The sequence below is a fragment of the Bubalus kerabau genome, chromosome 7 (assembly GCF_029407905.1).
Source record: "Bubalus kerabau isolate K-KA32 ecotype Philippines breed swamp buffalo chromosome 7, PCC_UOA_SB_1v2, whole genome shotgun sequence".
Taxonomy (NCBI): domain Eukaryota; kingdom Metazoa; phylum Chordata; class Mammalia; order Artiodactyla; family Bovidae; genus Bubalus; species Bubalus kerabau.
The window spans coordinates 60,581,014-60,653,102 of NC_073630.1; the positions used below are offsets into that span (position 1 = coordinate 60,581,014).

At 38.4% G+C, this 72,089-nt stretch overlaps 2 long non-coding RNA genes across 3 annotated transcripts; one reads left to right on the forward strand and one right to left on the reverse strand.

Annotated features, from left to right (window-relative positions):
- Positions 1-15,924: 15,924 nt before the first annotated feature.
- On the reverse strand, positions 15,925-35,176 carry LOC129657210 (uncharacterized). Of its 2 annotated transcripts, none has more exons than XR_008716607.1 (3): positions 35,116-35,176; positions 16,575-16,652; positions 15,925-16,488 (listed from the first exon to the last, which is right to left on the reverse strand). It is a non-coding gene; the product is annotated as an uncharacterized LOC129657210 (long non-coding RNA). The 2 variants fall into 2 exon arrangements; XR_008716606.1 differs by lacking the exon at positions 35,116-35,176 and adding an exon at positions 23,216-23,571.
- LOC129657211 (uncharacterized) lies at positions 23,823-53,455 on the forward strand. Its single transcript, XR_008716608.1, has 3 exons — positions 23,823-23,953; positions 27,113-27,190; positions 53,353-53,455. It is a non-coding gene; the product is annotated as an uncharacterized LOC129657211 (long non-coding RNA).
- The last annotated feature ends 18,634 nt before the right edge of the window (positions 53,456-72,089 follow it).

A 72,089-nucleotide genomic window follows, 5' to 3' on the forward strand; every position in this document is an offset into this window, starting at 1 on the left:
GAAGCACTGTAGCCCCTCTGTGCAGCTACCTTGTCTTTTCTCCCAAAGCAAGTAGGGCAGATATCAGCAACTGAGAGGTTGGAAAGTGCCAGGTTTATCAGTAGGAGAACTTCAATGAATGAAAATATAATGTGGAAGCCAATTAATAAAAGGCCAGTGTAAGACATCCTTTAACTAAAGATTTCCTGGGATCTCAAAGAAATTTTAGAGGTCAGCCACCTCAAATTGACTTGAGCCAAGGATCAAAAAAGAAATGTATAAAGTTCCAGTTTTTAACAAATTACCCATATTGAAGGAGAGATGAGTAGTTTACTTTTCTGAAAATATGAAATTCAGAAGGTAGACAACCCAACCAAATAAAAAAGTGTGATGTTCTTTAGATTTACAGAAAAAAAGTAGGCACCTGTTTAGGGAGAGTTGGGTTCATTTTTAATTGTTTTCAAAGGTTTATATTTGGTTTGATGATATGATGCTGATATTATTATGGTAATAAGATGTATTTGCTAAGTATGCTGTACAAGATAATTATTGGTTATTTTGTATCTAAATTCTTAGAGAAAAATGTTTAATCATATGCTAACTTGATCATAATTATGCACATTTTAGGGAGAGTTGTAATAATATGGATTTGGATACATCAAGTTTTATGTTAGAAGGAAAATGATCGTGTTCCCACAAGGTGCCCGGACATTTGTCCTATTTATGAGTCAATCACATTTTTACATTTTGGTGGAAACTTTGGTTCTGTCCAGAGTTTTGTGACAGAGCCATGATATTCCTCTTCCAATAATGTGTTATCTCTTTCTTTCCCTAAGCCCTGATATTTGACTAGACTCATGGCCAATAGCAAAAACAATTTCCAGCATACTTTGAGTATGGTCATATGAGTAATTTCTAGCTGAAGCCAATAAATAAACATCTTGTATTTAACGTTTGAGAAAAAGGTTTGCCTTTCTTTTTTTCTTTGCTCATTCTTGCTAGCTGGAAATTATTTTTCATACATATAACAGAGAAATAAACTTATTTTTTAAGATGTTCTTTTGAATATTTACTGTTACTTGAGCTAACTTAGTTCCACCTAAAGCAAAATTAAAGAATTAGATGAAAAAAGTAATAATAAGGCTACCTTCTTGCTAGTAAGAGAAATTACACTGAAGCAAATAATTTTTAAATATTGTTTAAAAAGTATTGGAGGGTGGAATCCTATAATTCTCCTTTTTTTAGTTAACTACTTAAATTTATTAGTCACTGCTTATATGACTCAGTTAATAATTATAATAACATGATAGAAATCTCATTTTGCATAAGTACTGCAGTGCAAGTTTGCTGTATTATTTAAGAATTTCAATTTTACATAGAGAATAGAAAAACAAATGGGCTAGATGAAATTCATAAGATATGCTGAGCACAATTAATAAATAACGTAATACTTATAAAGACAGGAAAAATTCATAAGGTGAGTTAGGTATGTACATATGAACAAAAAAGTTAATGTAAGAAACATGTAAGACATGATAAATGAAATGTCAGTGTTAAATAGAAAGGGCAGAAAAAAAGCAAGAGATGCTTAATATTCATGATTGGTGAAGACAAGTCTTAAAAGAGTCATTTGGATTGCTCCTCCAGTTGCTCCTCATTTGCTACCGTTAAACATGATAGCTTAGTTGTATTGACTTTTTATTTTACTTGTCAGAGAGAAACAGTAAATGCTTCAAATAGAGTTGAGAATAGACCTGAGATTATTGTCATGCCTTATCCAGTCAGATATCCAGAATGACCTTTGGAATTGGCTCATAACTTCTAGAAAATCTCTCTCATCCCCTGACATTATGCCTAGGTTTTGCAGTTAGTTTAAACCTTGTCACTGCCCAGTAATGTATCAGGCAGTGTGTGCCATTTCTGTTTGCTTGCTCAAAGTTCTTACTAGTGAATTCCATTACAAAAGTAGTCAAATTTTCAAATGATGCATCTGTGCTCTCACTTAGCATGACTCCTTTCTACAAACTGCAGACTTCCAGAAGTTGTGTGTCTGACGAACTTACTGATTCTTGAGCTAAAGGAAGCCTTGTAGGATTAATAGGCTGCTTATAATGAATGTGGCTGTCACCATCAACAGAACTATGAAATATTATAGCTCTGAATCCATTCCTTAAGAGCAAATAACAAAATGAATTGACTCTTCAGAAGAAAATAACAGTCACAGCCTGATATTTCATCATTTCATTGTGCCACCAATTGACGTGGCAAAGGTTCTAAAAATAAATTTATCCTTAGCTTAGTCAAAGAGATTAATATCATATACATTAATAAATTTAAAATAAAGGTCAACTATTTTAATGATCTATGGATAGAAACTTAAAAAAAATTTCTAAGTAGGCCCAAACACTTGCAGAGATGTAAAATTTTATTAATTTTTTAAAACCTATGAGTGTTATTTCATTTAGAGGAAAATCTACATTTGGTTATCTCTGCTATAATTTTTTTAAGTCGCAAAATTCAATCGTATATAGAAAGGGCTGCCACTGCTGGTTTTTTATCAGTAGCTCTGATTTCCCCCTGTCTGGCCTTTCTGCTCACAAACTATTTTCCATCTTGCTACCAGAGAGCTTTTCTCCCCCAACTTATTGAGGTATAATTGAAAAATAAAGATCGTACATGTTTAAGATATACAACTTGATATTTTAATAAACATATACCTTCATACATACCCATCACCACCAGATGACTCTTTAAATTGATGTCATTTTGTCAGTCCTTTGCTTGCAACTCTTCAGTGATTCCTTAAAAGGTTAAAATCGAAAGTCCTTTACATACCAAGCAATCCCCTAACTATGGGGCCTTTTGTCTCTCTCCCTTCCCAAGTTCTCCTCGCTCCACTCCCAGGCACCTTGGACAGTAAACACACTGGGTCCTTACCTGGTGAGGACACCTGACCAGTGTAGCCTTTGATGGCTTCCTTCTCTAGATGCTTCTGCCCAGCACTTCCTAGACAACAGCCTCACTCTCTGTTCACACTTATAGCTTGGAGACTTCTTCCTTCCCTCCTATCCCATTCTTTCCAGCAGCCCCTGTCCAGTCTTACCAGTCACACATGCATACAGACAAATCTCTAGAATCGGATATTATCTCCTTTCTTAAGATTTGGGGAGTTTTTATATAAAATAAATAGGTATACTAGTAATAGACACATGGGCACACACATAGTTCTGCAGTTTCCATTCCTTTGCTGCTGATGAGGATGAAGAGTTAGGCAATATTTGCTTTGTAAATTAACAAAGGCTTAAATATACACATATACATATGCAGATATATATATATATATGTATATGTACATGTATATAGTTCTTCTGTGTATTCTTGCCATCTTTTCTTAATATCTTCTGCTTCTGTTAGGTCCATACCTAAGTTGTTTTAGGTCGATACCTAGAAGTTAGGTCCATACCTAAGTCAAGTAGGCCTTAGGAAGCATCACTATGCACAAAGCCAGCAGAGGTGATGAAATTCTTGTTGAGCTATTTCAAGTCCTAAAAGATGATGCTGTTAAAGTGCTGCACTCGATATGCCAGCAAATTTGGAAAACTCAGCAGCAGCCACAGGACTGGAAAAGGTCAGTTTTCATTCCAGTCCCAAAGAAAGGCAATGCCAAAGAATGTTCAAACTACTGCCCAATTGCACTCATCTCACATGCTAGCAAAGTAATGCTCAAAATTCTCCAAGCCAGGCTTCAACAGTACATGAACTAAGAAATTCCAGATGTTCAAGCTGATATTAGGAACCAGAGATCAAATTGCCAACATCAGTTGGATCATCAAAAAAGCAAGAGAGTTCCAGGAAAACACCTACTTCTGCTTTATTGACTACGCCAAAGCCTTTGACTGTGTGGATCACAACAAACTGTGGAAAATTCTTCAAGATATGGGAATACCAGACCACCTGACCTTCCTCCTGAGAAATCTGTATACAGGTCAAGAAGCAACAGTTAGAACCAGACATGGAAAACAAAGTGAAGTGAAAGTCACTCAGTCGTGTCTGACTCTTTGCAACTCCATGGACTATACAGTCCATGGACTTCTCTAGGCCAGAATACTATAGTGGGTAGCTATTCTCTTCTCCAGGGGATCTTCCCAACCCAGGGATCAAACCCAGGTTCTCACGTTGCAGGTAGATGTGCACCTGCACAAGGGAGTGCAGGGACAACAGATTGGTTCCAGATTGGGAAAGGAGTATGTCAAGGCTGTATATTGTCACCCTGCTTATTTAACTTAGATGCAGTATGTCATGTGAAATCCTGGGGTGAATGAAGCACAAACTGGAATCAAGACTGCCAAGAGAAATATCAACAACCTCAGATATGCAGATGACACCACTCTTACGGCAGAAAGTGAAGAGGAACTGAGGAGCCTGTTGATGAAGGTGAAAGAGGAGAGTGAAAAAGTTGGCTTAAAACTCAACATTCAAAAAACTAAGATCATGGCATCCAGTCCCACCACTTCATGGCAAATAGACGAGGAAACAATGGAAACAGTGACAAATCTTACTTACTTGGGCTCCAAAATCACTGCTGGAGAAGGAAATGGCAACCCACTCCTGTATTCTTGCCTGAAGAATCCCATGGACTAGAGGAGCCTGGCAGGCTACAATCCATAGGGTCACAAAGAGTAGGACATGACTAAGCGACTGACACAAAATCACAGCAGATGGTGACTGCAGCCCTGAAATTAAAAGACACCTACTCCTTTCATGGAATAAAAGCTACAACCAACCTAGACAGCATATTAAAAAGCAGATACATTACTTTGCCAACAAAGGTCCGTCTAATCAAAGTTATGTTGTTTACAGTAGTCTTGTATGGATATGAGAATTGGACCATAAAGAAAGCTGAGTGCCCAAGAATTGATGCTTTTAAATTGTGGTGATGGAGAAGACTCTTGAGAGTCCCTTGGATTGCAAGGAGATCCAACCAGTCCATCCTAAAGGAAATCAGTCCTGAATATTCATTTGAAAGACTGATGCTGAATCTGAAACTCCAATACATTGGCCACCTGATGCGAAAAACTGACTCACTGGAAAGGACTCTGATGCTGGGAAAGATTGAAGGCAGGAGGACAAGGGGACAGCAGAGGATGAGATGGTTGGATGGTATCACCAACTCGATAGACATGAGTTTGAGCAGGCTTCAGTAATTGGTGATGAATAGGGAAGCCTCATTTGCTGCAGTCCATGGGGTCACAAAGAGTCGGACATGACTGAGCGACTGAACTGAACTGATGTGTGTGTGTGTGTGTGTGTGTGTGTGTGTGTGTATCAACTTGTTACAGAGGTAAAGATTGTGTTATAATGGAAAGCTCTACTTTGGCTCTTAAGTAAAAAACCCAGAGAATGAATTCATGGGGACATGCAACTCTCTCTCCCTCGTTCATTCATTTGCTAAGCATTGTTTTTTAGAAGTAAGCAGAAGAGTAGGCAAAGCTCTCACAGAATTTTTGTTTCAGTAGACAAACAATACACACAAATACATAAAAAAGTTGGTGCCTAAATGTGAAGCAAGTAGATAAAGCAGGATGAAGTGATAGAGAGTAACCTTAGTTGGGGGAGGCAGCAGGAAGGGCATTGCTATTTGAGGTATATTGTCAGGAGGTTCCCCAGATTGTGGCATTTGAGCGAAATCTGAAAGTTGCCTCTCACTTCTGAAGAACAGGCCTGGTGCATTTTTTGCTTCAGTATAGCATTTCCATATTTAATTATGTGCAACATTTTCAACACTGTGATGCAGTTTTAACATTTAACTCCCAAAATCCCATCACCAAAATTGAAGCCCATTAATATTACAAAGTGAATAAACAGAAACTTCAATTAAATAGAGTTGGGAGACCAGAAGGGGGAGCTCCCACCCCCTGCAATGATAATAGAGCTCATTATGGAGAAGAAATGCTCCTTTTTCTTGACACTCAGCCAATGAAAGGTCATGGACTCTGTCTACTATAGGTCTCCCAACTTCCTTTTCCTCTCTATTAAAGTGTTCTCCTTCCCTTGCTACATGGAGACTTGCATGTGGCTCAGCATGGTTGCAGACCCTGAATTGCAATTCTCTGTTGATCCACGTAAATCTGTCTTTGCTGGTGAAATACCTGGCAGGCTATTTGTTTCAGGTTAACAACATAGACCTTAAACAAGAAAATAATAAGGAAAGAGGCAGAACTTTGAACAAAGGTTCTGTCTCTTGCACCAGCCAACCTAGGCTAAAGAAAGTTACTGTAGTATAACTAAATTGGCTCTAAATTGTCAAGGCAAAGAAGAAAACGAAAGAGCTACTATGACTCTCCATATTGAAATAAAGAAAAGCTAATCACTTTATTAGTTTTTTCTTCAGTAAAGCTTTTCCGTAACCTAGCTCTTCCCTTGTTCTACAGTCATAGAAAAATGCATAAATGGATTGGTTTCTTCTTACATTAAACAACAGAATAAATAAAACCATCTTCTTAATCAAGCCTCTATAAAGGCATAATATTTAGTTGCAGCTGTGTGAAGCCCATGCATTGGCTCACTTTATAAATTGCTAGTTTTCTCCTTGTGTAAGTATGCCTTTTTAATGGCACATTTTAAACTTTTTATTTGGAAGTAATTTTTATTTGAACATGCAACAACATTACAAGAATAGTACTAAGAATGCTTGCATCTGTTTCACACAGTGTTACCATTGTCAATATTTTGTCTCATTTGCTTTACCTTTATTATTTGCTATCTACCTATATTTTTTCTGAACACATGTGTATAAGTTATGTATAATATCACCCTTTACCCATTAATGCTTCAATGTGTATATCCTAAGAATTAGGATACTCTCTTACATAATCAATATGAAATGCTTAACTCTTAGATATCTATTAACTATATTGCAGTTTTATCAACAGATGGAACAAAGGCCTATGTAGCATTTTTTCATTAAGTACAGGATCCAGTCTAGGATCACACACAATACACTTAATATTCAGACTTCTTGAATTTCCTTTAATCTGAAATAATTTCTCGGCTTTTATCTTTTATGACACTGACATTTTTTAAACAGTGCATACATCCTTCCTCCCTTTCCTTCTCAGTAGAAAGATCATCATTTGGAGCTTCTCTACTGTTTCCTCATGATTGGATTAAAATTCTTAATATAAATATTATTCAAGTAATTTTATGTCCTTTCCAGGGTATCATATACAGTGGCACATGATGTCCATCTGCCCTTCATTGTTGATGTCAACTTTGATCTCCTGGCCAAGTTATGGTCCAGTTACATGGTCACGTGGTCACTATTTTTTCTCTTGCAGCTAAGAAGCAATCTGTCAGGAGATACTTTTCAACCATGCATATACCATGCTCTGCATCAAAACTTTCTCCCTTGATTTATCATCATTGATGATTCTTGAGTGAACTAGTCTTTACTGTTATAGTTGCAAAATGTTAATTTTTAAACTCTACCCCTCTCTACATATCAATCAATCATCTCTCAGCCTTCCTCCTTAATCAAGAGCTCTCCTTTCCCCAGTTATTTGCTTATTTGTTTATAATCAGTATGCACTCATAGATTTCCATTTTGCACAATGTTTCTGAAATCATTATTATACTTAATTATTTCAGTGGTCAAAATGTCCAAGATTTGGCCTTTGTGAATCCTTGAAGCTGGCTTTTAGGTCTTGTGACTTGCCTGTGATGATCACATCCTTAATGTTATGTATAGTGGGACCATGGGCACCAGTGGTTTTCAATGTCTCTTTTTTCTGTGTCCTGCTTATACCACCCAGGTGCTTATGAGTGCAGATTCCTTGCTCATACCCAAACTTACTGGATTAACAAACTCAGATGATTTTTAAAAACAGTAAATATCAAAATCGATGACATAGATATAAAAAGAACAGGCAAGAAAAACTTTATTTAAGACTATTGCAAACAGAAAGTGAAAGTGTTATTTGCTCAGTCATGTCCAACTCTTTGTGACCCCCATGGACTGTAACCTGCTAGGCTTCTCTGTCCGTGGAATTCTCTAGTCAAGAACACCAGAGTGGGTAACCATTCCCTTCTCCAGAGAATCTTCCCAACCCAGGGATGGAACTGGATTTCCTGCATTACAGGCAGATTCTTTACCATCTGAGCCACCAGAAAGAAGACTAATTATATGGAAGCCAGAGATGGAACTCAATTCCACTGAAATAAAAAGCGGAAGGATTTATAAGTGCTGTGGTGAGCTCATGGAAATGAATTGGAGGACATTAGGAAGGAGATGGGTCAATGTAATCAGGCCATCTGTGTTTGCTAATCGGCATTTATCCAGCAAATTAGGCTCCTATCCTCCCACAGAAACGGAAAAGAGGGGCCCTGACTTTATTGATGGTTACATTTCAAAGGGATGACTCCAAGTTCCTTGAAAAAGACATTCCAGGATTTTAGATTTATATCTCAAAGGGGCAGAAAAATAATTTACAATTGCAAATCTTCCAAAGTAAAGACTAAGAAAAGTGAGGTCAAGGGTCTATAGACAGTAAGAAATCTGTCTAGAGCTTAGTAAAGCTAAAGGACTACTAAGGCCATCTTGGGTCAATAATAATCTTCTACTTTATTCACTTGTTATTCACCTTGAATGTGGCTAATTCAGTTTCTGCCACGTAGTAGGGTCTCAATAAATATATGTAGAATGAATAAATTAATCATGCATTTTATGATCAGTCATCGGGAGAAAGGGGTAGATGGCTTTAGAGTTTAGCACTAATGTAATCCTTTAAAATGGTTGTCCCCACCCTCCGGGGGATTAACAGTGTTTGGACACATTTCTGTTTGTCACACTGAGTGGAGATGATGTGTGTGCTACTGGCATTTAGTGGGCAGAGACCAGGGATGCTGCAGAAATTTACTTAAGCTTCGTAGGTATTCCTCTGTTTCTTTAGGTACTATCTTCCAAATCTGTTTGAAAATCTGAAGGTCACCTGGAGAGCTTCATAAAAATCTTAATTCCAGAGTTATACTTCAGATATGACTGGATTGAAATGTCAGGGAGTGGGGGCTAAGTATCTGTATTTTAATGCAATTTAAAATGCTGCCAAGGGAGATGATTTACCATCTATCTCCTTAACATCTCAGCACCATATTTTTTCAAAACCCCCAACCTGTGTTTATTGTGATAAGGTATCAAGTGACTGTTTTAAGCTCAAATTTAAGGAAAAGATTCAGTTGCCATTTCCAAACACGAGGGTGCCTGTGATGTTATTGAGAACTGGTCTTAATCATACCCTCTTCTAGTGTAGCCTTCAGGCTTATGGAGAGCATAAGAGCAGTACCTGCTGAGATTTTCAATGCAGCCTCAGTTACTGCTGTGTTCTGAAATCTAGAGGTGTTGAGCTATTAACATTTGCATCAGTTACAATTAAAGTAAAAGTTTGGTTCAACTAGGTCTTCTTAAGTAAGCCTGTGATTTAAAAAAACATTACCAAATGCTTTCCTTTGAACATGTTCTGGATTCTATCTCCAGAATGGGGCAATACATAATCCTAGAGAGGTTTGTGGCACATGCTCCCTTCTTGAAAATTAGCTGAGGAAATTGTCTGTAATTATTTTAACTGGAATTAAAAAGGAAAAATAGCCATTAATTAGTATCAATTACATACCTCTCAGAGAATTGGTGAGAAAACCTTTAAATCTTGCATTACTGTGAAAATTAAAGTTTTATTCAAAGGCTATGGAGATTATAATAAAAATAATTTCCAGTGCTGGCTAAGGGCTTATTGTTTCAGGCACTCTTCTAAGTGGTTCATATATATTGTCTCATTTAACTCTGAGGCTGAGAGAGGTTAATTAACCTGCTCAAGGCCACATGGCTAGTAAGTGTAGAGGCAGGGCTTTAAATTGTGGGGCAGAGGGGTTGGGGCTGGGGGCAGACAGCTTTAGAGTTAGGACTACTGTAATCCTTAAAGATGATGGTTCTCAACTGGAAGTCGATCTCCACCCTCCTCCCCCCGACTCCAGGGGACTAACAATGTCTGGAGACTTTTTTGTTTGTCACACTGGGTGGCAGAGGGTGTGTGTGCTACTGGTATCTAGTGGGTAGAGACCAGGAATGTTGCTAAACGTAGACCAATTCCCACAACAAAGAACCATCCAGACCAAAATGTCAGTAATGCGTTCCAGAGTTGAGAAAACCTTTAACATAAAACCTGAAACTAGTTTTAATAGCAAACTAGATTGGAGTGTTTGACATCGCTAAGAATTCCTTCGGCCAGATGATTTAGAGAGGGTCTCTCCTCAGCAAACTAAACTCTAAGGAGTTATAAAACATCTCCAATTACTGGTAGCAGGATGAGGTGTATCTGGACACACTGATCTGTTTTCGAGGGGAATGGATTGTCTTTGAGAAGGATCTTTTCATGTAAATTAAAGAAGCAAACTTTCAGCTCAATAGAAAATAAAACCTCCTGAGGTTAGCATTAATATTCTATGAAAAAAAAAAAAAAAAAAAACTTTGCTCCTGAAAATATCTCATACCATTAAAGAGGAAAACCCATATTGTCAATTTCAAATCTAGAGAGAACATGGAAAAGAAAAGACCAAATCTCTCTGGAATATTAAAAACCTTTATTTTAATCTAGTGTTTCATCAAAACTGCTTACCAGAACTGTTGATTATAAAGCTGTTTCCAGGTTCTGAGTCAACTCTACCAGATGTTTTATTTCATGAATAATTGTTTCTTCAAAGATATTTTCATTTCAGAGCAAAATGCATTGAAATGTTAATTTCTGTGTAATTGAGGTGATTTGGATAACATACCTTCAATGTTACATGCATTAAGAACTAAGAGTCTACTTAATTGTAATTAGATGAGCTTTCTGGTTTAGAATTAAATTTGGATGAAAGTAAGCCATTCAGGAAAGGAGAACATCAAGGCTATATATTGTCACCCTGCTTATTTAACTTATGTGCAGAGTACATCATGTGAAATGCGGGGCTGGATGAAGCACAAGCTAGAATCAAGATTGCCAAGAGAACTATCAATAACCTCAGATATGCAGATGACACCACTATTATGGCAGAAAACGAAGAAGAACAAAAGAGCCTCTTGATGAAAGTGAAAGAAGAGAATGAAAAAGTTGGCTTAAAACTCAACATTCAAAGCACTAAGATCATGGCATCTGGTCTCATCACTTCATGGCAAATAGCTGGGGAAACAATGAACACAGTGAAGGCTTTATTTTGGGGGGCTCCAAAATCACGGCAGATGGTGACTGCAGCCATGAGATTAAATGATGCTTGCTCCTTTCATAGAAGAAAAGCTATGACCAACCTAGACAGCATATTAAAAAGCAGAGATGTTACTTTGCCAAAAAAGGTCCATCTCATCAAAGCTATGGTTTTTCCAGTAGTCAGGTATGGATGTGAGAGTTGGACTATAAAGAAAGCTGAGTGCCAAAGAATTGATGCTTTTGAACTGTGGTGTTGGAGAAGACTCTTGAGAGTCCCTTGGACCACAAAGAGATCTAACCAGTCCATCCTAAAGGAAATCAGTCCTGAATATTCATTGGAAGGACTGGTGCTTAAGCTGAAACTCCAATACTTTGGCCACCTGATGCAAAGAACTGGCTCATTGGAAAAGACCCTGATGCTGGGCAAGATTGAAGGTGGGAGTAGAAGGGGACGACAGAGGATGAGATGGTTGGATGGATCACCAACTTGATGGACATGAGTTTGAGTAAGTTCCGGGACTTGGTGATAGACAGGAAAGCCTGATGTGCTGCAGTCCATGGGGTCACTGAGAGTCAGACATGGCTGAGTGACTGAACTGAAAGCAGTTCATATATGGAAAAATATTGATGTTATGTAAAAATCAACATAATTTTATATTTCCTTGCTTGATTTTTGAACACATGAATTTAAATATATTCCAACTGGAAAAGAAATAAAAGTGAGTAAGAGTCTACCAGAAATTAAATTTAACCTTTCCTTTTGAAGACACTTCTGACAAATTTTGAGGAAAATCAAAAGAATATTTTATATTTCTTTAAATTAATAGGCTTTATGAATACTTCTCTCTCAAGTCATATTTCAAAGTCAATAAACCTAAGCTACAGATTTTAAACATATATTTTAAATGTTTCAATGACTCCTTTCTAAGCCAGCATCTTTGAGGTCTTTGGAACAGATGATGATAAAATGAAATTCTTCTGATACTTCTATTTTTAAATATATCTCTTTAGTATAGTTGTTCTCAGTAGCTAACAATAATCTTCTGTCAAATGTAAAATGATGCATGTAAAATTTTCAAATTTAAAATAGTTATGGATAAGCAATCACTGTGCATTTTCATTTGTAAAGAGGAAGAGGAAGTAATTACCAAGTAAAGCAGTCTTAGAGCAAAAAGAGCCTTAAGTTTACCTAGTGCATCACATTCCTCTTAGAGCTAAGAACGTTGATGTCAGAGAAGGTGATTTTTTCAAAGTAACACAGAGGAATTGGAACCGGATGTCAGCCTCTGAGTCCATGCAACCTCTTTCACTACTTATGCCACCACTCCCGGGAGCAAAAACTAGATTCATCTCCATTCAACACCTAGAATGTCAAGACAGCGTAAAATACCAAACTACCTGTTGTGGCCAACAGATGCCAAAAAACTTAAAATGTAGTTGGAAAATAACAAAATAGACAGTGATAAGTAACACAGGGCACAAGCAATCACCGTGAAAGATCATTTCCAGTTCATTTATCTGAGTAAGCTCTTCAACTGGGCATGAGATTACGGGAGAAAGAATTAAAGGACTTTTGGGTAGAAGACCTGTGTGAACAAACATACATAGGTAGGAAATAATATAGTTTAAAAAATGCAAAGACTAATTTGACTAGGGCATGTGATTTGCACAGAGGATGTGGTAATAAAATTAAGAAAGATAGTTGGCGCTCACTGATTCTTGTGCATTACAACTTGTTAAGGGTTGTAGAGAGGTAATTTTTATAAGATGAAGGAAAATTTTGTTTGTGTATATCTGACTCTTTTTTTGGTTGCATTGTGGCACCCACGTAGCAAGATGTGACTTTAAGAACCTACTAAAATTGGTCCATGTGAACTTTTGAACTGAAGATTTTTTAAATTTCTGATTATAATTGATATTAATTTTGTGGTGTCCCTGACATTTGTAAATAACTTTCTGAAAACTACATAGTTCATTATTATTAATTATTTATTAATTAATTATTCATATAAGTTGTTAAATATTTGGAGATCAACAGTAAAGTTTTTTGTGGCAAAAGAAAAACGAAAATTAAATGGCCAAGAAAATAAGCAATTAAAATGGACTTTTAATAAAATCTTAAAGAGTACATTTGTTATTGTTCTCCCTTTTATTAATGTTTTTACAAGAATCCGGGTATTTTTTTTTAACTGTGCAGTTGGGGTACCACCTTATAAAGAGTTTAGGATTCCTTTACCTTATTTTGTAGTTACTCTTTTAAAGTGGTGCTGACAAAGGGGATCATCTAGGTCAGCACATTTTTGCATCAATTATTTGATGCCAAGGGTATAGGCATGAAAATAAAATGAATATTTTAAATTTGGAGGCAGTATTTCAATTTGAATCCATAGATTCTTATGATAATATAAAACATATAGTTCTAAAAGTTATGATAACTAATGTTTATTGAGCATTTTGAACCAAACATTGTTCTAAGATGTTTACATGTACACAGAGACAAGCCTATCAGGTGTTTTATAGAGAGGGAAACTGAAGCACAGAGTTTGAGTCAATGCCAATTGGTGGTACTGGAAAATACATGTAATCAGTCTTACACCAGAGCACATTTTCTTAACTACTGTGCCGTGTTGCTTCTTTTGGGGGAAAGGAGAGAGTAAGGGAATTTCTAACTCAAAGGAAAATGTAGAGAGAGAATAGAAAAGACTCGTAGTTGAATGAACCCTCCTGTTAAAGGAAGGTTAAGAGAAACTTAAACTTAGCAATGATAAAAGATTAGAATTCATGATGTGAATGTACTTTTTTTGTCATCCCCCCTGAAAGGAATCAGTACTCTGTGGAGAATAGCTGACTCTATTTAGGTTAGAAAATCTCCAAATTAGTCAATACATTTTGTTATTGCAAAATAACAAGGATATTTTCAAAGCTGTCTATGAACAAGCGTCTTTTAATTTCATGGCTGCAGTCACCATCTGCAGTGATTTTGGAGCCCCCAAAAATAAAGTCTGACACTGTTTCCACTGTTTCCCCATCTATTTCCCATGAAGTGATGGGACCAGATGCCGTGATCTTCGTTTTCTGAATGTTGAGCTTTAAGCTAACTTTTTCACTCTCCACTTTCACTTTCATCAAGAGGCTTTTGAGTTCCTCTTCACTTTCTGCCATAAGGGTGGTGTCATCTGCATATCTGAGGTTATTGATATTTCTCCCGGCAATCTTGATTCCAGCTTGTGTTTCTTCCAGTCCAGCATTTCTCATGATGAACTCTGCATAGAAGTTAAATAAGCAGGGTGACAATATACAGCCTTAACGTACTCCTTTTCCTTTTTGGAACCAGTCTGTTGTTCCATGTCCAGTTCTAACTGTTGCTTCCTGACCTGCATACAAATTTCTCAAGAGGCAGATCAGGTGGTCTGGTATTCCTATATCTTTCAGAAAGGGACTTAAATATGTATAAATATAGATGGCTAAAGGTGTAGAGATTTTTCCCTAAGTTCTCATTGAATGGTTATGTGTGTACTGATGTTAAAAGACCTGGGCACAGCAAGAAACAGAGTTCTCATATCCAGAAGTCTCCTACCTTGCTGACACAGAATCTCAGGCACTATCTGCTACAGTAGAGACTTAGCCAATCAAGAGAGGCTACGCTACAACACACTGCATCTCTTCCTTCTCTGAGTGGTCAGCTTGCATTCAATAGTTTTTTGGGGGATAAGGAGATCTTTGGTTAATTAAGTAATAGTTGTAATCAAATATTGCAATGAGCATGTTTGTGGTATCTTCTCCAATTTGCAGGATAATCTGAACTAATATGATATTTAATACCCCTTAGTTCCTTAAGATCTGATAGATTATTTTTTACATTGGTCCTGTTACTTAACCATCTATACATCCATTTCTTCACTTGATAGATCAATAATTATTTTCTTATTATTTGTTAATAGTAACTTTATAGGATTGTTGACGGTGATGCCTGGCACATCCTGACGTCTCAGAAAACGTTGTCTATTAGACTACTCCTATTGCTGATATTGATTGTGTCCTAATATTAGCTTATGTGACATAAAACTCTCTCCTAGCTAACAACCAGTGTTTTTAGCTATGTTTTTGTGATAGAGGTAAAGATGAGTAATATAAAGAATTTTTAAGAGAACACTATCTTTCTATTACCTTTTATTATTTCTGAAAAGTCAGTTTCTAGTTTAGAAGATGTTTGCAATTTATGAAACTTGTAGAGATAATTATTTTGATTTTTAAACATATATGTCTCTAGCATCAAGGCAGTAAATGAAATAAATATTCTCCCTTCTTCAGAATATTTGAGGGAGATTCAAAAGCTTCATACTTCTCTAGTTCCTTAAGAACATACCATAAAGACCACTGACATAAATGTTATAGAGAGGAGAGTGTACCCTTGCTGACAGTACTAGAAAATACTTTACCCTGGGGTGCTAGAGTTTCTCCCAACTCTGGAAAACTGTTGCCCCCATACAATCTCTCTCAGTTCTCAAACTCATGAAGGAAAAGTCAATGATAGGAGGGAAGGAAAGAAGAAAAAAGAGGGGGCATTTGGACAGAGCCTACAAATAACATGTACCTGCTGAATGATAAGCCAGGGAAGGAAAAAAGTGAATTATTTTGAAATAATGTTTAAATAATTATAACAACCCAGAACTTATCTTTTTGGCTTGGAACATGGCAAAAGGAAGGAAAATATATTCTTTATTCATTTGATACTCACATGTAACATGTATCATTCGGGAGAGCCTCCACAGGTACCCAAGACTGATTTAGTATAACTTCTTTAACTCATAAATTAAATACATGTGCTATAAGACCTAAGCTTCACTGAAGCCTGAACTTTCTATATCTCGTAAGTTCTGAGAAGACAATGAGTAAAAGAGAAGCACTTTACAAGGCACCATCACCAAACACCTTGCTGCTTAGAGAGATTAAATATGACACAGAAGCACCTTGTAGCCCCATGGTGAAAGAATCTGGGAGAGCAGGTGGCAGCAGTCATTCATATTCACAATATGCTTGGAAATCAAGAGATAGCACATCTATTAATAACTATTCTAATAAACTCCAAAACTTTTACTGGCTTAAGAGGATAAAAGCTGATTCTCACACATTTAAATTTCAAATAGGTATTCTTAATCTGCCTGTAGCTTTTCTTCTTCAGTCAGTGAGTCAGAGACTCAGGCTCTTTGCCTCATGTATGTCTAGTATCTTCAAGTCCAGATTTCCAAAGTCCCCATGTTTGTCTGCCTCAATCCTGAAAGAGAAAGAACGTAACAGATTGATCACCCATGGACATTTTTTACAGCAGACCTAGAAATAGTATATGTCACTTCCACTCACATTCCATTGCTGAGAATTCAGTCACATGACCACACCTCAAGGCAAAGGAAAATGGGAACTGTAGTCTAGTTGTATGCCCTGAAGAAGAAAAAGCAGATTTGTCAATTGTTAGCCACAGATCTCAAAAAAAAAAATTCGAATAAAAATTGTGCATTAAAATTTTAACTGTCTCTTTGAGAAGCATTATGATTTTTTAAAATTATATAAAATATAAATGTTTTACATATATATACACATACATATATGTGTAGTTTTAATTCTCAGAAACAGTTCATATTGAAAGTGCCAATCTAAAAATTCTTCACTGATCCCACTTGAACTTGAAATCACACTCATCAATAGCTGGACAACCTTGTCAGAGATTGTTTATCCAGGCAGGGTCAAGGATGGCCGTATGCTGTTTGATATAAGTTAGGATATAAAAGCACTGGTTCTGTCACTGTGCCGTTAGGTATAAGTTACAATATAAAAAAGACTGGCTCTTAAAATACACAATCTTGTTCATTTTCATTAGAACTTAACTAGTAGAAATTAGCAGAGCACTCACTGGAGACTGTTCACATATGCCTTTATAGCTGACCCTAACGCCAAGCAGGGAATTACTTGGGCAGAATGCCAGATGTTCAGAAATGCAAATAAATTCCTATCTTAATTGATGCTTAAAATTGTTTTAAGAAAAAGTACACAAGATTATCTGTCATAGTAATAAAACAATTTTCACATATTTGCACAGGAAGTTCAGTCCAGACAATCCCTTAAGCAGATTTTAATTTTCTATGTATTCATACTGCTCAATCAGTTTTCATCTGGGTATTACAATACCAAACATGCATGTACTACTTACTGGAAAAATATGAATGATTTTTGACCCACTATTATTATAACCCATCTCAGGAAGAGACTTCACAAATGCTATATCATCCTGTCAACCCCAATTTTATAGTTCTGGTGTCCTTAATAAATTTATGACTGATCAAAAAAAAAATTTATGACTGAAAGAGACCTGTGCAATTAGAAAACTACATCAGAGTGAGATATGGCCTTGGCAAAAGCTAAGTAGCTTAGGGAAGCTGTTACTAAAAGTGGCCTCTCCCCAGCTAGGAAATATTATATTTCAAATTTAAGAATTAAAGGCAGCCTCACCAACTCAAATCACATATCAAATGAGTATGCTAATGACCTATCAACAATTTCTTTAAAATTCCTCTTCATCTCTTCTACAGGGGGAAAAAAAAGAACAGATTGGTACACTGCTTCTTAATTGGCATATTCATTAGATGTCTCTTCATGGAAAGCATTCAGCTGGCTTCTGTGAGGCAAAATCAGTTAGGCGTGGCCCCTACCTCAACAGACAAACCATCTGTTGAGAGTCTCAGGAAAGGAGAATCAGGGATTAAAAAAAAATCTCCAGTGGGAATGTGAGGAGAGATGTGCTGAGTAATTGCTTTCTCATATTGTAGAAAAAATATGGGTAAGCCAAAGAATAATTTGGGATGTATTTACATATGCTGTGCTGGGCTTTTAAATTAGTTTAATTGGTATGTGCTTAAAAGCTGAAGAACAATTCAAAATATTTACCAAGTAGTAGAGTTTCTATACCAACTCAACAGTATAACCTGAATCTAACTAACTCTTCTGCCTCTACCAGGGTGCCAACAGTGGCGTCCTGCTCGAGAGGTAAGTTAAACACACAATGTACCAGGAGAAGAGGCTGTAGTAGAATAGAGATTATCAGTGGTCTACTATCAAATGAGACAACACCAAACACTTGAAGGCGATTTTTGTCTTAACTGTGAGACCAACTCTGTTGTTCTATCAGGAGAGGGGGGACCAGATAGATTAAACCACTTGCAGTAATTGAGGCTGCCACACCATGATTTCCTTAGGCCATCTGGAGGCTCCATGTCATCTCATAGTGGTAGATATATTTCGAAGACACTCACTGGGGTTTGAATGGAAATTAAACTACTAGAATGTTGAGAAAATGCTTGTAATGGCTTCTTTTGAAAAAGTACAGATTTGGGACAAAGAGAAAATGCTGAACTATGTATGTTGAAATATTTGTGGAATGTGAAGTGTCCTTTTGCAAGGTCATCCAGTCAATCTTTGCCAATCAAACATCATGACTAGAGAACTCCCATATACACTCCCTTCTGCTACAGACACATGTACAACCTTTTCTCAAATACTACAACTCCTCCTAATGTCTCTCCAATCTCTCTAATAGTCTCTATTTTTCTCCATAATTTACGTCATTAACCAAAATTGTATTTTTGTTTACTTTCCCTGCCCCCCAGGTAGGATATCAGCTTCTTGAAAATATGGTTTTGTTTTACTGTTGCTATTGTTCATTGGTGCATACCCCTTTGCCTAGAACAATGTTTGGGACACAGTAAACTCCCAGTAAATACTAGTGTCAGTTCAGTCCAGTTGCTCAGTCATGTCCAACTCTTTTCAACCCCATGAATCGCAGCATGCCAGGCCTCCCTGTCCATCACCAACTCCTGGAGTATACCCAAACTCATGTTTATCGAGTCGGTGATACCATCCAGCCATCTCATCCTCTGTCGTCCCCTTCTCCTCCTTCCCTCAATCCTTACCAGCATCAGAGTCTTTTCCAATGAGTCAACTCTTCGCATGAGGTGGCCAAAGTATTGGAGTTTCAGCTTTAGCATCAGTCCTTCCAAAGAAATCCCAGGGCTGATCTCCTTCAGAATGGACTGGTTGGATCTCCTTGCAGTCCAAAGGACTCTCAAGAGTCTTCTCCAACACCACAGTTCAAAAGCATCAATTCTTCGGTGCTCAGCTTTCTTCACAGTCCAACTCTCACATCCATACATGACCACAGGGAAAACCATAGCCTTGACTAGATGGACATTTGTTGGCAAAGTAATGTCTCTGCTTTTCAATATGCTATCTAGTTTGGTCATAACTTTCCTTCCAAGGAGTAAGCGTCTTTTAATTTCATGGCTGCAGTCACCATCTGCAGTGATTTTGGAGCCCAGAAAAATAAAGTCTGACACTGTTCCCACTCTTTCCCCATCTATTTCCCATGAAGTGATGGGACCAGATGCCATGATCTTTGTTTTCTGAATGGTGAGCTTTAAGCCAACTTTTCACTCTCCACTTTCACTTTCATCAAGAGGCTTTTTAGTTCCTCTTCACTTTCTGCCATAAGGGTAGTGTCATCTGCATATCTGAGGTTATTGATATTTCTCCCGGCAATCTTGATTCCAGCTTGTGCTTCTTCCAGTCCAGCGTTTCTCATGATGTACTCTGCATAGAAGTTAAATAAACAGGGTGACAATATACAGCCTTGACATACTCCTTTTACTATTTTGAACCAGTCTGTTGTTCCATGTCCAGTTCTAACTGTTGCTTCCTGACCTGCATATAGGTTTCTCAAGAGGCAGGTCAGGTGGTCTGGTATTCCTATCTCTTCAAGAATTTTCCATTTTATTGTGATCCACACAGTCAAAGGCTTTGGCATAGTCAATACTAGTGTAGTTATTAATAATTAATCCAGTAAAGAGTTAATGTTTTAGGGGTAGGCACCCATGTCCATTTTAGTTCACTGATTCCTAAGATATCAATACTTATCCTTACCATCCCCTGTTTGACCATGTCCAATTTACCTTGATGCATGGACCTAACATTCCAGGTTCCTATGCAATACTTTTCTTTGCAGCATAGGATTTTACTTTGATCACCAGACACATCCACAACTGAATGTTGCTTCCACTTCGGCCCAGCCACTTCATTCTTTCTGGAGCTATTAGTAGTTCTCCTCCACTCTTCCCCAGTAGTATATTGGACGCCTTCAGACCTAGGGGACTCATTTTGATATGTCCTAGGAGACATATCTTTTTGTCTTTTATACAGCTCATGAGGTTCTCACGGCAAGTATACTGGAGTGGCTTGCCATTCCCTCCTCCAGTAGATTACCTTTTGTCAGAACTCCCTGCTATGACCCGTCCGTCTTGGGTGGCCCTACACAGCATGTCTCACAGCTTCATTGAGTTATACATGCCCCATTGCCACAACAAGGCAGTGATCCCTGAAGGGGTATATATACATATATCCTTTCTTTTTTGGTTTTCCACTCCATTTAGGTTACCACAGAGCATTGAGTAGGTTCTTATTAGTTATCTATTTTATGCATAGTAGGGTATATATGACAATCCCAATCTCCTGTTCCCTTAACCCCTTAACTCTCCCCCCCCAAACCTTGGTAATCATACATTTATTTGTTCTCTACATCTGTGTCTAGGAGTAGGTACTTTTTAAAGTTTTTTTTTTGTTTGTTTGTTTGTTTTTAGTATGAATGTCCTTACAAATTTGGGAATAGAAATGGGGCAATCCTAACAATAATAACTTAAATCCTGATTCCCCCTTCTGAAGCTGGCATTTTTATAGGAGTGCTCCTTATTGCTCACAAACTAGTCCAGTATCAAATCATCCTGAGACATAAGTGTCAGTGTCTGGTGTTTTCATCCTTGTGCCTCTTCTCCATCTGATAAACATCCACTCTCCTCTAAGCCATGGGAGGACAACTCCATCTACCACATCAGAAGTTGTTCACCATGGAAACACCTATTTATTACTACCACTTGCTTTTCTCAGAAACATCAGTCCTCAAAATGCTAGAGTGGTAGAGTGGTCCCTACAGGAGGAGGGGAACACTCTTTTTCAAATGACATCCACTCCAACTGAAATCCAAGTAGTCATTTTTGTCCACTTCTGGCTCCAATGCCTGTGTGCACAGACCCATTTCAAACCAAGGGATCAGGAAAGTAACAAAAGGCCTGATACATTCTCCATCATTCAGGTCATCTTTCCTGCTACTGCTTAATAGGCTTCCCTGAAAATTTGTTTTCTCTGCTTTTGGCTAAACCTCATCTCATTTACATGAGACACTAACTCACCAGTTCCACAAACACCATTGTGAATTTTGAATTCCACCTTTAATACTTTTCATATGCCTTAACACCATACAATAACACTGTCAGGTAGGCATTATTATCCTGTCTTACAAATGAAGAAATTAGCATTTATTCAGTTACAGTGACTTGTTTAAAATAACAGAACTCAAACTGTTTATCTTAGATTGGGACTTGAACCCATGTGGCTGGGGCTCGAACTCAGCCAAAACCCAGTTTGGGACTCTAACCCACATGACTAGGACTCAAACCCAGCCAAAACCCACGGTACCTGGTTTCAGGATATAATGAAGCTCAGGTTCTTGATGTCTCATCACATAAAGAATTCAGTGAGAGACAAAGTGACAGGTAAGAAATGGATTTATTTAGAGAGAAACCCACTTGCAGAGGGCGACTCTGGGGGCTTAGAAATGTGGCATAGTTTTTATGGGCTGGGTAATTTCATAGGCTAACGAGTTGGAGGTTTATTCCAGCTATTTTGGGGAAAGGGTAGAGATTTCTAGAAATTGGGCCACTTTTTGATCTTTTGATAGTACCTTGGAACTGTCATGGCACCTCTGGGTGTGCATTTAGCTTGCTGATTGAGAGTGAAGGTCTAGTCAAAGTTGACTTGTCTGCCATCTTGGACCCATTTGATTCTAATGGGTTTATGTTGTGTCCTTGGGCTATCTCATTCTTTCAAAAGTTGTGCCCTGCCACCTTCCCTCCTGTTTCAAAACTAGAAAGTGATGAAAGATAAAAGTGGGATTCAATCTCAGAATTTTTCTTTAATCTCAAGTGTGGTTTGTGAATGGCTAAACCATATCTAGTTAAAATAAACATACTGAATAACATTACTCTTTTCATGAATTATAGTACTAGAAAAAGAAGGAAGCAAGCTTACTCTTAGAGGGCCGAGAAAAGCTAAGAAACCAGATGAACAAGATTCATAATGAACATGGCTAAACTATAGTCATTTCACCTGGGATGAGGTGAATTCCAATTTCAGCATTGATCCCAGCCTTTCACCAATCAGTTAATTAGGTTAGGAGACAGACCTTTACGTACAGTACTTCAGAAGGGACCTGCCACCTTAACCCTCATTCAGCCCTCTCCCTGTTTAAAATACCTGGTCTCATTATCATCCTATCTAAAAGCTGTTACATTTCATTATGTTGAGGAACTAAGAATACAGGAAAAATGATTTCCTAAATGTTATTCCTGAATATTCATTGGAAGGACTGATGCTGAAGCTGAAACTCCCATACTTTGGCCACCTGATGCGAAGAACTGACTCATTAGAAAAGACTCTGATGCTGGGCAAGATTGAAGGCAGGAGGAGAAGGGGATGACAAAGGATGAGATGGTTGGATGGCATCACCGATTGAATGGACATGAGTTTGAGCAAGCTTCGGGAGTTGGTGATGGACAGGGAGCCTGGGTTGCTGCAATCCATAGGGTCACAAAGAGCTGAACTCAACTGAGTGAACTGAACTGAACTGAAAAGTTATTGATTCAGTTCTATAAACTGTGTAATTGAAATGAGAATCCTAGTTCTTACTGAAGAATGGAGCTGAAGGATGAACTTCACAAACACATAAATACTATAGCAAGCAAATAGGATTTATTCAAGAGAAGGAAAGTATAAAGCTCTAAGCATAGACACTGAGATGGGGTAAAGAGTCCCCCAAAGGCAGGACTTACAACAGTTTATATCCTTACCGGTATTAATCTGTACATTTTCGGTTGGCTTCTGTCCTTGAAATACATCATTTCTAACCTATCAGTTTAAAGGTCAAAATGTTTAACTTAATATCTTTATGGCTTCTTTTGATCCTGAGATTAAGTTGCCACCCTTTTTCATGCCCCCTGGCCATCCCTCAGGCATATGGAACAGAGAAGTTTATTGTTGCCTTTCCCCAGATCTGAGTGCTGATAATTTATCAGACCAAGGACACATTCCAGGAATTCAGGACAAAGGGTATCAGTTCAGTTCAGTTCAATTGCTCAGTTGTGTCCGACTCTGTGACCCCATTAATTGCAGCACGCCAGGCCTCCCTGTCCATCACCAACTCCCAGAGTTCACCCAAACCCACGTCCATCGAGTTGGTGATGCCATCCAGCTATCTCATCCTCTGTCGTCCCCTTTTCCTCCTGCCCCCATTCCCTCCCAGCATCAGAGTTTTTTCCAGTGAGTCAACTCTTTGCATGAGGTGGCCAAAGTACTGGAGTTTCAGCTTTAGCATCAGTCCTTCCAAAGAACACCCAGGACTGATCTCCTTTAGAATGGACTGGTTGGATCTCCTTGCAGTCCAAGGGACTCTCAAGAGTCTTCTCCAACACCACAGTTCAAAAGCATCAATTCTTCAGCGCTCAGCTTTCTTCACAGTCCAACTCTCACATCCATACATGACTACTGGAAAAACCATAGCCTTGACTAGACGGACCTTTGTTGGCAAGGTAATGTCTCTGCTTTTGAATATGCTATCTAGATTGGTCATAACAGGATAGCTTTAGGTTAATGGAGTGAGATGTTTATTGAAAACAAGGCTGAGTTCTCAGAATCCTGCACTGACTGCCTAGCAATTTATACCTCATAATCAAGTCCTTTGAAAGTATAGAACTACCTAGAAATTATCAAATAAAGGTACTAAAGTAATATTTGTGAGGCTGTTAATCTAATCAGAAGAAATAATTGGACTACACACATCCCAGAGAGCCCCTCTCAATCCATATAAAAGTGTAGAGTGCTTTGAAGTATTACATATATCTAAAAATGTACATCTCTACTTTAGCATCCTAGCACAGTACTTGCAGTAATTACAAATGTTTTTAGTTAATTTAGAAACAACCTTTAATCATCCCATACATCTTTCTGCCAGTAAAAGATGGTCTCTATGTTACAGTTCTTTTTGTTTTATAACTTTAAATTTCTCAAATTATGGACAGTTTAACAGTTTCCTTAGAAATTAAATTGGAGGAAGAAAAAAGAAAGTGTATAAAATAATAATTAAGTTTAACTCCACCCCAGTTCTTCATAAGTCTCCCAAAATACCTTGCAAATGCTATATTTCAGGCAAATTTAGAAATCTGCTTGTACCAGTGCATATTGAAAGAGTGTCAAGGGAAAATGCAAATTTGCATGCCTGAGGCAAAGACTGTGCCAGAATGCATGGAGGCTACAGAGAAACATTAAAGCGTTAACAGATGCTCGATTGGACACGTTAGCTTAGAGCTTCTTGTGTGCTCTGGAGAGAGAGGAGGGAATAGGACTGGGACTGCTTCAGTGGCTGAATCTCCATTTCCCTTCCTCTTCCCTCCTGCAATTCCTTCTCTGGTGTCTGGTTTGCCTCCATCTACTTCTCTTTTCTCTTCCTCTCATTGCTTTCTTCTTCCTCCTTCAACCCACAAAATGTTACAGAGGCAGCTCTGCCTCAAATGCTGAACAGAGTCAGGATCACTAAGCTGGTTTGGGTAAAGCTGAGCCTCAATATTTATATATCCTCTTTTCTTTTCTTTTTTTTTTAAATTTTATTTTATTTTTAAATTTTACAATATTGTATTAGTTTTGCCAAACATCGAAATGAATCCGCCACAGGTATAGCCGTGCTCCCCATCCTGAACCCTCCTCCCTCCTCCCTCCCTGTACCCTCCCTCTGGGTCGTCCCAGTGCACCAGCCCCAAGCATCCAGTATCGTGCATCGAACCTGGACTGGCAACTCGTTTCAAACATGATATTATACATGTTTCAATGCCATTCTCCCAAATCTCCCCACCGTCTCCCTCTCCCACAGAGTCCATAAGACTGATCTATACATCAGTGTCTCTTTTGCTGTCTCGTACACAGGGTTATTGTTACCATCTTTATAAATTCCATATATATGTGTTAGTATACTGTATTGGTGTTTTTCTTTCTGGCTTACTTCACTCTGTATAATAGGCTCCAGTTTCATCCACCTCATTTATATCCTCTTTTCTAAAGTTCAGTTCAGTTCAGCTCAGTCGCTCAGTCATGTCCGAATCTTTGCAACCCCATGAACTGCAGCATGCCAGGCCTCCCTGTCCATAACCAACTCCCAGAGCCTACCCAAACCCATGTCCATTGAGTCAGTGATGCTATCCAACCATCTCATCCTCTGTCTTCCCCTTCTCCTCCTGCCCTCAAACTTTCCCAGCATCAGGGTCTTTTCAAATGAGTCAGCTCTCCGCATGAGTTATCCAAAGTATTGGAGTTTCAGCTTCAACATCAGTCCTTTCAATGAACACTCAGGACTGATCTCCTTTAGGATGGACTGGTTGGATCTCCTTGCAGTCCAAGGGACTCTCAAGAGTCTTCTCCAATACCACAGTTCAAAAGCATCAATTCTTCAGCACTAAGCTTTCTTTATAGTCCAACTCTCACATCCATACATGACTACTGGAAAAACCATGGCCTTGACTAGACGGACCTTTGTTGACAAAGTAATATCTCTGCTTTTTAATATGCTGTCTAGGTTGATCATAACTTTCCTTCCAAGGAGTAAGCGTCTTTAATTTCATGGCTGCAGTCACCATCTGCAGTGATTTTGGAGCCCCCAAAATATAAAGTCAGCCACTGTTTCCACTGTTTCCCCATCTATTTGCCATGAAGTGATGGGACCAGATGCCATGACCTTAGTTTTCTGAATGATGAGCTTTAAGCCAACTTTTTCACTCTCCTCTTTTACTTTCATCAAGAGGCTCTTTAGTTCTTCTTCACTTTCTGCCATAAGGGTGGTGTCATCTGCATATCTGAGGTTATTGATGTTTTCTAAGGTATTGCTTTTCATTTTTTTTCCCAGAGATGGTCAATGAGAATTCAGTCTAAAGCTTTCTAATTCATTGATAATAAAGTGAAAAAGAAAGTGAAATTGCTCAGTTAACATTTTTGGCTATGTGATAAAATATAACCTATGTCAAATGTCATTCTTCAGAATTCAGCATTATCACAGAAGTCCCATTAGCAACTCACCAATAGCCTCAAAGGGCTTCCCAGGTGGTGTAGTGGTAAAGAATACACCTGCCAATGCAGGAGACACAGGAAATACAATTTGATCCCTAGGTTGGGAAGATCCCCTGGAGGAGGAAAGGGCACCCCACTCCAGTATTCTTGCCTGAAGAATGCCATGGACAGCAGAACCTGGCCGGCTACAGTCTAAGGGGTTGCAAAGAGTTATGCACGACTGAGCAAGCACCCAATAGCTTCCAAATGTGGCCTTGAGAACACTGAGAGGGCCTTAACAGATCAGCCACTGGGTATTGTATATGGATTATCTTATTTAGACCACAGAGCAGCGTTGAGAGATGTTATTTTCTATCCTCAATTTATAGGTGAGAAAATTAGAGTGTAAAATGATAAACTAGTTTGTTTGTCAGATACTCATTGGCAGAGCTGAGATTCAAACCCTTGTCTGCCAGAACTCCTTAGAACTAACCCATATAAACAATAGTCATTTGAGATTTCTTCTCATCATCTTTCAATGACTTTCCTATTATTTTTGTTACTCCTAACAACCCAGAGTTACCAGGCACCTAATTCCCATGGATATTCTTTTCTTTCCTCCTTTTTCAACTAAATATGCTAATATCTATCCCCCTTAGATAATCTACTATGTGAGAAATCGATGTAATCATCAAGTACCCTGCCTGAGATAAGGAGCTGTGAGATCAGTCTCTAAGGTGGGTCTGGGGCCTGACGAGAGTTTCTCCCAAAAGTCCTGTCTCTTCAGTTTCTTCATTTTAAACCAAACTCCAGGCAAAAAATATATGTAGATAGATTAGACACATGTAATAAAGTGACCAGTGGGAAGAATGATTAATCACTCCAAACGGCTGAAGATAAACACTGGTTAGTCCAACTGCCATTCAAGAGGGATAAGAAATAGGTGAGCCTTGGAAATAGAGGTAAAAAGAGCACCATCTGACTAATGATCTCCACATGAAATGCATGGAGTTCACTTCAAGAGTTAGAGTGGTGGAAATAAATGATGCTGGTTTTGTGGAGGCAAGGACTCATGGTCCGGCTCTCTACTTCCCCACTCTCTTCTTCACTGGGAACAGAGACCATAGGAGCCGCAATAAAGGATGCTGTAACCTGATTTACAAAGATTCCATATTTACACCCACTCCACCAGATGGGTAGAGAGAAAAACAGAGTTCATTCCTGTCATGGACTGAAAGTTTGTATCCTCCTCAGAAATTCATGTGTAGAAGGCTTAATCTCCAATGTGATGGTATTTGGAGATGGGGTCTTTGGGAAGTAATTAGGTTTAAATTAGGTCATGAAGATGGACCCCTCATGATGGGATTAGTATCTCATGAGGAAAAGACCAGAACTCTCCCACTTGAGAATACAGCTAGAAGGAGGTTGTCTCCGAAACAGGAAGATGGCTCTCACAAGACACCAAATGTGCCCCACCTTGGTCTTGGACTTCTCAGCCTCCAGAACTATGGAACATAAATTTCTGCTGTTTAAGCTGCCAGAACTATGATTTTGTGATAGCAACCCAGAAACCTAAGACAATGCCCAAAGTCTTTGGTAAACATTGTAGATACATAGAGAACTACTACCCCAGAAATCCTGGACTGTTGGGGTTAACACAAGAAAGCACCTTATGGATAGGAAAGAGGAAAAATGAAGTTGGAGGGAGCCCATTAATGAGAAGCTCTGAGTGAGCTGAGTCAACCGGTATCCCTGGATTCTAATAGGATAAAGTAATCCTAATAGTGGAAGAGCAGGAATTCTTGTTTTTGAGAATCATCCCTAGAATCGTGTCTCAAGGACCCCCTGGAAGCAGTGATGGCATCAGACTGCAATATCACCAATAAACTTCTGCAAACAGAGTGCTGGTCAGGTTCCCCAGTGCTATCTTCTCCTGGTGAAAAGAACCAACACTGCCTGGTTCTTGGATTGAAAAGCCCCAAAGATCATGGAGTTATTAAAGGAGCAAAGACTTCATTGAGGGAAGAAAAACTATTTTGCAATTGCATTGTGCAACTGGGGAGCCAGGATTGTTTAAACTGACCATCATAATGAATAATGGTTCATTTGTACTCCAAATTAAAGAAGTTTACTTATACCTACTCAGGACTATGTTAGAGTTTCCAAGCTAGGAGGCCAAAATCCCATCTGAAAATTTAATCTTTATTTACAGGAGACAGTACATTATACAGCAGGGCCTAATTCACAGGTGATTTGATAATAAGTTTACTGTTTATTTCTTCTTTTCCCAACTTCTGCTAAGGTATTCACAGACAAGAGCTCTCTCTTTTACTCATCATGGTGTCTTTTTTTCCCCCCACTCTCTTGGAATCCAAAAAATGCTGTGCCTGTCCGTCCTCCTCTTTTCTTTTCCACTGGATGAAGGCACGAAGAACCTCAACTGGGCATTCATAGTGCTCACATCACCCCCAGTGGCGTATGTCTGTACAGCAGCCTTGAAACTGCCAGCTCTGCCTCACCTCTCAGACTTGTTTTGTCTTCTTATGCCGTGTATACAGAATGTCTCACAGAACATAGGGCTAAACAAATGCCACATTTGCACACTGTATTTAAATCCCCTAAGGATAAATCATGTATACAATAGTTAACTGTAAGTCACTTTGTTAGCTTAGACCTTATAGAAGTTAAGGTCTAAATACCAAGGGACCTAAGAACACATGCCTCCTTGGAACTGGTCCGGTTCTACTTTCTAGATAGTTATGGCATAGCTGGTTTTGTAGTTTTAAGCACTGTATTTATTCATCTAATGGGAGGGAAATTGTATTTCTTTGAGAAATACATTGTATTTCTTTAACTTTTTTCTTCTGTAATATTGGAGTAATAATAAGGGTGCTTTTAAATGCCACAATTTTTCTTACAACCTTTGTGAAGATTACATGAAATAATGGTATAAAGCACTGGTCACAGTGTCCAGCATATAGGGAGAACTCAATCAATGCTGCTGATGAAGAGAGACTAAGGGACCTGCCCAAGACCCCACAACAAGTACTTAGATGGGCAAAGGGAGGGGAGGACCTGAGGGGCAAAATTTCTTATCTCCTGAGGTGCAGACTGACACCTTTGCTCTCCTGTTTGCAGGTGGGAACGGTGCAGATAGATGAGGAAAAGAAGGTAAAACCAGAGCAAAGAAAACTGACTACAGCTATTGTCTCCTTTCCCTCCCCTTAGATGAATAAATACAGTGCTTAAAACGACTGCAGTGATACAGGCAGAGGTCTCTTTACTTAAAAGTTAACAAAAGGATAAAGATCTCTTTCTGAATTTTGCTTATTAGCTGAAATAAAAATAACCCAGCTATGCCATAGCTAAATTTGGATTTCCTTCTCTATCCTACCTCTCTCTCTTATTTATCCAGTCCCTAGCCATCCTTCAGCTCCACCTTCAAAATTCCATGGGGAATGAAAATTTTTACTTTAGAATTGAGCTTTGACATTCCTTGGAAAGACATTCATGGCTGCTGTGAGCACCTGCAGATGCACAATGGAAGGCTGGCCCTGCGTGGAGGAAAATTTGGGCCGGGTTCTGGGACCAGCTCTGACTTAGTCTTCCTGGGCCAAGCCCCTAGCATGGGGCCTTCCTTAGTTCTTTCACTTACAGTTCTGTATTTCTCATTTTTCTCTCAACATAATAGTGCACAGATCATTGCCCCATGGAACTAAATGACAATAGGGAGGAGGGAGGCTGGTGCCACTGACAAGGTGCTTTTGTGCAAATCAGGAAAAAGCACCTGCCTAAGTCAATGCAGCCTCACCAGACTGTGATTTAGCTCGGGTAACAAGTTGAATGTCGACTTTCACTTGCTGTCTCTGCCTCGGGTACCTTTGTGCAGAGCAGAAAAATTCATCATCCTACAGATTAGTCCTGGTGCTCAGCAAACATTTCTTGCTGTGATGCACCTCCTCCCTGATCCTTTTACCCAACTGCTTATGTGGCAGGTAGATTGTAATTTGTGGCAAGCATCTTAATGAAATCCTGAGTGGGAGTAACAGTTTTATAACTACAGTTACAAGCTCCAATAGGTACAGCAACAAACAACATAATGGTGTGCAGAGAGCATAATGATAATGCTTTCCCAGAACATTTACTAACACATGTGTTAAGGCCTTTCTATGTATGATCACATTTAATGTTCACAACAGTCTATGAGGTATGTTTCCATTTTATACATGAGAAATCATTAAGTGAGAGAAGTTTGTTAACTTGAAACTGATGGAGCAAAGACTTGAACTGATGTTGGTCTGGCTGTTATTTCCTTATTTTGAGACTAATAGATAGAAAATATTTTAGGTTTTACTGATGCACAAGTATAGCATTAAACATCACGGAATGAAGCTATAATTCTCCTTTCAGTTTTCTCTCAGTCATTCTGATGGTGATTCCATCCGGTGCCTTTAACAAATATACTTGCTCATCTTCTTCTGATCAATAGAAAGCAGATTTCAGGCTCAAAGCCATCAACAAACAATAGACTCCAAATAAAATTGAATCACAATTTAATCCTAATATTATCTATTTATAGTAAGTGATACTGGTTCTCCATTTCCCATCTATCATGCAAAGTTTCCTTTTTAAATAAAATCAAGAAATATTTAAAGAAATAACTATTAAGCAAATAACAGTGAAGTGAATTCCATATGATAGGATTGTGGGAATGGTAGTCAGAGGTGCTTAGATATGGAAAAAACTGGGGAGATATTGAGCCAACAGATAAGAATTAAAAAACAGTACCATGCAACACTTGGCCACTTCCATGGGCTTTGATGTCAAGGAACTTAATGCGTTTACATCCAGTATTGCTGGTTGCTAACTGGTTACTAGTTCTAACTGGTTACTAGTTCTTAGAAAATCATTCAGTGTCTCTAAATCTCAGTTTTCTCATCTCAAAAATAATTCTTAATATCCACTTTAATGGTATTATTGTGACAGGAAAATGAAATAATTTTTGTGACAATGCCTGGCATATGGAAGTTGATCCACAAATATTAGTTTATTCTACTCTCTCCCTTCTCTTTGCTTCCCTGGTGGCTCAGACCACCAGCATCTGTCTGCAATGCAAGAGACCCGGGTTCCATCCCTGGGTTGGGAAGATCCCCTGGAGAAGGAAATGACAGCCCACTCCAGTATTCTTGCCTGGAAAATCCCATGGATGGCGGAGCCTGGTAGGCTACTGTCCATGGGGTTGCAAAGAGTCAGACACAACTGAGCGACTTCACTTCACTTCACTTCACTTCCCTTCTCTTTAGTTACCATAGTTGGTAGAAGAATGTTTCATCTTTCTCCTCATCTGTTAGTAAGAGCTCTTTTTATTAACTTCTTTCTTTACTTTAAACTGTGTTCATTAAATAATGAGCAGGAGAAGTACTTATTAAAATTTACATTTTGTATGAAGCAAAACAAGTCAACAAACTGGAAATTGATCATTGCCATGCCAATATAGCACCTGGGCATCCCTTCTCTACACTCAGATCTAACCAGTTTTCTAACCTTGTTGTTTATTGTTTTCAGTCACTAAGTCATGTTTTCATTCATTGCAACCCCTTGGACTACAGCACTCCAGGTTTCCTGGCCCTTCACTATCTCCGAGAGTTTGCTCAAACTCAAGTACATTGAGTCAGTGATGCCATACAACCATCTTATTCTCTATTGCCCCTTTCCTCTCCTGTCATCAATTTTTCCCAGCATCAGGGTCTTTTACAGTGAATTGGCGCTTCACATCAAGTGACCAAAGTATTGGAGCTTCAGCTTCAATATCAGTCCTTCCAATGAACCTTCAGAGTTGATTTCTTTTAGAATTGACTGGACTCTCAAAAGTCTTCTCGAGCACCACAGTTCAAAAGCATCAATTCTTTGGCATTCAGCCTTCTTTACGGTCCAACTCTCATATTCATACATAACTACTGTAAAACCATAGCTTTAAATATATGGACTTTTGTCTGCAAAGTGATGTCTCTGCTTTTTAATATGCTGTCTCAGTTTGTCATAGCGTTTCTTCCAAGGTGCAAGCATCTTTTAATTTCATGGCTGCAGTCACCATCTGCGGTGATTTTGGAGCCCAAGAAAATAAAATTTCTCACTGTTTCCACTTTTTCCTCATCTATTTGCCATGAAGTCATGGGACCAGATGCCATGATCTTAGTTTTTTGAATGTTGAGTTTTAAGCCAGCTTTTTCACTCTTCTCTTTCACCCTTATCAATAGGCTCTTTAGTTCCTCTTCACTTTCTGCCATTAGAGTGGTATCATCTGCATATCTGAGGTTATTGATATTTCTCCTGGCACTTTTGATTCCAGCCTGGCATTTCACATGATGTACTCTACATGTAAGTTAAATGTACAGGGTGACAATATACAGCCTTGACATACTCCTTTCCCAATTTTGAACCATTGTTCCATGTCTGGTTCTAACTGTTTCTTCTTGACCTGCATACAGGTTTCTCAGGAGACAGGTAAGATGGTCTGGTATTCCCATCTCTTGAAGAAGAATTTTCCACATATTGTTGCAATCAACACAGTCAAAGGCTGTAGCGTAGTCAGTGAAGCAGAAATAGATATCTTTCTGTAATTTCCTTGCTTTTTCTGTGTTCCAGTGGGTGTTGGCAATCTGATCTCTGATTTCTCTGCCTTTTCTAAATCCAGTGTATACATCTGGAAGTTCTCAGTTCACGTACTACTGAAGCCTAGCTTGAAGGATTTGGGGCATTGCTTTGCTAGCGTGTAAAGTGAGTGCAATTTGCACAGTATTTTGAACATTCTTTGCCATATCCTTTCTTTGGGATTGGAATGAAAACTGACCTTTTCCAGTCCTGTGGCCATGGTTGAGTTTTCCAAATTTGCTGACATATTGAGTGCAGCACTTAAACAGCATCATCTTTTAGGATTTGAAATAGCTTAGCTGGAATTCAGTCACCTCCACTAACTTTGTTCATAGTAATGCTTCCTAAAGCCCACTTGACTTCACACTCCAGGATGTCTGACTCTAGGTGAGTGATCACACCATTGTGGTTATCTGGGTCATTAGGATCTTTTTTGTACAGTTCTTCTGTGTGTCCTTGCCACCCCTTCTTAATATCTTCTGCTTCTGTTAGGTCTATACCATTTCTGTCCTTTATTGTGCCTATCTTTGCATCAAATATTCCCTTGGTATCTCTAATTTTCTTGAAGAGATCTCTAGTCTTCCCCATTCTATTGTTTTCTCTATTTCTTTGTATTGTTCACTTAAGAAGGCTTTCTTATCTGTCTGCATTCAGTTGGGTATATCTTTCCCTTTCTCCTTTGCCTTTCACTTCTCTTCTTTTCTCAGCTATTTGCAAGGCCTTCTCAGACAACCACTTTGCCTTCTTTTTCTGTGGGATGGTTTTAGTCACCACCTCCTATACAGTGTTATGAACTTCTATCCATAGTTCTTCAGGCATTCTGTCTACCAGATCTAATCTCTTGAATCTATTCGTCACCTCTACTATATAATGATAAGGAATTTGATTTAGGTCATACCTGAATGGCCTAGTGCTTTTCCCTACTTTCTTTAATTCTGAAGTTTGCAATAAGGAGCTCATGGTCTGAGCCACAATTAGCACCATGTCTTGTTTTTACTGACTGTACGGAGTTTTCTCATCTTATGGTTTCTTATTCCTTGCTCTCTGTATAGTTGTACTTCCCTGAACTACCATTTGAAAGTGCCACCCTCCCAGTGGCTCCCCTAAGCACTATCACATCAGAAAGAAGCAAACTTGAATTTTTTTAAGTTCTGTGTTCTGAGCTTATAGAAACTTAGGCTTGACTCTAAACACTATACTCTCCATATTTTCCCAAAGTAAGATCATGAAACACAGATTGTAGCTTTAATTATTATAAAACATTAGTACCCTGCACTGATGGAAAAGCCCTGAGTAGGATCAGATTCTCACTAGTGTGAGGAGGTCCTAAGTCACATGGTTATTTAAATGGTGTAGACATTTTAAAAAATTATTTGCTTATTTGTTTATTAATTTTTGGCTATGCTAGGTTGCTCCACGCAGTGAGCAAGGGGCTCCTTTCTAGTTGCAGTGGCTTCTCTTGTTGCAGAGCGCAGGCTGTAGGGCGTGCAGGTTTCAGTAGTTGCAGCGCGGGCTCAGTGGTTGTGACCTGTGGGCTTAGTTGCCCCGCAGGATGTGGAATCCTCCACAGACCAGGGATCGAACCCCTGTCCCCTGCATTGCCAGGCACACTCTCAACCACTGGACCACCAGGCAAATCATTTAAAGAGCAAAAATATCTCCTTATTCTTGTTGCTTTACCATCCTCTAGGGTTCAAAGTTGGATTCTGGGCATATCCATATGCTAGGCTACAAGTAGGGAAAAGAAAGGAAATCCAGTATCAGAAATGGAAAGTCAGTCTCCAGTTTTGCTGTAACTATCATGGAGGGATGATTTAAGGAGAATCAAATCTCTGTTTTCGGAGGGGCTTAATCATTAGGGAAATTAAAATTAAAACCATGATAAGATACCACTTAATACCCACTAAGATAGGTATAATTAAAATGACAAAAAATATCAAGTGTTGGTAAGGATGTAGAGAAATGGAAATTCTTCTACACTGCTGGTGAAAATGCAAAACAGAGTACTTACTTTGGAGAACAGTCTGGAAGTTCCTCAAAAAGTTACACATAGGTTTACCACATACTGCAGGAGTGCATTCCACTCTGGTATATACACAAGAGAATTGCAAACATATGTTTACACAAAAACTTGAGCATGAATGTTCATAGGTGCAGTATTCATAACAGCTAAGAGGGGAAGCAAACCAAATGCCCATCAACTGATAAACTGATATACAAAATACCGTATAACTATACAATGGAATGTTATTTGAGCATACAAAGAAATGAAGAGCATGCTACAACATGGAGGAACCTTGAAACATTATGAAAAGTAAAAGAGGCCAGATACAAAAGGCTACATGTTATATGACTCTGTTTCATGATAGGTCCAAAGTGGACAAATTTAAAGAGAAGACAGTAGATTAGTATTTGCCAGGGGCTGCAATGGCACCCCACTCCAGTACTCTTGCCTGGCAAATCCCAAGGACGGAGGAGCCTGGTAGGCTGCAGTCCATGGGGTCTCTATGAGTCGGACACGACTAAGCGACAGCACTTTCACTTTTCACTTTCATGCATTGGAGAAGGAAATGGCAACCCACTCCAGTGTTCTTGCCTGGAGAATCCCAGGGACGGGGGAGCCCGGTGGGCTGCCATCTCTGGGGTCGCACAGTCGGACACAACTGAAATGACTTAGCAGTAGCAGCAGCAGGGAGAGGAAAAAGGGAATGACTGCTCTGTGTGTAATTGGTTTCTTTTTGGGGTGATGAAAATGTTCTGGAATTAGATAGTAGTGAGGGTTACACAAGCTTTTGAACATATTAAAATCACCAAATTGTACAATTTAAAGTGATGAAGGTTATGCTAGGTGAATTATAGCTTAATAAAATGAGAAACCCTCTTTGATAAAGTAGCATTTGAACAGAAAATTAAAGGAATGAAAGGAGCAATCTACCCAATATCTAGGGAAGATGAATGCCAAGCAATGTGAACTGTAGAACTTATTCCACAGTTATATGTTCAATATTTAATATTCCTGTCCTCATTCAGTCTTTGTTACTGTCATGGCATAGTTTAATATAGTCACATTTTGTGTAAATAACGAGAGTAAATAGAATCTTAAGAGACTTAGGAAGGGGAGATTTTAATTATTGAATCATGAAGAAAGGAAGGTGGAAATATGAAACAATTTAAGAATAATTAGAATAAAAAGAGCTGCAAAGAAAGAGAAGATGATAAGCACTGATACATTAGTAAAAAAAATTCAGTTCAGTTCAGTCACTCAGTCTTGTCCAACTCTTTGCAAGCCCACAGACTGCAACACGCCAGGCTTCCCTGACACTCACCAACTCCTGGAGCTTTCTCAAACTCATGTCCATCGAGTCGGTGATGCCATCCAACCATCTCATCCTCTGTCGTCCCATTCTCCTCCCGCCTTCAATCTTTCCCAGAATCAGGGTCTTCTCTAGTAAGTCAGTTCTTCGCATCAGGTGGCCAACGTATTGAAGTTTCAGCTTTAGCATCAGTCCTTCCAATGAATATTCAGGACTGATTTCCTTTAGGATTGACTGATTTGATCTCCTTGGGGACTCTGCAACACCACAGTTCAAAAGCATCAATTCTTCAGTCCTCAGCTTTCTTTAATTCTTTATAGTAAAAAAAAAATATTAAGCACTAGAATTATACAAATGTAGGTTATATCTCACACTGTATCAACTAGCAATTTCCTCGGGAAATTTTCTTCACTCTGTGTTCCTCAGTTTCCCACATCCTATATAAGGTATGAAAGCAATAACATCTACATATCTGTGAGAAATATGTAGGGTATTTCACCTTATTCAGTAAAATGCTGAATTTGACACTGATAGACCCTTAATACATAATAATTATTCACAATAATTATCATAAAAGACCCCATACAAATTCTGAGTTGTCTTAGCTTTTAAAAAGTAAAAACTGTATGTTTAAATATGTTTTTAAAACAATGAATGAGATATATAGACTACATCCAGAAAGACTCTTTACATTTTAGCTATTTAAGTATTAAAATCTTAGAGTTTGCATAAAAGACTATACAAAGAGTTATCACCTACATTTTAAGGTGCCAAATGGTTAGAAACTGAGCTTTGTTAGAGAGACAAGAATGTATTGAGACTAAATTAAAAGATGTTTTCCACATGTACTCAATATTTTTAGAAAACAAGCACGTTATGCTTAAAACTATTTTGAGAATAACACTGTGGTGAAAAACAATACCAACAATCACTTTACTAATTAAAATATATGAAACCAAACAACTGTTTTGGGGAATTGATCTTGCTGATTTAGAGTACTAAAAGTAAGTACTTCTCATATTTCCCTCAGTGAGATAAACTTAGTGAAAAATCTGGCTAAGCAAGGATGAGCAGAAGTTGACATATTTGAATAGTTTTGCTGGCATATGTCAGAATCCTGTTTAAAATGCTAGAAAGGCTGGAGTCTTCTGGGAATTGAGGCAATCATGAAACAGGGAAAGATTACTGGATTAGAAGTTGGGGTATAGGGGTCACATCCCTGGCTCTGAACACTCTCTAGCCAGAGGATCATGGCATGCTAACTCTTTTGTTTCTCAATCTTCTTTCTTAAAGATGAGAGGATTTTTCTTGGTAGGCTGAGATCCTTCTCAGTTCTAGTATTGTATGGTTCTATATGCTGCTGCTGTGTCACTTCAGTCGTGTCTGGCTCTGTGCGACCCCATAGATGGCAGCCCACCAGGCTCCCCCATCCATGGGATTTTCCAGGCAAGAGTCCTGGAGTAGGTTGCCATTTCCTTCTCCAATGGTTCTATATAATATTTCCTTTTTTGGAAGAAAAATGCTAAGCCTGAATTCAGGTTTTGTTTCTTTGTCTGTGTTAGTTACTCAGTCGTGTCAGACTCTTTGCAACCCCATGAACTGTAGCCCACCAGGCTCTTCTGTTCATTGGATTTCCCAGGCAAGAATACTGGAGTGGGTTACCATTCCCTTTTCCAGGGGATCTTCACAACCCAGGGATTGAACCTATGTCTCCTGCATTGTGAACAGACTCTCTACCATCTGAGTCACCAGGGATAAACAGGATGAACCTTATAAACCAGGTTTATAAGGCAGCTGTGAATTCCAGAGCTTGGGTCAACTTTGCCTTTGTGGGTAGTTGTCAAGTATATGATGCATCTCTTTTCAGCTCCTTTTTCTTCTTTGCTGTTGTGGTTCATTTTGCTTTTAAGAAAATGAACTAGAACTCTTCTATAAGCTTCTTATTATATATTTATTAGATAGGATAAACTCTAAACTGGAAACAAAAATGAATTAGGGAATTGGAAGGTTTAGGTGAGAATCTTACCCATCATGCATCAAAAGAGATGAATAAATCAAAAAGATAAAAGGAGTTAGGAATCAGGGAGGATTTGTAGGAAGTTCTAACTTATATCTCATGGCAGATCCAGAAGAAAATGGAGGGAGTAGAAGAAACACAATACTTAGAAAACAAAAAGAAATTTTCACAAAGACATGAGTCCTCAAATCCAAAATACAATATGATTATAGAGCAGGAAAAAAATAAAAGAAAAACAAAAATAAATGTATACATAGCTCTATCCCATTGATCTCTCTTACTAGCACTACAGAACATCAAGGAAACAGCAGAAATTGGAAAAACTACCAGAGGTAAAAGAGAGATTAACTATTGGGGGGAAAAAAATAAAGATGAGATTGACAACTGACTCTTCAATGTCAACAATTGCTGCCAAAAGACAAAGAAGACACAACTTCAACATGCTGAGAAAAAAATTAGCTCTCAACCTTGAATTTAATATCCAACTTAATATTATTCAACAGCAAGTGAAAATTAGGAAATAGTGGTTGTAAATATGCAAAGGGAATTTGTCTGCCAAGCACCTTTAGTAAAGGAATTAGTGAAGGGAAAATGACTGTTTAGAAGAAAATGGACCTAGAATTAGGAACAAAATCGGACCATGGAATGCTGAAGTCAGTATATTGGCCAATTTAATTTTACAATCTTACTTTTTGTATTAGAAAGAGTAAAATTAAAATTAAACATTCAGCAAGTGTTGAATGAGCAGTTAACTTGTACTGGGTCATTGCCTTTTCAGTAGTTGCACAGAAATGTGAAATTATGATTTAGTAGACATTTTCAGAATGCAGAGTTCCAAAGAATAGCAAGGAGAGATAAGAAGCCTTCCTCAGCAATCAGTGCAAAGAAATAGAGGAAAACAACAGAATGGGAAAGACTAGAGATCTCTTCAAGAAAATTAGAGATACCAAGGGAACATTTCATGCAAAGATGGGCTCCATAAAGGACAGAAATGGTATGGACCTAACAGAAGCAGAAGATATTAAGAAGAGGTGGCAAGAATACACAGAAGAACTGAACAAAAAAGATCTTCATGACAAAGATAATCATGATGGTGTTATCACTCACCCAGAGCCAGACATCCTGGAATGTGAAGTCAAGTGGGCCTTAGAGACCTTCACTACGAACAAAGCTAGTGGATTGAATTCCAGTTGAGCTATTTCAAATCCTGAAAGATGATGCTGTGAAAGTGCTGCACTCAATATGCCAGCAAATTTGGAAAACTCAGCAGTGGCCACAGGACTGGAAAAGGTCAGTTTTCATTCCAATCCCAAAGAAAGGCAATGCCAAAGAATGCTCAAACTACCACACAATTGCACTCATCTCACACACTAGTAAAGTAATGCTCAAAGTTCTCCAAGCCAGGCTTCAACAATATGTGAACCGTGAACTTCCAAATGTTCAAGCTGATTTTGGAAAAGGCAGAGGAACCAGAGATCAAATTGCCAACATCTGCTGGATCATCAAAAAAGCAAGAGAGTTCCAGAAATACATCTATTTCTGCTTTATTGACTATGCCAAAACCTTTGACTGTGTGGATCACAATAAACTGTGGAAAATTTTGAAAGAGATGGGAATACCAGACCACCTGGCCTGCCTCTTGAGAAACTATATGCAGGTCAAGAAGCAACAGATAGAACTGAACATGGAACAACAGACTGGTTCCAAATAGGAAAAGGAGTTCGTCAAGGCTGTATATTGTCACCCTGCTTATTAAACTTCTATGCAGAGTACATCATGAGAAACCCTGGGCTGGAAGAAGCACAAGCTGGAATCAAGATTTCCGGGAGAAATATCAGTAACCTCAGATATGCAGATGACATCACCCTTATGGCAGAAAGTGAAGAAGAACTCAAAAGCCTCTTGATGAAAGTGAAAGAGGAGAGTGAAAAAGTTGGCTTAAAGCTCACCATTCAGAAAACGAGGATCATGGCATCTGGTCTCATCACTTCATGGGAAATAGATGGGGAAACAGTGGAAACAGTGTCAGACTTTATTTTTGGGGGCTCCAAAATCACTGCAAATGGTGACTGCAGCCATGAAATTAAAAGACGCTTACTCCTTGGAAGGAAAGTTATGTTCAACTTAGATAGCATATTGAAAAGCAGAGACATTACTTTGCCAACAAATGTCCATCTAGTCAAGGCTATGGTTTTTCCAGTAGTCATGTATGGATGTGAGAGTTGGACTGTGAAGAAAGCTGACTGCCGAAGAATTGATGCTTTTGAACTGTTGTGTTGGAGAAAGCTCTTGAGAGCCCCTTGGACTGCAAGGAGTTCCAATCAGTCCATTCTAAAGGAGATCGGTCCTGGGTGTTCTTTGGAAGGAATGATGCTAGAGCTGAAACTCCAATACTTTGGCCACCTCATGCGAAGAGTTGACTCATTGGAAAAGACTCTGATGCTGGGAGGGATTGGAGGCAGGTGGAGAAGGGGACGAGAGAGGATGAGATGGCTGGATGGTATCACCGACTTGATGAACATGAGTTTGAGTGAACTCCAGGAGTTGGTGATGGACAGGGAGGCCTGGTGTGCTGCAATTCATGGGGTCGCAAAGAGTTGGACATGACTGAGTGACTGAACTGAACTGAACTGAACTCCTTGGAAGAAAATTTATGACCAACCTAGACAGCATATTAAAAAGCAGAGATTTTACTTTGCCAACAAAGGTCCGTCTAGTCAAGGCTATGGTTTTTCCAGTGGTCATGTATGGATGTGAGGGTTGGACTATAAAGAAAGCTGAGAGCTGAAGAATTGATGCTTTTGAAATGTGGTGTTGGAGAAGACTCTTGAGAGTGGCTTGGACTGCAAGGAGATCCAACCAGTCCATTCTAAATGAGATCAGTCCTGGGTGTTCTTTGGAGGGACTGATGCTGAGGCTGAAACTCTGATACTTTGGCCACCTCATGCGAGGAGTTGACTCATTGGAAAAGACTCTGATGATGGGAGGGATTGGGGGCAGGAGGGGAAGGGGACGACAGAGGATGAGATGGCTGGATGGCATCACCAACTCGATGGACAGGAGTTTGGGTAGACTCTGGGAGTTGCTGATGGACAAGGACGCCTGGCATGCTGTGATTCATGGGGTCACAAGGAGTTGGACACGACTGAATGACTGAACTGACTGAAACATTTTCAGAGTGTAAAGTTATCACCAAAGTATAGAAATATAATAGATAACTTACAAAGAATAAGAAAGAAAAAGAAACATAGAATGATATAGCATTCAACAGAAAACCCAGAGGAGATAAAAAATAGTAGAGAAAGAATGGTAAGCAGAAGATAGTAGAAAATTAAGATAATAGATAAAAGCCCTATAGAAATAGTTTTATCTTTAAAGTCAATGTCTAGTCCTGAAAATCAGATACTCCACATAAACCATTAACCACAAGCCTATCTTTCTTTATATACGGGGGAAAAAAAACATGAAATACTGCAGTTCAATTAAAAAATTCTCCACCAACTTACAATTTTTCCAAAATGAAACTAAGATATTAAAATGTCCATTCGTATAAGTAACAAGTTTTAATGATAGGATATGAAATGCTTAAAACATTCCTTCCTGATCATCAATTAATATAATTGTTAACAAACAACTGCTTTATATCCAGTTGAGGGAATTGGTCTGGAAAAAACATTGTTAAGAAAAATGTTCTGTGGAGCATAATTAAAATAAATTATAATAATTAATGTATCAATTAAAAGAGATTATCTGACTGGTTAAATAAAATAAAATCTAGTTATATGCTGTAGGAAATAGACACACCTAAAACAACCACACAGATGGCTGAAAATAACAAGATAGAAAAGATATACACTGTGTATTATATGAATTAGGTTCTGTTACAAGTGACAAATAAGCCAAAAGGATAGTGCTTAACTGAGTTTGAAGTTTGTCTCTCCTGTACATGGAGTCTGGAGGCCAGTCTCTAGGGCTGGCAAGACATCTTCACTCCATGGAATCTCAGCCGCCCAGCTTCCTTCTCTTCATAGCAATATCACTCCTAGGCTGAGACCCTCACACTCATGATCCAGTATGGTAGAATCTGCAGCCTAGGCAGCAGGACTGAGGAAGGGATAAAGAGACAAAAAGAAAGTGCCAGCCATTTTAAGAAATATTCTCATGCTTTACACATAAAAATGCATTTAATCCTCAAAGGGCCCCCTGAGATGAAAACTACCGCTGTTATCACAGTGCAAACGGGCAGATTGAGGCACAGGGAGTTGTCCAAGCCACATGACTGGTAAGTGGTACAAACAGAATTGGAACCCGCTTGTCTGAATCCAGAGTCTGTGTTCTTAAATACTGTGTAGTATTGACAAATAGCTTAACCTCTCTGGACAAGTATTTCCTTACCTGTAAAATCAAAAAGATAGTCTAGTTGGGGGCCTGGGGGTCAAAAACTGATGTCAAATAGGCCCAATAAAGTCTACAAATGACTTTTATTTGGACACATTGTATTTTTTATCTTTTTTGTTTTAGAATTCCTTTAAGTGGGACATGTGGTGTCCAATCTGCCAAGGCCCTCCCATGCTTTTCCTTGTATCATCTTTTCATAGCGTTACATTTCTGGCACCAGAAGATGTTGAAGTTGGGACCACCTTTCCTTTTTGGTGTTGCCATCCATCAGTGGGTAACATTGCCTGTGCAGTGGACATGAACTTGGGCAAACTTTAGGAGATGGTGAGAAACAGGGAAGCTTGGTATGCTACAGTCCGTGAGGTCACAAAGAATCGCACACGACTGGGTGACTGAACGACAACAAAAAAACACCTTTCCCTTCTAGCTCTACAATGCTATTATAGTTTGCTGAGGAAGGTTCACCAAAATTATAGGGTACTTGATTCATGCTAACATCATTAAAATAGCTCAAAGAAGTACTAGACATTTCATTAAATGAAATAGTAACAAAATATAAGCACCTTGAGTTGTTGTTGTTCAGTCACTAAGTCGAGTTAGACTCTTTGCAACCCCATGAACTGCAGTGTGCCAGGCTTTTCTGTCCTTCGTGATTTCCTGGAGTTTGCCTCAAACTCATATCCATTGAGTCAGTGATGACATCCAACCATCTTATCCTCTGTTGCCCACTTCTTCTCTTGCCCTCAATCTTTCCCAGCGTCAGGGTCTCTTCCAGTGAGTCAGCTCTCAGCATCATGTGGTCAAAGTATTGGAGCTTCAGCTTCAGCATCAGTCCTTCCAATGAATATTCAGGGTTGATTTCCATTAGGATTGACTGATTTGATCTCCTTGCTGTCCAAGGGACTCTCAAGATTCTTCTCCAGCACCACAGTTCAAAAGCATCAGTTCTTCAGTTCTCAGCCTTCTTCATGGTTCAGGTCTCACATTCATACATGACTACCGCAAAAACCATAGTTTTTACTATATAGACCTTTGTTGGCCAAGTGATGTCTCTGCTTTTTAATACACTGTCTAGGTTTGTCATAACTTTTCTTCCAAGGAGCAAGTTTCTTTTAATTTTGTGGTTGTAATCGCCATCTGCAGTGATTTTGGAGCCCAGGAAAATGAAATCTGTCACTGCTTCCACTTTTTCCCAATCTATTTTCCATGAAATGATGGGCCCAGATGCCGTGATCTTCGTTTTTTGAATATTGAGTTTTAAGCCAGCCCTTTCGCTCTCCTCTTTCACTTTCATCCAGAGGCTCTTTAGTTCCTCTTCAAGCGGCTTGAGTATCCTTTACTCATTTTTTATATACTACATACATAGGGACCTAGAGATTATCATACTAAGCAACCTTAAACAGATACCATGTGATATCACTTATATGTGGAATCTAAAATACAACACAAATCAATAGAACTACAAAACAAATACAGATTCACAGACACGGAGAATAACTTTGGTTGCAAGAAGCAGGTGGGAAGGGAGGGAGACAACGGAAGTTTGGGATTAGCAGAGACAGACTATTTTATTATGTAGGATGGATAGACAAGAAGGTCCTACCGTATAGCACAGGTATGCAATATCCTATGACAAACCATAATGGAAAAGAATAGGAAAAAGAATATATAAGTATATACGTATAAAATATGTGTATAACTAAGGCACTTTGCTGTACAGAATAAATGACAAAATTGTAGATCAACTATATGTCTATAAAATGAAATATATATATGGCAAACTCCAGAGATTGATATGATATGGTTCTAAGATTAGCTTTCAGTCTGTATTCATTACAATATGGGGAACATTCCAAATAGAACTGACTAATAAATCTAGTTGCTTTTTTAATTGACTTTATTTTTTTAAAGCAATTTTAAGTTCACAGAAAAATTGAGGGGAAGATACAGATATTCCCAGGTGCACTCTACCCCCACACATGCACAGGTTCTGCCATTATCAACATCTCCCAGCAGAGTGATATACTTGTTACAGTTGGTGAACCTGCACTGAGACGTCATATTCACCCAAAGTCCATAGTTTACAGTTCACGCTTGTGTCCATATAGTTCTATATCCACCTTCTGTTTCATTACCTTGATTTCATGTCTCTAACCTAAGCCACCTGAATATGCTTCCTAATTCAAGTTACACTGTCACAGTTGGTTGCTTGTTTCAGGATCAATGTGTTAATAGAGGGGACTTCTCAATAATTCTATCTTTGATTGCTCGAGGTTGAATGGGGCTTTAAAATCCAACCCCACTGCTTCATCTACGAGGTCATGGCTCGGTTGTTCATCATTTCGACACTGGCTGTCTGTTTCTCTTCCTAATGGCTATTGCACTTTGTTTCAGAGCTGTTTGGGTGCAGGCACAGAGAAAGAAGATAGTTAAGTTTATCTACCTTGTGCTTTAGCTATCAAGTGTGACACAGGACAAAGGAGTAAGGGAGTGAGAGCATCTTTATAGTGACAAACATTAAGTCTCCATTGGCAAAGGGGAAAGTGAAGATAAAAGAAGACTAATGGACAGAACAAATTGGAGAATCACATGCTCTGGAAAGGAGTAGGTTACATGGCACATCTAAATAGTGTTCAAATATCTTTTTTCTCTGTGTTGGAAATTAGGGTTCGGGTGGGAGCATTGCAAAGGAAGCTCTTATAAGGAGAAATTATTTGAATTGATGCTACATTTGCTTTTGATTGAAATGTTACAGTTGATTAATCTACAAATCAGTAAAATGCTAAAACGGGTGAAAATCTCATTGGAAATAAATTAATTAGCAGACTTTAGACAGTCTGAAAATTGAATCATGATGAGCAGTCAGGTTGTCACTTCTCATTAAGCCTTTTCACAATTAAAAACACTCTGTGCTTTAAGAGACAAGAATGTGCTGATCGAATTCAGTGCTCATCAAGATATGATAGGTGAAAGAGTACTAAAAAGAGAAAGAAAAAGAAATGAATGTTTCTCTCCTCTAATCTGCTTCAAATTAAGTCATATAATGATGGATAGTTCAATTTACTTTGCATGACCCAAAGAGCAGAAGGAAGGATGATTTCCATGGATATTTGTATTTCTGGAAATCTTTGGTCCATTACTTAAATAACACATCATCAGATAGTTAAATCTTATAAAGAAATGTGACTTCTGAGTTGTGTGTCCTTTGATATGAAAAGGGAGAAAATAAACACAGAAAGAAGCATAACAAGTTCTAAAATTTCTCATGACAAAGACTTTTAAGTACAAGATGCATGTGTAATCAAAGCACAGGTATCTGAAAATTGGTTTAAAATAGGAACAAATATGTCCCACACACTGTGCATCTCTTCCTAAGGCTTTTTCCACGTGGCCCTTCCCTGTTCAAACTGGATTGACGTTTAATCTATCCCTTGCCCCAGGGTAGATTTTAACAGCTGAACACAAGGAGTCTTCTCTGTCACGTCTGAATCATCTAAAGTCTCTAGAAATTTACTACATAAAGCACTAGTTTGAAAGAAAAGATGTTTTGAGAATCAAAGCAAGGCCCTAAAGGATTTGAGACATAAAGTTTATGTCATAAAAAATACATTTGGGAGAATAGATAAAGGCCAGAACAACCTTGTCTCCTGAATATTCTATCAACTAGGGAAGAGGGAAGAGTTGCCAAGGGAAAGAAGAGAGAACATACCTCAATGTGTCCCTGATAGGATTCCACGTCTTACTCCTCACCTGAGGTCCTGAAGCAGTTGACGAGTTTCACAAAACTTTATGTAAATTGCAGGTCTGTAATTCCAATTACATGTTATATGAGCTAGTAATGTAGCAGTGTTGGATTTTTTTTTAATCCTTATTTTTATAAGGATATAGTTTTGGAGAATTGAGAGCAGAGGTTTAGAAATCTGTGCCTTTCCTTGCTGGAGAAGAAAAGATACCTTTGCTCCCCATGACTGGAGAACAAAGTGAAAATGCCTACATTGGGCAGACACATGTACAGCATCCTTTTAGAGCCCCCCTGGTCCCAGTGTGGCACAGGAGTTAACAGGACTTCCTTCATGTGGCCACAGAATGATGAAGTCATGACTTCGTGAGCTGAGGACCCTGGTCCCTGGAGGCCTGATGGCTGAGGTGGTGAGGGCACTGAAGTTGTCTACCTATGCTGTCAAACGGGAGACTGGAGGGTGCTGAGAATGTCCCGGGGGAAGCAGCCTTGGGGTCAGATGTTCCTTACTTCCACTCTGTCTCATTTTAATTCTCATACCTTGGCACTAGACCAGATCCTCAAGAAACTGGCAAAATATTGGCATAACGGGAAAGAAGTTAATGATTAACTGAGACAATGAGGAGTTGACTATTAAAACACAGAACTGACTTGATCAAAAGGAATTGGAGGACATGAGATAAAAGTTGAAATCTTCTTTATTAAGAAATAAAGCAGTTTTTCTTTTCTGCTCTGGAGTGTGTACTTGAGAAGCTAACAGCATCTTGAAGAAGACACAAAATCCAGATCAACATCAGAAATGCACTATGGGATGGATATTCATTTTTATGATAAAATTCCTTACTTTATAAAATAATGTACCAGATTACAATGAATACAAATATTGAATCACTATGGGGTACATCTGGAACTAATATAATGCCATATGTCAATTATACCAAAATTAAAAAATAAGGAATAATATATATCAGTACGTGAACCGTGAACTTCCAAATGTTCAAGCTGGTTTTAGAAAAGTCAGAGGAACCCGAGATCCAATTGCCAACACCCACTGGATCATTGAAAAAGAAAGAGAGTTCCATAAAAACATCTATTTCTTCTTTATTGACTATGCCAAAGCCTTTGACTGTGTGGATCACAATAAACTGTGGAAAATTTTGAAAGAGATGGGAATACCAGACCACCTGACCTGCCTCTTGAGAAACTATATGCAGGTCAGGAAGCAACAGTTGGAACTGGACACGGAACAACAGTTGGTTCCAAATAGGAAAAGGAGTATGTCAAGGCTGTATATTGTCACCCTGCTTATTTAACTTCTATGCAGAGTACCTCATGAGAAACCCTGGGCTGGAAGAAGCACAAGCTGAAATCAAGATTGCCGGGAGAAATATCAGTAACCTCAGATACGCAGATGACACCACCCTTATGGCAGAAAGTGAAGAGAAACTAAAAAGAGTCTTGATGAAAGTGAAAAAGGAGAGTGAAAAAGTTGATTTAAAGCTCAACATTCAGAAAATGAAGATCATGGCATCTGGTCCCATCACTTCATGGGAAAGAGATGGGGAAACAGTGGAAACAGTGTCAGACTTTATTTTTGGGGGCTCCAAAATCACTGCTGATGGTGACTGCAGCCATGAAATTAAAAGACACTTACTCCTTGGAAGAAAAGTTATGACCAACCTAGATAGCATATTCAAAAGCAGAGACATTACTTTGCCAAAAAAGTCTGTCTAGTCAAGGCTATGGAGAAGGAAATGGCAACCCATTCCAATCTTCTTGCCTAGAGAATCCCAGGGACTGGGGAGCCTGGTGGGCTGCCGTCTATGGGGTCGCACAGAGTCGGACATGACTGAAGCGACTTAGCAGCAGCAGCAGCAGTCAAGGCTATGGTTTTTCCAGTGGTCATGTATGGATATGAGAGTTGGACTGTGAAGAAAGCTGAGCACAGAAGAATTGATGCTTTTGAACTGTGGTGTTGGAGAAGACTCTTGAGATTCCCTTGGACTGCAAGGAGATCCAACCAGTCCACTCTAAAGGAGATCAGTCCTGGGTGTTCTTTGGAAGGACTGATGCTAGAGCTGAAACTCCAATACTTTGGCCACCTCATGTGAAGAGTTGACTCATTGGAAAAGACTCTGATGCTGGGAGGGATTGGGGGCAGGAGGAGAAGGGGACAACAGAGGATGAGATGGCTGGATGGCATCACCGACTCGATGGACATGAGTTTGGGTAAACTCTGGGAGTTGGTGATGGACAGGAAGGCCTGGCATACTGTGATTCATGGGGTCACAAAGAGTCGGACATGACTGAGTGACTGAACTGAGCTAAACTGAACTGGATATCTAGTAATATTTTTAAATAAGTTAAAAGTAAAATAATGCGCAAAAGAATGCTTTTAAAATTCTTCACTCTTAAGTGCATATATTATTGAAATTATATAAATGTTTGGGGAAATCATCAATTGTCTAAAACCCATTTAACAAAACTCAAGCATCCAGGCATCTGTATCAGGCTTCCCTGATAGCTCAGATGGTAAAGAATCCACCTGCAATGCAGAAGGCCCCAGTTCTATTCCTAGGTCAGGAAGATCCACTGGAGAAGGGATAGGCTACCTACTCCAGTATTCTTGGGCTTCCCTTGTGGCTCAGCTGGTAAAGAATCTGCCCCCATTGTGGGAGACATGGGTTCGATCATTCAATCGTTGGGTTGGGAAGATCCCCTGGAGAAGGGAAAGGCTACTCACTCCAGTATTCTGGCCTGGAGAATTCCAAACTGTATAGTTCATGGGGTCGCAAAGAGTCAGACACGACTGAATGACTTTCACTTTCACAAGCATCCACGTTGCTGTAGAGCCAATGGAAATTGTGTCCCAGAATCCAGTCAGAAACAGTCAACAATAACATGAATGAGCAAATGGACAGGAAAGAAGGAACATCTGCTGAGAATTGATGGTAAGGTTTGAACCTTCCTTTGGTGGCATCTGAAAAATGTTTAATTGAGGATAGGAAGGGATTCATTTTTGAATGAGCACTGGAGAACCACATGTGTACCAGCACATGCCCACAACCATGGAAATCAGATAAAAAGAGAAGCAAGGAAATTCTGGAGGAGGTGGAGCATGGTTGATGAGGCATCACAGAAGGCTGATGGGTAGTTAGTTCTTCTTAGAGGAGAGGTTAGAGCAAGAGTAGGAAATGGAGTGAAGTATGGTGTGAAAATAGTGTTTCCTTGTCCCTTGCTTCCAAGCATGTAAGCTTACAACACTTACTGAGGACACCTAGGATCTTCCCAAGTGGTGCTAATGGTAAAGAACCCTCCTGCCAATGCAAGAGACATAAGACACAGGTTCAATCCCTGGGTTGGGAAGATCCCCTGCAGAAGGTCGTGGCAACCCACTCCAGTATTCTTGCCTGGAGAATCCCACGGACAGAGGAGCCTGGCATGCTATAGTCCATAGGGTCACAAAGAGTTGGACATGACTGAAGTGACTTAGCACAGCACAGCACAACATAGATGCTTCACAAAGTGCAGGACAAAAAAATAAGCACATTTAAATCACTTACTAGGTTTATGAGGTCAGTTTTCATTCCAGTCCTAAAGAAGGTCAATGCCAAAAAATGTTCAAACTACCATACAGTGGCACTCATTTCACATGCTACCAAGGCAATGCTCAAAATCCTTTAATCTAGGCTTCAGCAGTACATGAACCAAGAACTTCCCAATGTACAAGCTGGATTACCAGATGACCTTATGTGTCTCTTGACCTGTATGCAGGTCAAGAAGCAACAGTTAGAAGCAGACATGGAACAATGAACTGGTTCAAAGTTGGGAAAGGAGTACATCAAGGTTGTATATTGTCACCCTGCTTATTTAACTTCTATGCAGAGTACATCATATGGAATTCTAGGCTGGATGAAGCACAAGCTGGAATCAAGATTGCCGGGAGAAATATCAACAATCTGCAAATATCCAATATGCAGATGATACCACTCTAATAGGATACCACTCTTGATAAGGGTGAAAGAGGAGGATGAAAAAACTGGCTTAAAATTCAATATACAAAAACTAATGAATGGCAAACGTGGCATCTGGTCCTATTGCTTCATGGCAAATAGGAGGGGAAATAGTGGAAGCAGTGGCATATTTTGTTTTGGGGGGCTTTGAAAACCACTGTGGATGGTGAAATTAATGAAATTAAAAGATGCATGCCCTGTGGAAGAAGAGCCATGAAAAACCAAGACTGCATATTAAAAAGCAGAGACATCACTCTGCCAACAAGGGTCCATATAGTCAAAGCTATGACCTTTTCCAGTAGTCGCATACAAATGTGAGTTGGACCATAAAGAAGACTGAGCACTGAAGAACTGATGCTTTCAAATTGTGGTGCTAAAGATGACTCTTGAGAGTCCCTTGGTCAGCAAAAAGATCAAGTAAATCCTAAAGGAAATCAACCCTAAAGATTCATTGGAAGAACTGATGCTGAAGTTCCAATACTTAGGTCACCTGATGAGGAGAACTGATTCACTGGAAAAGATCCTGATAGCTAATTCTGGGAAAGATTGAGTACAGGAGGAAAAGGGGGCTACAGAGGATAAGATGGTTGGATAGCATCACCAACTCAATGGACATGAGCTTGAGCAAGCTCTTGGAGATAGTGAAGAACACAGAAGTCTTGTTCATTGCAGTCCATGAGATCACAGAGAGTCAGATACGACTTTGCAACTGAACAACAACAAAAACAAAGTATGATGGAAAAAATCCATATATATATGTAGTCAGTTCTTGTTATTTCTGGCAACTATGTTTTATAAAGTCATTATGGACACTGGATTAGAGAACTACTTCTAGAGGAAATAAGAATTAAGTTACTACAAGCCTCTTCCAATATTTATTGGAAGAACTGATGCTGAAGCAGAAGCTTCAGTACTTTGGCCACATGATGCAAAGAGACGACTCATTGGAAAAGACCCTGATGCTGACAAAGATTGAGGACAATAGGAGAAGGAGGTGACAGAGGATGAGATGATTGGATGGCATCACCAACTCAATGGACATGAGCTTGAGCATGCTCCGGAAAATAGCGAAGGACAGGGGAGCTTGGCATGCTGCAGTCCATTAGATCAGAAAGAGTCAGACATGACTTTGTGACTGAAAAACAGCAACAAAGCCTCTGGTTCCAACACTGTCATCAACCTTTCAACCCATGGCTTTGCTTTATGTGTTTTTCTGTTTAAAGACACCTTATTTAATGAATATAGTCATCCCTTGGTACCTGTATGGAATTGATTTCAGACTCACTAGGGTTACCAAAATCCAAGGATGCTCACGACCCATAGTCAGCCCTCTGTATCCACAGTTCTGCTTTCACAGGCTCATCTAACCAGGGATTGTATAGCACTATAGTATTTGCTATTGAAAAATATCCACATGTAATTGGACCCATGCAATTAAAACTTATGTTGTTCAAGAGTTAACTCTGTTGTTAATTCAGTAACATTAAACTTACAACCGCACTATAACTTCTACATGAACAAAGCTTATCTAATATGGATATTTTCTCCATAAGGACTATCACAACCTTCCTGCACTTAGGAACAGTGGGCAGCACTTCAGCAGTATACTTAGGGGCCATTTGAAACAGCAAAATCACCAGTAGGAAAGGAAAAAATGAGGCTAGAAATGTGGCACAAAAAGACCACAAAAGGACACCTGTTTTTAGGATGAAAGCTGAAACCAGAAAGCAGAGCATCACCTTGTTCAACCTCAAATGAGAGCACATACATCAAGGAATTCAAATTCAGAGGGTTACAAATAAATTTTAGTTAGAAGGCAAGTTTGCAAGTGGAGAATCTGAATAATGAGGACTCGTGGATATTAAGATGTTAGTGGGTGCAGACCAAGAAGGTGATTTCTCTTCATCAATGAGAGTGAATTATTGAAAAGTGTTCTTTATTCCTATTTGCTTTCAGATTTAGGAATGCTCCAAATGCTTGTAGCAACCCAAACACTGTGTATTAATTATTATTGCAGAAAAGGTTCCCAGGAAACAGACTCTGAGGCAGGGATTTGCATTGTGCAAGGTTTACTGGGATGTGCTCCTGGGATCTACCCCTACAGGAAAATGAAATGAGGGCACAGAGTTATGAGGGAGACAGTTAACTGAGATGAATCACAAGGACTCACCAGGGACAAGGGTGGGGATGGGGAGTGCTGGAGCTAGAATGGCCTTCAGAGTTGAGGCAGAAGAGCTGGCCTTCATTGAGGCAGAAGAGCTGGATTTTTACAGCTTCCCCATGACAAGTCACTAGGTGCGGGCTGTCCTTCAGAAGGAGCTGTGACTTTGGGTGCAGTAGTGGGTCTCTTTAGCAGATGGTAATTCCTAAAGAGAGACCCAGCTGTATGAAGTCAACATCCCTATCAACATTGGAGGTGTGATTTGGAGGTGTGATTTGGAGGTGTGAGTGATGGAGAGAAAATATGGACAGTGCACCCCAGCACCCACAAAACTGTGCCAAGTACAGGACATTTCTAGTGACTTTAGGACAGTCTCAATTATGTTTAACTACCTGAGGTGACAAAATGATGCCCCCCAAAGATGCCCATTCCCTAACCCCCAAAACTTATGAACATGTTACCTTACTTGGCAAAGAAACAGTGAAGTTGTGGTTACAGTTAAGGATCTTGGGGTGGAGTGGTTATCTTGGAGTATACCTCCAGTCCAGTATATGTCCAGTGTAGCCACATGAATCCTTAAAAGCAACAAAATTTTCCATGCTGCAGAGAACCAGAGATACAGCAGTATGAGAAGAACTCCATCTGGCATTGCTGACTTTGAAGATGCTAGAAGGCAGCTATCAACCAAGCAACATGGACAGCCTATAGAAGCTGGAAAAGGCAAAAAAAAAAAAGGATTGTACCCTAGAGCATCCAGAAAGGTATGCAGCCCGGTATTTTAGCTCAGTGAGACCTATCTTGGACTTTGGGACTATGAGATAATAAATGTGTATTGTTTAAGCCACCACAACACTAGGAAACAAATACACAAAGATATAAAGTAGTGACTGACTCCTAGGCTGAGAGAGAAGCGAGGCACCTGAGTGCACCTTTCCTGTTGCTGTGCATAACATTTGTTTTTCCCAAAAGGGAACATTTCCCAAAGGCCACTTATAAAACACTCAAAGTGCAATTCTGTTACTTGCCCAGGAATGTGTCGCTATATTCTGTGTCTGAACTTGTATTTAATGATGAAGATAAAATGATGTACAAAAAAGGCTTAAGGTGATGGGTATGTGCTGAGTTGTGTCCAACTCTTTGTGGCCCCCCCAGGCTCCTCTGCCCATGGAATTTTCCAGGCAAAAATACTGGACCCATTTCCTACTCCAGAGGATGTTCCCAACCCAGGGATCAAACCCATGTCTCTTGCGTCTCCTGCACTAGCAGACAGATGCTTTACCTCTGGTGCCACCTGGGAAGCCCAAGAAAGTCCTTGACCTCCAAAGAACTTGACATTTAGTAAAAAGTCTAGGCAAGAGTTTATTTTAACACCGTGTGTTTGTTCTTTGATAGAGAAATAGAGACTTCTATATCTCTTGTTGAGAATGCTTGTTCTCATGTTGGAAAAGCATTTAATGTTTAGGGTAGGCATCCCTGGGGAAATGACACTGAAATTGAGACTTGAAGAATGTGGAGAAAGCAAAGTGTGCTCCTGGCAGACACAACATGAACAAGTGCAAAGGAGGTAGTAAAAAGCCACTGATATTTATTGAATGTTATACTAAGACCTATGCCAAGTGCCTTACATACATGATTCCATCTCTTTTTCACAGCAAGCAAATAAGGTAGACATGATTATTAATTCTGTTTTCCATATAAGAAAACTGAGTAACAGTGAATTTATTGATCTTGCCTAAGATGACTCAGCTTGTAAGTGGTTGAACCCAAATAATCTGGCTTGAACTCAAATAATCGGCCCTAGAATCCTCAGGTTCAACCACTATTTTGCACTACTACTTACTAAGTCCAAAGCAGGACTCAATGGCTCATACCAGGAACTGAAGTAAGTTCCATGTGCTTGGAGCTGAGAATGGTGGGGGCAGGGAACTGGACTCAGCAATGGCAGGAAATGAAACAGAAGTTAGTATTTATGGCCAGATCATAATCATACTGTCCAGTACTCAAGATTTCATCAATCTTTGATGAGGATTTGGAAACTGTGGCATTTAGTGGAGAGGGCATAGGCTTTAGTGTCAAACAAACGAGTTTCAATCCTCCCACTTCTATTTAGAAGTTGAACAATTAAGAACATTTTTTAAACTCTCTGTACATTTTCCTCTATGTTCCTATCTGTGCCTTGGAGATCATAATAGCAACATCAAAGAGTTGTTTTGAGGATTACATGGTGTAAAGTACATAACTATCTGGCATATGAGTAGAAACTCAAATGCTCAGTTTTTTTGTCTGAGTATCTCTTCATGGATCAGCCAACAGAGCAAGAACATGTACAAAAATGGATAGTGGCCCCCAAATTTTAAAATATTTCACTAGATTTGGGCTTCAAACTTCAAATTTCATTAAATCAAATATTAAATACCAAGGGCAGTATAGTACGGAGGGAGGCCAATGGATTAGATTTCAGGAAATGTGAGTTCTAATGTGTACTCTACTGCAAGTAACTGTGTAACTTCTCTGAGCTTCAGTTTCCTCATCTGAAATAAAATCAGGTTGAATTTGATGGCCTCTGTGTACCACTTGGACTAAGCTTCAGAAAGGACTACAAAAATCAAATTGATCTCTGAATTAAGCTAGAATTCTCAGGTTAGATACATTGATTGATTGATTGACAGATAGATATAGTATATTTAAATTTTTTAAAACAACAAAAAAGAAATATGTGACAGATACAGTCTTCTTGGGAGCTGCAGAGGAACTATGCAGGAAAATGATAAGATGTGTGAACTTTGATGTAAAATAGACATCCTCATTTGTTCTCTACTGTTACCCAGAGAAGATCGTTACCTCTTTAAATCTGTTTCTTCATCTGTAAAATGAAAATGCTAACCTTTCTTCATAGTTGTGTTCAAACTGAAGGGTATTTACAACTTCTAGTTCACTCTTCATCCACCCCAGGGAGGATAAATCCATTTATCCTGTTTCTCCAAGAAACATTAAACACTCCTTCCTTTTTGCTTCCATCACTTAGGATCTACATAGTGTATCATTACAGCATGTACCCACCAGCCTCCTACGTGAGTATTTTTCCCTATTTTGATTTTCATAAGGACAGAAACTATGTCAAATAGGGCCTAGAATAGTGCCCAGTCTATGAGTGTTTTCTAGTGAATGTTAATTTTTTTAAACTAATAAATAAATAAAAATTAAAACTATGAAATTGCATTTTTCATCTAGTAGATTGGTGAAGGTATTTAAAAATTCACTCATGCAGGCAAATGAACCTGAACTGAAACAACCTTCCTTGAAATCAAATTAGCAATGTTTCCAGAGTCTTGGAACCTCTGTACCCTTCAGTCCAGTAATTCCACTCCTAGGTCTACATCCAATAGAGATAACAAACTATTTTACATGTAAAGAGAATAATGTCTGAGGGTGGGGGAAACCGGTAAGTAAATAAATCACAGTATTAATAGCAACCATTTTTGAGTAGAAGATGTAAAGCTGACTTTAATTTTCCATTTTATACTTTTCTGTATTTTCCAAAATTTATTTAATGATCGTTTAAAACTTTACAGCAGGATTATGTAATATTTCTTTAGTTATAAGAGAGATTCTTGAAAGCTTAAATATATACTACTAAATATATTTAAAACATGCCCATGTTCCTTAAGTATATGTTTCCTTTATTTACTCAGTGCCCAATGTAGCATCCTGCATGTTGCAGGTACCCTATAAATTATACATGTATGATTTTACGTGACTGTATCCACTTGGGTCCTTAATTTATCTTTCTTCATTCTATAAATTTAGACATGTCACTTGCATTTTTCTTCTGGTCATTTAAGTTCCAAAGACATGCAAGTGTCAGCAGATTTATTTTTCTCCAAAACAGGTTAATGCTCCAGTTAACTGTTGTCCAGATAGTTTTTATTAAAAAGTAGCACAGTTCTCCCTGAGAGATTTCATCATCACATGCTAGGAGGAGCTGAAAAAACTAGGTTACAAGGATTTGTTGGGGTGTCTGATCATTGCTGTATCACTGCTGAAGCAGACAGAAATGAGGTGCTTAAGTAAAAATTATTACCACTCTACTTATTAATGGAGTTTCTTCAGATAGAAAAATTGTTATAATGCTTTTTGTGTAAAAGGCCAGTGTTTACTTGACAAAATTTATTTTTACTGAGTAAAGATTTCAGTTTTTCAATAGAATTAATCATTAATCATTATTGCATCTTTAAATAAACATGTTTTAGCATTTGTCCCTGTCACCTCAAGGCTTCCTCTTAGAGTTTGTTACATCAAGTTTGTTTTTGTATTTCTATGAGATTCCCACGATATTCTTTCTCCCCTCAGACCACTATACAATTAAGTCTCTGTTCCCAAAATAAACATCTTTCCTTCTCTATTATTCTTTTCAGCTCTGATTCTGTTTCCCTCATTCTCTGAAGTATTTATGTCTTTAAAAGGTAGATCACACTTAGTTGAATAAATTTAACATTTTTAACCTCCTGCTTACCCCAGCTTCTTTTATTTTTAATTTTATTGAAGTATAGTTGACTTAACAATGTTGTGTTAATTTCTGCTATACAACAAAGTGACTCAGTTATACATGTGTGTGTGTGTGTGTGTGTGTGTGTGTGTTTGTATTCCATGTGTTGTCAGTTGCTCAGTCGTGTCCAACTCTCTGTGACCCTGTGGACTGCAGTTTGCCAGGCTCCTCTGTCCATGGAGTTTCCCAGGCAAGAATACTGGAGTGGGTTGCCATTTCTTTCTCCAGGGGATCTTCCCAACCCAGGGATTGAACCCACATCTCCTACATAGGCAGGTGGATTTTTACCACTGCACCACCTAGAAAGCCCTCATATATAATATATATATGGAAAAGAATATGAAATTCTTTTTCCATTATAGTTTGTCACAGGATATTAAATATAGCTCCTTGTGCTATAAAGTAGGATCTTGTTATTTATCCATCCTATGTATCATAGTTTGTCTCTGCTAATCCCAAACTCCCAACCCTTCCCACCCCCTTGGCAACTGCAATCTGTTGTCTCTATCTGGAGTCTGTTTTTGTTTCATAGATATGTTCATTTGTGTTGTATTTTAAATTCCACATTTGTGATATCACATGGTATTTGTCTTTTTCTTACTTCACTTACTATGATGATCTCTAGGTTCATCCATGTTGCTGCAAATGGCATTATTTCTGTCTTTTTATGGCTGAGTAATAGTCCATTGTATATATAAACTACATTTTCTTTATCTGTTCATCTGTTGAAACCGACATTTAGGTTGTTTCCATGTCTTGACTATTGTAAATAGTGCTGCTATGAACATAGGGGTGCATTTATCTTGTAAAATTATAGTTTTTTCTGGGTGTATGCCCAGGAGTGAGATTGCTAGCTCATATGGAAATTCTATTTTTAGTTTTTTTAGTAGTTTCCATTCTGTTTTCCATAGTGGCAACACCAATTTATATTCTCACCAACGGTATAGGAAAGTTGTCTTTTCTCTGCACCATCTCCAGCATTTGTTATTTGTAGAGCTTTTAATGATGGTCATTCTGAGGTGATAGTTGATTGTAGTTTCATTTGCTTTTCCCTAATAATTAGTGATGCCGAACATCTTTTCATGTGCGTATTGGCCATTTGTATGGCTTCTTTGGAGAAGTTAGGTCTTCTGCCCATTTTTTTGATTTGGCTATTTGATTTTTGTTGTGAGTTGTATGAGCTGTTTGTATATTTTAGATATTAACCCATTGTCAGTCGCATCATTTGCAATATTTTCTCCTGGGTGGTAGGTCGTCTTTTCATTTTGTTTATGGTTTCTGGTTTATCCCAACTTATGATTTCTATACTTCCTACACTACTGAAAACACTTTCTTAATGTCTCCCATCAATTCTTGTTAACAAAGCAATGTCTCCTTTCCAGTCTCCAACAGCCTCCATTTCTTAATGCTTAATGTTGCTTGCTCCTCTATCTTATTGAAATTTACCTCTTTTCATGTAGATTCTTGCAAGTGTAGGATGTTGCTGACCAAGGAGTAGGATTTAACCCTTTTCCCAAAATTCTCCATTAGTGGGAGGCAATAGTTTGAAAGTACATTTAATTTTTTAAAATTAAATTAAACTGAAGTTAAATGCATGTAGTATTTTGTGTAATGTAAAAAAAAAAAAAAAAGTATGCCTAGGAATCTATCTTTCTTCCCTGCACTCTGTACCAACACATCCCACTCCTCCTCCCTTAGTCAAATAACCTGGTGAGTATTCTTCCAGTGTACCCATAGTATTACACTGGTATGTATGTAGAAGTAGATATTTTACAAACATAAATGATATATACATAGTTTTTTGGCAATAAATAAGCTTATGTGTCTATTTTTTTTTTCAAACCTGTGTATTGCTTTAAAGCTAAAGGGAAGCCCTATTAAGGGTAGGAAGGAGAATAGCATGAAAAGTGGAGAGACAGGAAGGTGGACAGATGGCCTGGTTTGTGCCTAAAATGTCTTATAAATACATAGGCATATTTCATATCCGTGCCACACAAAGCTTCTTAAATTTAGCAGCGGAAGATTAAGTGCAGAATTTTGGATTTTGATTTCTTTTCTAACAGTCTTTTTGTTGCTAATGTTGAGAATGGAGAACTTAATCTGAGGGGGCATCAATTAAATTCAATACAATTGTTTTTTAAAAAGAGGACTTATTTCTATATGGCTTTATTTTAATAGTAGGCTTTGATTTTCAAAAGGTGTGAAGCTGAAAGGAGTTACAGTCAAGGAATAGAAACCCAGCGTCTTAATTTTAGTACTCCTCTTTTCACATGCCAGCTCTGCTGTGCAAGGTGATTGTATTTCACAGCCTACTCATATGCTGTAAATATCTTTACATGTGGTAAGCCTTATCCTATCACTGTAGTAACATGCCTTAAACAAAGCATTAAAAGCTTTCAACAAGATGGCATCTGAGTATAATGAGGTTTATCCGTCTTCTAGAAAAATGAAACTCTGTTTGAAGTGACTTTCAGAGGATGAGAAAGATTTGTACTACATAAGAGAGGATTTCAGTGTTCAGGTTAAAAAGAAACTCCAGTTGAAAAGACTTTAGGGGATTTTTCTATGAACTAAATGATCAGAGATTGATATCTTGTCAAGCACTCTGTTGAAAAAGGGAAAGGTTATACAGATATTAGAAAGGACAGGGGATTTAGAGATAAGGATAAGCAACATTGTATTATTATAGACATAGTTACAAACACTGGAGTTATAATTAATCATGTTACATTGAAAGAAGTTACCAGTGATCATTAGCTATTACCGGTAGAGATCAGAGAGATTTAAATAATACATTTTATACAAAAAGATCCAAAAGTGAAAAATACTTTAGAATTTAGAGACCATTAAAGAAGAGATAAAGGGGCTTCCCAGGTGGCACAGTGGTAAAGAATCCATCTGCCAATGCAGGAGATGCAAGAGATGAGTTTCTATCCCTGGGTCAGGAAGACCTGCTGGAGGAGGAAATGGAAACTCACTCCAGTATTCTTGCCTGGAACATTGCATGGACAGAGGAACCTGGCTGACTACTATCCAGGGAGTTACAAAGAGTTGGACATGACTGAGTATATGCATGCACATACACATACACACACACACACACACACAAAGAGAGAAAGAATGAATTGATACACGTTCAATGAAGTAGTCAGGAAACTTGCATCTTTTCCTAAGGGCTAGAAAACTTATGATGCCCTAACCCTCAGATGCATGGGGTGAATAAATTATTTAAGCAGGACAGCATTGATTGATATTTTTCTCTCATTCAAACCTATAAATGTGGCTGGAAAGACCTTCTTCTACTTCTTAGTAATTGGTAAACTCAAGATAGATAATTTTCATTTTGATCATTGATGTTGATTGTCATACATCCCAGAAGCATTAAAGAAATGTGACAAACAGTTGATTTGAGTTTTAATGATGTGTTGCTTGCAAAGTTTTTCAAGGCAAATGCTAAGGGGTTATTTATTTCTTCCCAGGTAAGGCCCCACCTGCTACTTGCCATGCTAACATGAATTCTTCATCTAAACAGATGGGCTTTGCATAGGTATGATTACCAGAAAAGGAGGAAGGGGAATCTGACATACTTTTTTTTTTAAATAAAAAGGCAGCATATTGTTAAAACTAAGATGCCTTGCATTTACCAATCATTTAGAACTATCCATTTGAGACCCATAGCCCGCCAGGCTCCTCTTTCCATGGAGTTCTCCCAGGCAAGAATACTGGAGTGGGTAGCCATTCCCTTCTCCAAGGGATCTTGCTGACCCAGGGATCAAACCTGGGTCTCCTACATTGCAGGCAGACTTTTTTACCATCTCAGCCACCAGGAAAGCCCAGCAACTAGCTAATCACTGTCCAACTGAGGCCCAATTCAGAGAATATTTTAAATAAATTAAAATACAGAGAGATATCTGGTGAAACCTTGGATTCTGCCCACACGTTGTCTCACCCACTCTCATGTGAGACTCTTACTACATCAGTCTCAGGCTCCATGAAGCTGAGTGTATGCTTAAATACTCCTCCAGGAAATTTCTGTAAGAGTATAATGAAAACTACTGTTTCAATTCTTCTGTAAATCATAATTAAAAAGAAATCTAAATTCTCAGTTTTTGATCTTGACCCAGTTTAAACACTTAGCATTGTATGGATTTATTTTTGCTTTTCTTAAGTCAGAAGCTCTCTTTCCAGAGGTAACTTTTTCCTCGTGCTTTTTGGGACTGATAGTTATCCTGTTACTTCTTTAATCCTCTCTTCTTGGTAATGCAAGTGGTCATATGTGCTGTTCAATCAGCTTATCCTCTCCCTCTGGCCCTGGTAACTCAAGATGAGCCTATGAAAGTGCTTCCCAAGATGGTCTGCCACAACTGCTAAGGAGAGGGCAAGTTTTATTTTTTCCACAGAGGGTGTTAAGCCGGTAAGATGTATCTTGAGCCCAGTATCCCTCATACTTGCTAGATCCAGACATTCAAGAATTTTAAGTTATGTTTATGCTGACTTAAGTTGGGCTTCTATCACTAGTGAATGAATAGACACAACCAACACACCACACTATACAGTATTGGGTAAGTGGCTTAAATTCTTTGACCTCTTATCTTCACTAAGATTGGATAATGATAACTACCATGCCCATATACCAGAGAAAAGATGATGAGATCTAACATTTAATATGCAAAGCATTTATTATCTTATAATAGTTATCCAAATGATAAATTTATGCATTTCTCTAAAATATTTAATCGTAAGAATAGCTATAATTCAAGCCAGTTATTTAGTAGTATGTAAAAATGTCTTATATTTCTTAATCCTTAATGAACCATCTTGTTGTCACGTGAATGATACTTACCAGTAAAACAGAAGCTTTGGTCTATTTATAGATCAATAATTAATAGCAATAAATAACTATTTACTTAATAGTTTAATAATGTAGCCTGCCAGGCTCCTCTGTCCATGGAATTTTCCAGGCAAGAGTACTGGAATTTCCTTCTGCCAAATGGCAAGAGTACTGCCATTTCCTTCTCCAGGGGATCTTCCCAACCCAGGGATCGAACCCAGGTCTCCCATGTTGCAGGCAGATGCTTTACCATCTGAGCCACCAAGGAAGCCCAATAATGTAATAGTTATATCTTAATAACCCTTATTTAAAGAAGTTGTGTTTTAAATCTCTAATTACATGCTACAGTATGAATCCGTGCCCTTCAAATTTACCAGCCATATAGGAATCATGTTAAAATGCAGATTCTGATTCAATAGATCTGAGGTGAGACCTGAGATATGATATTTCTTTTTTTCTTTATTTTTTTCAGCTTTATTAAGATATAATTCATGTATAACATTGTATAAAAGTTTAAGGCATATAATTTGCTTATCTGATATACCTGTTTATTGTGAAATAATTACTATGATTCAGTTAGTTCATACCTTCATCACCTCATATAATTACCTCCGTATGCATGTGTGTATTGAGAACATTTAAGGTTTACTCTCTTTCAGGTATATAATACAGTACTATTATCTATGGTTACCATGTGTACATTAGATCCCCATAACTCAGTGATTTTCTTACTGGAAGTTTGTACACTCTGAGCAACATCTCCCCATTTCCTCCACCCTCCACCCAGCCCCTGACAATCACCATTCCACTCCCTGTTTTTATAAATTTGGCATTTGTTTATGTTCCACATACCAGTTAGATCACACAGTATTTGTCTTTCTCTGTGTGACTTATTTCCTTTAGCATAATGCCCTTAAGGTCCATCTGTGTTCTCTTAAATGGCAGGATCTTCTTTTTAAATGCTGAAAAATATTCCATTGTATGCAAATATATACCACAACTTCATTATCCATACCTCCATTGGTAGACACTTAGGTTGTTTCCAGTCCTGGCTACTGCGACTAATGCTGCAGTGAACATAGGGGTGCAGGTGTCCTTTCAGATATTTCTTTCCCTGTGGATATATTCTCAGAAATGGAATTATGCAATCATATGATAGCTTTATTTTTAACTTTTTGAGACACTCCATGATGTTTTCCATAGTAGCTGTAGCAATTTACACTTCCACATTTCCCCTAGTAGTGTGCAAGGTTTTATTTACTTGTGAGATGATACATCATTGTAGTTTTGGTTTGCATTTCCCTGATGTTTAGTAATGTTGAACATTTTTCATGTATCTGTTGGCAATTCACATGCCTTCTTTGGAAAAATGTCTATTCAGGACCTTTGCCCATTTTTATTCATATTGCTTGCTTGTTTTGCTTTTGAGATGTATAGGTTTCTTATATATTGTGTTTATCAACTCATTATCAGATAGATAGCTTGTATTCCTCACAAGCTTCAGGTAAAAGAGACATCTGGTCTTCAGACCAGCTTTGAGCATCAAAGAACAAAAACAAAACCCTGAAAACAGCAAAATCAGAAGTCAAATGAGTTGGGAGTTGAAACAGTTCAGATAGAATAGTTTCCGTTTTCTAATTAAAAAGAAAACTGTGTGATTAAAAAAATTCTTGACTTCATTTTCTCATTTAAGATAAAAATACTGAAATTTATTATACAATAAACATAGTCACACCAAGGGTACTTAATAGATTATTGACTGACATTGAAAAATATCATAGAAATTACTGTTGTAGGATTTTTAAGGACCTAGTATTCTAAGTGGAAGGAATGGGCATTTTTTTTAAATTAGATAACTGTAATAGAGATTCCAGACTTACAGTCAATCTTCATTTTCACTTACTAATCAATTTGACAAATATATGTATAAGATGCTGTCATTTCGATAGAAAATTGAGGCTTTAATTAAATGTTGTTCACAGTTGAGTGGCCCAGAGTTCATCCTGAAAAGACAGGCTGAAATGGTCAGTGAATGATGAGACATATTTCTGATCAAGTGACTTCATGAAAACATACAATGGAATGTGATTGTCAGTTACAATGTCTTCTTACAGGCGGCCTGCATTAGAATTGGTGTGTAGATTTCCTTTCCATCCCTTGCAGGGCCCCAGCATAACAGTAAACATATCATTTCAATATGAAATAGACATCCCAATTCAAAAGTTGTAGGATACAGTCGACCTTATAAAAGCCAGAAGACACTGAATTATATTAAGAGGCAATGTTATTTCACTAAAAAATGCACAAAATTCATTAACATTCAGCCATGAAATTTCAGCTAAGAGGTATTCTTTCTTAGTATAAAAGATTTGATGTTCTCTGCTTAAGAAAATGAGAGTAATTTAGTGTATTTCAATAATGTTGCAGTGATCAAAGGATGGGGTTTTCTTGCTCTAAGGTAGAATGTCACCTGCTCAGTTGAGTTGTTGATGAATTGGTTTGACCCAGTGTTGTCTTTATAGACATGCCTGAACTGGCTAAGTCTGCTCCTGCCCCTAAAAAGGGCTCTAAAAAAGCTGTGACCAAGGCCCAGAAGAAGGACGGCAAGAAGCACAAGTGCAGCCGCAAGGAGAGCTACTCTCAGTACATGTACAAGGTGCTGAAGCAAGTCCATCCCGACACCCGCATCTCGTCCAAGGCCATGGGAATCATGAACTCTTTCGTCAACGACATTTTCGAGCACATCGCTGGCGAGGCATCGTGCCTGGTGCATTACAACAAGCACTCAACTATCACATCCAGGGAGATCCAGACCACCTTGCGCTTGCTGCTACCTGGGGAACTGGCCAAACACGCCGTGTACAAGGGCACTAAGGCTGTCACCAAGTATACCAGCTCCAAGTCAGTATAATATGCCTAGCCGCTGTTAACGGAGAAGGCAATGGCACCCCACTCCAGTACCCTTGCCTGGAAAATCCCATGGATGGAGGGCCTGGTGGGCTGTAGTCCATGGGGTCGCTAAGAGTCGGACACGACTGAGCGACTTCACTTTAAGGATATGGCTGAAAAACAGAAATAATAAGATCAACATTTTTCAGGATTTTTTGGTCCCTAGATCAACTAAGTCTATTTTGGCTTTTAGTTACTAATCAATGTTCCACTAATGCCTTTTACAACAATTCAAAAAGACTTACTAGAGTCTCATAAGAGTTGATTTGGTTAATTCTCCCCTTCAGATAGGTATATGTTATAAATGTATTTTCATTTAGTGAGACCTGAGGTGGTTTAGGATTTTTGAAGTTTATGGGCAGATCTTTTATGAAATTGAGTGAGAATTTTAAACATTTCCATTAAGATCAGAACACCTTGTTCAGTTCAGTTCAGTTCAGTCGCTCAGTCGTGTCCGACTCTTTGCAACCCCATGAATTGCAGCACGCCAGGCCTCCCTGTCCATCACCAACTCCTGGAGGTCACCCAGACTCACGTCCATCGAGTCAGTGATGCCATCCAGCCATCTCATCCTCTGTCGTCCCCTTCTCCTCCTGCCCCCAATCCCTCCCAGCATCAGAATCTTTTCCAATGAGTCAGCTCTTTGCACGAGGTGGCCAAAGTACTGGAGTTTCAGCTTTAGCATCATTCCTTCCAAAGAAATCCCAGGGCTGATCGCCTTCAGAATGGACTGGTTGGATCTCCTTGCAGTCCAGGGGACTCTCAAGAGTCTTCTCCAACACCACAGTTCAAAAGCATCAATTCTTCGGTGCTCAGCCTTCTTCACAGTCCAACTCTTACATCCATACATGACCACTGGAAAAACCATAGCCTTGACTAGACGGAACTTTGTTGGCAAAGTAATGTCTCTGCTTTTGAATATGCTATCTAGGTTGGTCATAACTTTCCTTCCAAGGAGTAAACGTCTTTTAATTTCATGGCTGCAGTCACCATCTGCAGTGATTTTGGAGCCCAAAAAAATAAAGTCTAACAGTGTTTCCACTGTTTCCCCATCTATTTCCCATGAAGTGATGGGACCGGATGCCATGATCTTCTTGTAAGTTTACCATAAATTCCAGCACAAAGTTATGTGCAATTGGAGGATAAAAATGCCCAGTCTCAAAAGATTTACCCACATGGTGTAGATTATCAGTTGTCCATTTAGTTCCTAAGGGGGCTTTTAATGTTTATAGGAACCTTTTTTTTTTTTTTTTTTTTTTTTACTATGGCTTTGAAAGCTGAGGGAGAAAATGCAGTTTCAAAATGTGAGCAGCAATCCAAAAAAGACCATTAACTGTCTAATATGTCCCACTTCTTTATGACGTTTTCAGGAATCCCTTTTTTTTTTTTTTTTTTTTTTTTGCTATATGTTGTCTCCTTTTTAATCACAGTTTTGAAAGTGGACTACTGAGTTGAAAGGGAAGAAAAGCTAAATGAATTATGAGTTTAGTTCTGTATGGAAACCTCCCTTACATATCTCAGCACATAGCAATATGTAACATACATAGATTAATGATTTGATTTAGATTAAACATGACTTGTTATTTAAGTACAAAGATAAATATCATCACATTTTCCAAGTTATAAAAACCCAATACTTTATTAAAAGAAGCTATATAACAGATAAAAGCATATATTATGTTCTTTTCTTTATCCTTTTGCTTTTATGCTGCTGGTATCTGAAGATTTGAAGTAGACTTTTGAATCTCTTGTAAACCTTTTATAAGAGTTAAACCCATGTGGAGTTTTTGCCACTTTATCATTATCTTCACTGGGAAATAAACATAAGCTAGCATGTGAGGCATTTAGCACGACACCTGGCATATAGCATCCATTTAGCACTGGCAAAATTATGTATGGCATGCTATATAATTTCTACATTCAATATTACACAAATCAAAGATTTTTTCATGTAAAATAAAATGTCTTTAATCACCAACATAGAAAAAAAATAGGTCTTCAGGCCAAATCGCATCATAATTGCAAAATATTTAGATTTTTTTAAAAACACTGATGAAGAGGCTCAGTCTTTTCCCCTTTAGCAGATGTGAGTAATTTTCAAGACAACTCTAGTGGTAAGAACTGGGAGCCTGCTCCTTCAAAGCACATGTGCTGAAATGTTCTGTTTCCCAGCTTTATAATTAGAGATTATTTCTCAGTGATTTTCAGTGCAGATAAAATTTAACTCACTTACAATATGACAGCCATCATCTCTTATTTTCATTAAACATGCTCTAGAGCGGGTTGTTATAGAAATAAGATAGAAATTAGCATCTGAAAGTTTAAAGATGATTACAAAATCTCTTCCTTAGAAAATTATGGGTTTCCCTTGGCTTAGCTTTCCTAAAATAAATCAGTGTTGCTCCAAGTGGCAGCCTTTGCTGCCTGATGTATCACACTTGAGAGTTCATCTACATCCACAAAAAGTAAGTATGATTTCAGCCATTCCAAAATATAAGCTGTGTCTCACTCTTGAGATGTGGGGACAGTTGGCTTAGTCTGTTACCAAAGCCCATATGCCCCTGTATAATTTGCCCACTTTTTCATCTCTGAATGTGTCTCAGCATACATGCAGCTGCTCCACCGTACATGCTCAATACATACAATTTCCTATGGCTGGCAGCAAGGCTTACAGTAAAACTGAAAATTTAAGAAACCATTTCTAGTTCTGTTTAAAAAATAAGTAAAACTTTGTCTCTGTAGGGCCATCAAACAAATCAAGTTAGTTTTAGTTCTTTCACTGATGAGCATTTCCTATGGTGTCTCTTCAATAAGAAAAAATGTCAGTCTGTGTTGGCTGACTTTCAATGGTGACCCTGTCAGCATTTGGAGATTATAAGAGTTCTTGGCCTTGCTTCCTTGGAACCAAACACTGATGCTCAGTGGAAGAGCGCCTATGAGGTGCTCAGAATTTTAAAAGTTCTCTAAGTCCTCATATCTCTTTCAATATGAGAAAGAGAAAACCAAAGAAGTAGCCATAGAAACAAGGGCCTAGTCTCACTGTTCTTTTTCCTCATTAGTTTCAGGATATGGGGCCACTGAATTGTTCACTAATGTTTCTTTCTCACTACAGAAAACTTATGGTTTAGTAGAACTTATTTCTTTCTATTAGATAAGCCAGTAATGGAATCCGTATGGAGTCTGATTTGACATCAGCAGATATTAATAGAAAATGTGACTTTGGACCCTGAGTTTATAGTTTATACTTCTTGTAGCTAATGAGACATCTCTGAATTTCCTGATAGGCTACAAGATACTATGTTTCCTTCCAACAGAGTTTCCAAAGCATTCAGTCAACAAATACTGAGTTTGTACTAAGTGCCCTGCATTGTAGCATGTACTAAGTAGACAATGGAGGGTGAGATGGACATGGAAATCATCCCTCATAGATAGTTCAATTTTACAAGAAAAAAACAAAAAAACTGAATAAATGATTATATCCCCTCCCCAAAAAAACTGTAAAAGAGTAAGTACAATATGTTACAGAAGCATATAGTTTGGGTAGCATGACTTATCAGAGAAGGCTGGAAAATCCCAGAGACGGGGGAGCCTGGTGGGTTGCCATCTACGGGGTCGCACAGAGTCGGACACGACTGAAGCAACTTAGCAGCAGCAGCAGCAGCAGCAGCCACATGACTTATGAATCTAGTCTGGTAGAGAGGAATATCAGTACTGGTTAAACAGGATCTCTTTAAGGAAGTAACATTTCAGCTGAGACTTGAAGGATGATGGGCAATTGACTGGTCAAAGGGAGAAGAGAAAATGAAAGCATTCCATAAAAAAAAAAAAAAAAAAAAAAGCTGTGAAAAGCCCAAGTACAGAGAATTGGTATTTTGAGGAAATGCTTTATGAGGAAATCCAATACAGCCCAAAAGGAAACTGAAGAGTAAGAGTCAAAACTTGGGAATGCTTTCTTTAATTACTGTAGATTTATATTTTGAAATTAAAAAACGTAATGCCTCCAGCTTTGTTCTTCTTTCTTAAGATTGCTTTGGCTCTTGGAGGCCTTTTATGGTTCCATTTTAATTTTAGGACTTTTTTAATATTTCTATAAAAAATATCATTGGGATTTTGATGGGTTTAATATTGAATCTGTAGATCACTTGAAGTAATTAAAACAGTGTTTTACTGGCATAAAGGCAGACATATAGATCAATGGAATAGAATAGAAAGTCCAGAAATAAACCCATGTATAAGCAGTCAGCTGTTCTTTAGCGAAGGTTCCAAGAACACACAATGGGAAAAAGATAGTCTGTGCAACAGTAGCATGGGGCAAACTGAATATCCGCACACAACAGAATGAAATTAGACCCTTATCTTACACTATACATAAAAATAAACTCAAAATGTATTAAAAGCATAAATGTAAGACTTGAAACTGTAAAATTTCTAAAAGGAAACAAGGTCTTGCCATGGTTTATTGCTTATGAAACCAAAAACACAAACAATAAAAGTTAAAATAAACAAACAGTACTGCATCAAACTAAAAAGCTCTGCACAGCAAAGAAAACTGTCAACAGAATTAAAGGACAACCTGTGGAATGGGACAAAATACTTGCAGATCATATATCTGATAAGTGGTTAATATTCAAAATATATAAGGAAGTCTTATAGATCAACAGCAAAAAAATATATGTAACCCAGTTTTTTAAATGGGGAAAGGACTTGAATAGACATTTCTTCAAAGACATACAAGTGGCCAACAGATATATGAAAACGTGCTCAACATCACTATCATCAAAGAAATCAAAGCCACAATGAGATATCACCTCATACAAATGTAACAAATTGGCATGTTGTACACCTTAAGTTTTCACAGTGTTATGTGTCAAATATATTTCAATTATTTTTAAAAGGAAGTGAAGTGAAGTGAAAGTCACTCAGTCCTGTCTGACTCTTGCGACCCCATGGACTGTAGCCTGCCAAGCTCCTCTGTCCATGGGATTTCCCAGGCAAGAATACTGAAATGGGTTGCCATTTCCTTCTCCAGGGGATCTTCCTGACGCCAGAATCAAACCCTAGTCTCTTGCATTGCAAGCATATTCTTTACTGACTGAGCTATGAAAGAAAGCAATTCTCAAAAATCAAATTAATAAATGTCAGTGCAGATGTGGAAAACTTAGAATTCTTGTACACTGTTGGTGGGAATGTAAATGTTGCAGCACTATGAAAAACAGGATGGAATTTCTTTAAAAAAAAACTAAAAATAGAACTATTATAATAAATTAGAAAATTAAAAATAAACTACAAGTTTATTCCAGCATTTTTCACAGTAGCCAAGGAAACAGTCTAAGTGTCTATTGACGAACAAATACATAAAGAAGGAAATCCTGTCATATGCACAACATGGATAAACCTGAAGGACATTATGCTCAGTGAAATGATTCAGTCACTGAAGGACAAATATTCATGATTCCACTTATACAAGACATCTAAAATAGTCAAACTGATAGAAGTAGGCACTAGAATGGTGGTTGTCAAGTTCTGGGGAAGGGGGAGTGGAGGGTGTCAGTGGGGAGTTGTTGTTCAATGGGCACAAATTTTCAGTTATTCAAGATGGATAAGTTATAGAATTCTACTGTACAAAACAGTACCTGTGGTTAACAATACTGTGTTATGCATTTTTTAAAAATTTAGAAAATAGATCTTGTTAGGCGTTATTACCACAAAGAAAGAAAGTGGGGCATATGAGAAACTTTCAGAGGTGATGGATATATTTATTACTCTAGATTGTGTTGTTGGTTTCATGGGTATGTACATGCACAAACTCATCAAATTATAGACATTATATATGTACAATCTTTATATATAAATTATATCTCAATATATCTGTTTTTTAAAAACTTGGGAATGCTTTTAAAGAGCTCTAAACTTTTATTCTAAAAGCATGGAGAAACTAAACAAAGTTTTTAAAAATTGTTGTGACATTTGCATCTTTCACCATTTAGAACAAATTAAAGAGAAAGTGAAAGTGAAATCTTTCAGTCATGTCCGACTCCTTGTGACCCCATGGACTGTAGCCTACCAGGCTCCTCTGTCCATGGGGTTTTCCAGGCAAGAGTACTGGAGGGGGTTGCCATTTCCTTCTCCAGGGGAATCTTTCCAACTCAGGGATCGAACCCAGGTCTCCAGCATTGCAGACAGACACTTTACCATCTGAGTCACCAGGGAAGTCCACCAGGGAAGAACAAATTAAGTCTGTTGCATTAAACACAGAGGTAGATAATATTAACTGGGACTAAAGCCATGGTTCTCAATTGGGGACATTTGTTAATATCTAGAAGCATTTCTAATTGTCACAACTCTGGAGGGAGGGTGGAAGGGCTTCATTGACATCTGCATGTAGAGAACAGGGATGCTACTCAACATCCTACAATGCACAAGGCAATCATAACAAAGAATTATCTGACCCAAAATGTCAGTGATGTGGAGGTTAAGAACCCATGGAGGAAAAAATGGAAACCAAGAGAAGTGGCATATTAGAAAGATATTTAAGAAATAAAATAAATAGGATTTAGTGGCTAAACAGAGTGATCAAGCATAAGTGGCAAAAACGCTTGACTCAGGTTTCTGTTTAAAGCAATTAATTGGTGGTTGGCAATACCATGAACTGATTTAGGGAACAATTTGGGGAGAATATATTTTAGATGGAGTAGAGTGGGAAAGATGAAGAATACCATATTGAACATTTTACCTCTATTGTACCTTCAAGAGAGTCAAAGGACCTTTCTGGCACATGTGCGTATGAGCATCTCTGAGAGTTAGGATATAGCTAGCACAGGATGGTGTTAAACATGTAAGAGTGTAATAGTTGTTATGAGGAATAAATCAGGTACATTACATGAAGAACTTAGTACAGTTCACGGCACATTGTAACCATGCAAAAAATGTTATTATTATTGACAGTATTTGAGTGATTAAATTGAAGCTAAAAAGAGTGAATAAGATTACCTCAAGAGAGAAAATAAAGTGAAAGAG